Genomic DNA, 68930 nt, shown 5'->3' with positions numbered 1-68930 from the left:
AGTGATAATCATATTTTTAGTTATTGTATGTGATTTTTCAACCATTTTGCCAAAATTCATCTTTAAATGTCTTCAATTGCTCCTTGCTGCAGTTGGTCTCACACTCCCAGCCACTTTGGCATGTCTTGTCGTCTTGCTTGCGCTTGGCCCCGTAATGGCTGCTTGCAGCTATATTTCTTTTTCTTTTTCTTCCGACTGGGCGTCTATGGCAGCCTATAGAACCGTTTGCGGGAAACTTATACAAATTGGCACAGTGATAGAGGACAGCCTGAACTATCACCATAGCAAATTTGGAGTCTCCAACTCATTCCCTCTAGCGCCACCAGCTGTCCAAAGTTTCACTCATGTTTATGCTAATAACTTTTGAACCACAAGGGCTAGAAACAAAATTCTTTTTTCCTCCGATTCCTGAGCTCACGACGATTCGACTGGACCCTATGACGTCATTTTCCGTCATAATAGTTTTCCCGCCATTTTGAATTTTCCGAAAAACCTACTTTTTCGAACTCCTCCTAGGCCGTTGCACCGAATTTCACGAAAAATGAACCAGATCATCTCCAGACCTTGACGACCAAAAGTTATGGAATTCAAGTTGATTCGAATTACCGTTCTCGAATACCGCGCAAATAAATTTTACGTAGCGCTTGCGAAAACAGACGTAAGGCTGTATCTCCACAACGCTTTATTGGATTCAGACCAAATTTGGTACATGTCATCACAAGCATGACCTGAGGCTACATACTGCGTTTCGGCGCAGCGCCACCTACTGGTCCGGAGATATGAAGAATTTATATTTTTGCTTATAACTTCTGAACGGTTTGTCCAAAAATCACAAAAGTGGTCTCGTTAGATTCAGGGCGTCGTGCTGAGTTGACTGATATCCAATTTTCCCATATCGGCCATTTTGGCTATCGGCCATTTTGAATTATGTGCTAAAATGCTGTATTTTATGAACGCATGAACGTATCGTTACGAAACTCAGTATGGGTCATCAGTACAACGCCCTAAAGGTACTCAAAAATGTATGAGACAGCGCCACCTTTTGGTCAAAAGTTATAATGAAATTTCCAAAAATGCTAATAACTTTTGAATAAATTTGCCTATAGTAATGACACTGATCTCAATAGATTCCTTGGGTTATGCTGAAAACATAGATACCAATTTTGCCATAGTCAGCCAAACTTCCTGTCCGCCATCTTTATTTTCTTTTAAAACCTACTTTTTCGAACTCCTCCTAGACCGAACGTCCGATTTTCACCAAAATCGGATCGTGTCATCTCCAGACCGTGCCGAGTAAAAGTTATGGATTTCGTGTCGATAGACGAAACCGTTTTCGTATACCGCAGTGGCAAAGTTGAGGCATGATGCCAAAATGACTATTCAGGCTTTATATCTGCAATGCCTTGACATATTGACACCAAACTTTGTAAGGGTCATTGTCACTTCACTCTGACCACATCACATCAGTTTCGTAATTGCGCCACCTATTGGTCGAAAGTGATAATCATATTTTTAGTTATTGTATGTGATTTTCAACCATTTTGCCATAATACATCTTCAAATGTCTTTAATTGCTCCTTGCTGCAGTTTGTCTCACACTTTCAGCCATGTAGGCATATCTCGTCGTCTGCTTTTGCGCTTGGCCCCGTAATGGCTGCTTGCAGCTATATTTAGGGGCCAAGCACTGAAGGTGCGGGCACCTATTGTATCTGTTCCCGTTCTTATTCTTCTTTTTCTTCTTTTTCTTCCGACTGGGCGTCTATGGCAGCCTATAGAACCGTTTGCGGGAAACTTATACAAATTGGCACAGTGATAGAAGACAGCCTGAACTATCACCATAGCAAATTTGGAGTCTCCAACTCATTCCCTCTAGCGCCACCAGCTGTCCAAAGTTTCACTCATGTTTATGCTAATAACTTTTGAACCACAAGGGCTAGAAACAAAATTCTTTTTTCCTCTGATTCCTGAGCTCACGACGATTCGACTGCACCATATGACGTCATTTTCCGTCATAATAGTTTTCCCGCCATTTTGAATTTTCCGAAAAAACTACTTTTTCGAACTCCTCCTAGGCCGTTGCACCGAATTTCACGAAAAATGAACCAGATCATCTCCAGACCTTGACGACCAAAAGTTATGGAATTCAAGTTGATTCGAATTACCGTTCTCGAATACCGCGCAAATAAATTTTACGTAGCGCTTGCAAAAACAGACGTAAGGCCGTATCTCCACAACGCTTTATCGGATTCAGACCAAATTTGGTACATGTCATCACAAGCATGACCTGAGGCTACATGCTGCGTTTCGGCGCAGCGCCACCTACTGGTCCAGAGATATGAAGAATTTATGTTTTTGCTTATAACTTCTGAACGGTTTGTCCAAAAATCACAAAAGTGGTCTCGTTAGATTCAGGGCGTCGTGCTGAGTTGACTGATATCCAATTTACCCATATCGGCCATTTTGGCTGTCGGCCATTTTGAATTATGTGCTAAAATGCTGTATTTTATGAACGCATGAACGTATCGTTACGAAACTCAGTATGAGTCATCAGTACAACTCCCTAAAGGTACTCAAAAATTTATGAGACAGCGCCACCTTTTGGTCAAAAGTTATAATGAAATTTCCAAAAATGCTAATAACTTTTGAATAAATTTGCCTATAGTAATGACACTGGTCTCAATAGATTCCTTGGGTTATGCTGAAAACATAGATACCAATTTTGCCATAGTCAGCCAAACTTCCTGTCCGCCATCTTTATTTTCTTTTAAAACACACTTTTTCGAACTCCTCCTAGACCGAACGTCCGATTTTCACCAAAATCGGATCGTGTCATCTCCAGACCGTGCCGAGTAAAAGTTATGGATTTCGTGTCGATAGACAAAACCGTTTTCGTATACCGCAGTGGCAAAGTTGAGGCACAATGCCAAAATGACTATTCAGGCTTTATATCTGCAATGCCTTGACATATTGACACCAAACTTTGTATGTGTCATTGTCACTTCACTCTGACCACATCACATCAGTTTCGTAACTGCGCCACCTACTGGTCGAAAGTGATAATCATATTTTTAGTTATTGTATGTGATTTTTCAACCATTTTGCCAAAATTCATCTTCAAATGTCTTTAATTGCTCCTTGCTGCAGTTTGTCTCACACTTTCAGCCATGTAGGCATATCTCGTCGTCTGCTTTTGCGCTTGGCCCCGTAATGGCTGCTTGCAGCTATATTTTATTCATGTATCCTTCCTTCCTTCCTTATGTATTCTACTAATTAAATAAGCAGTGGGAAAACTCATTTAGAGTGTGTGTCTTGACCTGGACAACAAGCTTACACTTCGAATTAAGATCTGAAGATATTCATTTTTGTTCTAATTTTTTTTTTTTTTTTTGCACAGTTACAAGTACATATATGTGAACTTTGTCAGCACAGGGTGTGTGTGTGTGTGTGCTGCTCCACTCACTTCTCCTCTGATCCAATGAGCTTTGATCAGGGCTGCTGAGACTCCGCCCCCACAGACAGGAGTCTGATGATTGACAGGAGTCTGATGATTGACAGTAGTTTGATGATTGACAGGAGTCTGATGATTGACAGGGGTCTGATGATTGACAGGGGTCTGATGATTGACAGGAGTCTGATGATTGACAGGGGTCTGATGATTGACAGGGGTCTGATGATTGACAGGAGTCTGATGATTGACAGGAGTCTGATGATTGACAGGGGTCTGATGATTGACAGGAGTCTGATGATTGACAGGGGTCTGATGATTGACAGATGAGAAGGTGGAGCGTGAGAGGAAACATGAGTTCATTAATAATCATTTTTCAGCAGCAGTTTAATGATTAAAGCACACACACACACACACACACACACACACACACACACACTCACTCTCTCTCTCTCTCTCTCTCTCTCTCTCTCTCTCTATTAAACACAATTTCTATGAATAAAGACTAAAAACGGTGATAAAAACGACTCGGCCACACTCGACCGGTGTTGTTCTGTAACGTCCGGCTGTTTTAAATCTAATGAGAGATGTTTGTCCACAACACACGTCATTAACAGCTCAACTCATCGGAACAGGAACTAAATGTGACACTCATGATCTCGAGTATTACAGACGAGGAACATCTCTTCATGAGTTTCCCCACAAACACAACATCCCAGACACACACATATGTGATGATAATTCATAATGTGATGAACTCATCGTGTTCATAAGCGGAGGATGTGTGTGTGTCCGTCCATCGCTTCACATCACCGACACACACACACACACACACACTGCTTCTGGAGGAGAAACTCACAGTAGCACATTCATAATCCTGTTGCACATTCTGTGTGTTTACTGTATATGCAAAAATGTTATTATGATATTACACTGATTTCTGAAGGATCATGTGACACTGAAGACTGGAGTAATGATGCTGAAAATACAGATTTGATCACAGGAATAAATTACACTTTACTATATATTCACATAGAGAACTGATGATTTACATTAGAATAATATTTTGTGATTTTTACTGTATTAAAAAAAAAAAAAATCAAATAAATGCAGCCATGATGACCAGAAGAGACTCTTTCAAAAACACTTTCAAAAATCTCACCAAACCCCCAACTTTTGAATCATAGTGTATGTGTGTGCATGTTAATATGACATATTTTAAATATTTCAAACACTACACAGTTTTGTTTTGATCTGAATGTGACTTCTGCTTTGCGGGAAGGAATATTTCACTGGAAATAAAAATGATCCAGAAATAAAAGTTCGAGGAAAACTCCGTCACAAACCCCGGAGAAGTGGAGAACACCGGTGAACTACACACACACACACACACACACACACACACACACACACACACACACACACACACACACACACACACACACACACACACACACACACACACAGAGAAGTATTCTTTAGAGAACCGTAAATGCCATGGCTCATGAATATGGTAATCATCCTCATTGCTCTCGTGATGTCATCATTAGCCATGTTTCCATTCAAAGTTATGAATAGAACTGCGTAAAATCGGAATATCATAAACATTAGTGAATAAAGCACCGTTTCCCTCTTTCTGAATCTGATCACACACTTCGACTCCGGTGTTTCAGAAACACCAAACCAACATCCGAGACGCTGCAATGTGATTGGATATTATTAATTAGTTATTATACATTTTTAGAAATTATGTGCATCTTGTTTTCATCCAGCATATTTTTATGCGATAACCCACATAAAAGTAGATGGGTGGAAACACACTGTAGCTCACGACTCACGACGTGTGTCCTGATCGAGCGTGACCTCTGACCTCTGGAGTGCGCAGGCATGATGGGACATTGGTCTCGAGAGACGCCGGCGATGAGCGATCGAAACTCTGAACCGACGGAGAACGAGAAGAACAAGTGAATCACTGAAGAGAGAATGTGACCTTTCACTGGAAATATTCATGTTTATAAATGTCAGATTATTCACACACACACACACACACACACACACGCACACACACACACGCACACACACACACACACACACAATCACACACACACACACACACACACACACACACACACACACACACACACACACACACACACACACACTTCCAAAATTATTTGGAAGAAAAATCAATGACAAAGACTCTCTTATATTCATATTTTTATAAATATCAGACCATTTGACAAGCAACAGATTTTTGTGTAGTTTTGCAAACGGCTGAATTTTTTTTGCACATTTCTTTTAAATGTGTCACAGAGACGCATAAATGTACTTGCAGGAACTCAGGGACGGAGAACAAGCGGGTCCAGGACCACTTTAAACACGGTTACTGACTGACAGGTGTAACCGAGGGTATAGCTAATGTGTTCTTAAACTATCCATCCTATAACAAACGTCTGTCAGTCAGTCCATAACACTGCAACATAGACATGCTTAAAACACACACAAGTTAAAGGTGCATTATGCGACTTTTCTACCTAAATAAATGGACAGTAAAATTGTTTCTATTCACATCAGATAAAGACAGAAAAAGCCAATTCATAATCATAACGGTCATTTAATGAACAACGAAATGCAGAAATGGAGCCTAATGTATAAAGCGGAACGTCACAGAATTTCTGAATGAATAAATCAAAAGTTGAGCTGCATAATGAATGAAAACGATTAAAAACGCTGCGTTCTGCTTCCAGGCCAGTAGGTGGCGATGTCTAGAAACACTACGTAACTGTAGACTAAACACGCAACATGCATGACATCACAAAAAGTCGCATTTTTTACTATAACGGTATCGCTTTCTAAAACTCGCACTTTGAATCCTGTTTTTAAAAGTTTACGTGTTCAGGCCCTAAACGCTGCCGTCGTGTACATGAACGGCTAAAACGCACAAAAGTTTTACGTTTTAAAGTTGAAAACTTGATAAAATATCACATCATACACACAGGAATCTTCACGGCAACCCGTCAAAATAAAAGTCAGTTTAAATTGAGGAAATTATGACAGAAATATTACCATTGCTCAGTAGTGTATTTCAAGTAGTAATAATAATATAATGTAAAATAATTAAAACATTATTTTTAAGGAGTATCACACAAGTATTTATATGTTTTAATTTAAACTATAAACTTAAAAGGAAACTTGCCAAAAATAAAAGGAATTATTGAATTTACATTTGATTACATTAAAAAATGGAGGTAATTAAATACATTTATAACACTTACAATTTAGTTAACAAAGTAAATTTGTATTGAATATTATGTTTTTATATTCTATGCCCTTCTGCCAGTAAAATAAACCACTAAAGGTTCATTAATGAACAAATAAATAAATAAAGATACCACGAGAACAGAGGAGAAACAAATACAAGTTACACGGTGCACCTTTAAAACTATTTTGAATTGCTCAAACTCCAACACAATGTTTTATCATTCTTTCATATTGGAGCTCATTTATTATAAACCAGCGTTTACATTACAGTGTGTTTGCATTCCTCTGGATTTCACTGAACACACTCCGTCTACACATTAAACTCTCGATGCAATGCAGGAAGACAAACATTGAGAAAGCGGCGGACACATAAAGGCCATTCTGCATGCTAGTGCATTAATACAGTGAGTCTGTGGCTTCCATGAGCATCTCAAAACACATCATTCTGCTATCACTGTAAAAGTGCAGTGTGTGATTTTTAGCGGCATCTAGTGGTGAGATTTGTGAACTGCAAACAGTCACTTACGGCCTATCCCTCCCTTTCCAAACTCAGAGGAGAAGCTACGGTGGCCGACGCGACCAGCACATTTCTCCCCACATAGCAAACCCACAACACAGCGAGGGAGAAGATCAGTAAAAGTTCAGCTGGCTAATATGAGCTGTTCTGCTGTAGGCTAACGCTAGTGTTTTACGCTCAATACTAATCAGCGGATTCTCTCACGAACGTAACCAGCTCATTTATCCCCACATAGCAAAGCCACATAACAGCAGTTACATTAAACAATATAACAACATATTTTACACCACTGACAAGGGAAAAGCCACTTCTCACGGCGTCTATGGCTAGCTTCTAGGTAATGCTAACATTAAAAAGCCACACCGATGTTGACCCGTGATTTTTGCCGTCGTTTCTCCCTTATTTTTCTATACAGTATCAGACGTCACAATTAGGGTTGCCACCTTCAGTGTGGCAAAATAAGGGACACCACCCCCCCCCCCCCCCACCACCACCCCGCGCATAGAGGTTTTCGACCATTTTTTATATAATTTTTCAAATTTAAAGTTTGCCACTTTGCCACTGTTTATGTGTGTTTTGCGTTGTTTCTGCAATTCTGCAATTTTGAGGATGAATTTTGTCAATTTTCTAAACAGGGTCCGACCTTGATGTAATTTGATTCTAATCATAATGTAACATTATTGAAAAACAGATTTTTGTCTGTACAAAAAATGCTCAACTTTGACAAAAAGTAATTTTTATTGCTATAATTGTGATTTCATAATATGTAGGTATGAATCCAACTAAAAACTAGTGAAAATATGTAGTTTAGTCAAATAGCAAATGGTGTAGCTCTGCAGCCATCGACTAAAGTGATAATTTCTTTACTTTTAAAACGGCATTTTCCAAAAGATGGGCAAAAATCTTACACTAAACCATGTCAAATTATCCATATCCATGAACGTTAGAAATGTGGGTCTTTTATAAAGTGAATTTTACAAAATTAAAAAATATATAATAACTCCTCCTAAAACTATAAATCCTAAAAAAAAACTATTATGTTGTTTCAGAATTACATTTTGTTTTAAACAACACAAGTGTGACTTTTTCCCCCCACACTAACCTAAAAAACAGATATTATAAAAATTTTTTTTTTTTTTTTGTAGATCTAGAAAGTGTTGTCAACCGTGCAAAGTCTCACGCCATTTGGATAAAGATAGATATTTATTTCAGCAAACGTCATTTTGGGTTGAGGACCCGAACAGCGCGCTACAAGGGGTTAAAAAACGTGCAGGTTTACAGCGCATGTTCCGAGACTCAGTCGCTATAGAAACAAAGACGCTAAAATGCAATCACGCAATGAGCTTCTCTACTACGAAATTGATTTCTTTATATTTGCTATTAGTATTATCCATACTGCAAAATCCTTATGTTTTTATTCAACTATATGTGGGCCTAATGTAAAATACGGGTCAAATCGCATCCCTTATTGATTTGATACGGGACGCATCATCTTACTTGTAAATACGGGATGATTCCGTATTTTAAGGGACGGGTGGCAACCCTAGTCACAATATGTCGATCTTCATTTAAGGGGGTGCCCGCGGTTATGTAGATATAAATGACTCATTCTAAGGTAATAAAAACATAACGGTTCATTAAGTGAGGTCTTTATACACCACTGAACACATAGTTATGGATCTTATATTGCATTTCTGTCAATAGATCCTCAGAAATATTACACATTGCACCTTTAACTGTGTGTTAAAGTTCATTTTTCATCAGATTTTTCATTTGGCCACACCCAATCATGAACATTTGGTTGAGTTTATCGCAACTACAGCATGAAGTGATCAACAGGTGAAACAAACAATAAATCAATGAAAGCGTTTGCTTTAGTTTAACTGGAATCTTTCAAACATGTGACGTGTACACAATAAACTAATTAAACAAACACTACAAGCAGAACTAATACCACAAAATCATGATTATCCATTAAGGTCAGTTTTAGTATTAGTCATTTTAGTACTTAAAATTATTTCAGTTTGTTGCCAAGACAACATTTAATTTTTTTTTAAAACTAATATTATTTTATTTCTTATTTCAATTATCGAATACATTTGAGTTTTAGTTGACAGCATCGGGACCCCAGATCCGGTACATTATGTTGTTTTATCTCATTTAACAGAAATAAATTCGACATGTAGCCAGTGTTATTTTAGCATCACTATTATAGCTTTTATATTTTATGTCCATTTTAAATTAAGTTTTTATTAATTTTGTTGTCTCTTTTTGTAATTTTTATTAGATTTTGTTCATTTATTTATAGCAGGTCTATATATACCCACACGTACCAGATGTTAGCCGGATATATGGAGTTAATATCATGCCATAATTAAACATGTGTTTGTTTAATTATGGCACAATATTAACTCCATACGGATCTGGCCCGACACGATGTTGATGTCTGGAACTGACCAGTTCACTAGTGCAAAATCATCTGATGTTTTAACTAACTAATCATGACACCCTGCAGTGATATTTGCAGACAAGTTCAGCACAAAGTCTCCTCAAACCAGGTTCCACGGTTAGTGGCCTCCAGAGCTGTAGCAGCGAGCGATCTGATTGGTTCGGGGGCATGTCAATCAAACGCTGCTGGCCTATGAGGCGTCAGGCCGGAGCTCATGCCAATACGCCGTCTCCTCCTGCGCCCGGTCGCACATCTCACTCCAGTGCTGGATCCCCACATCAGAACCTTCCTGGCCAATCAGAACACGGCCCAGAATGCAACTCTTCGTGTATCGCCTTCCCTGTCGACCAATAACAGAGCCGTGTCATTATAGAGGATATGCATTGACGTCACTTCAGACTGAAGAGCTTCTGAGTGACTGGATTTAATAGGAGAAACTGAGAAAACGCCAGTAAAACAAACAATAATCAGTTTAAACTAAATCATTATAGATATTAAATATCATTTAATTAAATGTAATCAATCATATTTTAAGAAATCATAATTATGTTGTGTTTCTCATTACTGTCATTTTGATGCGTTTACCATTATTCTCATTTGAAATGTATGTTTTAATGCTTTTCTTTTATTAATCTTTATTAATAAATAATAAATAATCTCTGAATGACTTCGTGTGAACTTTTGTGCTTGCAGTCTCAAGTTTCCGACAGACAGAGACCACAGATGCTCGAACGCTCAGAATAAAGTGTTATCTTATCTCAGTGTACGGCTAACACTTCGGAGTGTGAACACACGAACACTAGCTAGTGTCAGCTTCGATGCGATATATAATATGAAAACAGGAAGTGAGCTCAGTTCCGATAAGAAACTATAATAAGATTAATTTCTACTTTGGACTCAGACCTTTTCAAAGAGAGATCTCTCAAACGTACTTCCCTTTAGCCAGGAATATTATACTCAGAGTGTGAATTATATTTCAGAAGTGGTTTTAACTGTGCATTTTATGTTTCTTTATTAAACTTTTAATCCTGATTATGGATGAATACATTTTACTCTTCATTTATTATTGGATTTTATTAAGAAATAAAATTTTACTTTATCATGATTGGATCTGCTCCCTGCATCAAGATGTGTTGTGTGTGTTTTTCGTGCAGTGTGTGTGACATGTGACATCACACGCATAACGGCTATTGAGACACATCATGTGATGTCACACATCATATCAAAGAATCCTGAAAAATAAAATGTATGATGGTTTACACAGAAATATGAAGCAGCACGACTGTTCTCAACACTGATAATAATTATGAATGTGTCTTGATCAGCAGATCATCATATTATACTGATTTCTGAAGGATCATGTGACACTGAAGACTGGAGTAATGATCACAGGAATAAATTATACTTTACTATATTCACCTAAAGGATTATTAGGAACACCTGTTCAATTTCTCATTAATGCAATTATCTAATCAACCAATCACATGGCAGTTGCTTCAATGCATTTAGAAGTGTGGGCCTGGTCAAGACAATCTCTTGAACTCCAAACTGAATGTCAGAATGGGAAAGAAAGGTGATTTAAGCAATTTTGAGCGTGGCATGGTTGGTGTTCAAATTGGTTTCTTGAACATGACAATGAGTTCACTGTACTAAAATGGCCCCCACCAGATCTCGACCCAATAGAGCATCTTTGGGATGTGGTGGAAGTGTCAGAGCAGAGACAGACCCTGACCTGCGTGACGACGAGCTCCAGCATCAGGCGCCGGACGTCTCCGGCTGGGAGGTCGAACAGGAAGGCTGTGTTCCACACGGCATTCGCTCCGCTCGCTCCCTTCGTCTCCTTAGTGCTGACGACTTCACCATCCTGACGAAGGTTGATCACGACATAGTGATCTATGCAGACAAATACAGTCACTCGCATCCAGCGACTCACTTCATCTGAATATATGAGCAACTTTACTTTTACATTTATTCATTTATCAGATGTTTTCTTCCAAAATGCAATGAATTTTATATTAAATAATTAATTTTTTATATTTATCTGACGCTTTTATCCGTAAAGATAAATTATCTTTTAAAGTGTGCATGTCAGGTTAAATTTTTTTTTAGATATATTAAATAAGGGTTAGATGTCTGAGTGAAAATGTAATTAGCATTAAAATTATTACTGTAACTGCCCTGCAATAAGATTTATAGCCATTTCTGTCAAGGTCATATTTTTAAAACAAGGGCTGAGCTGTGACGTCATACAAGGGAGTCGCGCCAACAAAGTTCTATTGAAGTATGGAGAGTTTTGAGTCTGAGGAGATCCAAAATCCCCCTCAAACCTATACGATGGCCCACAGCCATACAATTTTGAGCCTCCCAGGCGGGAGACTGATGAGGAGCCAAACAGAAATGTAAATAATTAATATCGAAGAAACATAAATATCTGGTGTGAAGAAGAACCAGTGGAGAGTTGGTCAGGTGTCTGGTAGTATAGGCATAACTTAGCGGTGGAACGGTACATGTATTCGTATTGAACCGAAACGGTACGGGCGTCACGGTTCGGTGCTTGAATATACACGGAGAATACACGGTATGAAAATAAATAAAACTCGCGTGCAAATTAATTCATGCGGAACTAACGTTGGCTTACTGTTATACGCGGGTTATTTAGGGACACCTAATCTGTAGCTCCGCCTTAGCTCTGAAGCTCCGGCTATAATGAACAGCCTGCGGTGTCAAGATTGCAATCCTGGAATATGTTGGTGTGTGTGTGTGTGTGTGAGAGAGAGAGAGAGAGAGAGAGAGAGAGAGAGAGAGAGAGAGAGAGAGAGAGAGAGAGGGGCGCGGGCGCGATCGACTGCTTCAGTAGCACCGTAGGCACCGCATCAGCTACCAGTCTCGGTTTTAAATCCCATTTTATAACTCATGAGATCTCCAACCGCGTAGTCCTTCTCAGTGAAACCGGCGCTGCAAATGACCGAAGTCTTGGATACCGAGGCAGCACTGAAGTCAGCGCGTTTGCTCCGAACAAAGTTGACCCAGGCACGGAACACAGTGGACTCTGTGACCGGTTTTAACGGTGTTTTTGCACACAGCACAAACGCAGTAATTCACCATCGTGAAAATACGCCTGCGTATACTAACTACCTAACTTAAATAACTAACTAAATAAATGTCCTAATCACTAATTCTCTCGCTCTATCACTCGTACAATTATCAACACAACTCAGCGAGCGGGGGAGACGTCTCCCTGTTATGACGTCAAATGATTCGTTTGGGGGGATGGGCAGTTTAAAAGTGAGGACTGAAAATAACGAACTTTTTCATCTTATATTCTGCCTTTAGGTATCGAAAAACATACAAAACAATACATCAACTTGTCAAACGTGTATTTCCCCTCACTATTTTGTGTCAATCATAATTAAAAATTTAACCTGACATACACACTTTAAGTAAAAGAAAAGAGAAAATGCAAGAACATATTATAAGACAGACAGACAGACAGACAGACAGACAGACAGACAGACAGACAGACATATAGACAGACAGACAGACATATAGACAGACATATAGACAGACAGACAGACAGACAGACAGACAGACAGACAGACCTGGAGTGCCAGGTATCCGGGTGAGTTTGGGCAGGTTCTCCGCTTTCCTCACCATCACCTTCATGCGATGCGCGAGCGTCTGAAACTGCAGCAGAATCAGGATCTGGCCCAGAAACCCCGGACTCACACACGCGCCGGCATCCCCCACTGCATCATGGGAGCTCTGGCTCTGAAAGCACAAACACACATCATGATCTAAAAGAGCTGGTGTGAAAATAAAAGAAGCATTTCAGATTTATGATGTTAACGGGGTCTGATGATCCTAGACATGAGCCTTCCCAGATCTGATTCTTTCCAGATTCATTTGAACTGAATGTGTGTGTGTATGTTAATGTGTTCTAGCACTTTCCTCAAATAACATCTCCTCGTAATCGCATTAGACTCTCACAGGAAGTACACACTCACTGTCACATTACATCTGAGCATTAGCATTCAAACACGCTGAAGCGTCTTCCGAGTTTGAGCCCACGCGGAATCAAGAGACGTCCAGTTCACGTTGTTGTCTTGGACTCGAGTCACACATTCACACTGACCAGTCATTTAATCCTTCAGTAACACACGATGCATCGATCGTACTGATGACTTTACATCTGACAATATACAGGGTACCCCCAGGATCCTCCAACTTAAATTCAAGGCTTTTTAAGACCTTTTTAATACCATTTCAAATGAAATTCAATGCCAACTTCGTACCCATTTCGACAGAAGTATGAGGGGAATATGTCAAATCTGTATAAATTTTAAACCCTAGAAAATAATTATGTACAAGTAGGCTACTTGAATTAAATAAAACATTTTATTTAAATATTCAGTCATATTATTTAATATATACGCAACAGCGTTGTAGTGCGCACGTGTGTGTAGGCCAGAGTTCATTTTGGCAGCCATTTTTGATTCAGTCTTAGACTTCATCTTCAAACGAAAATGCTTATTAATCTTAGTCACATTTGAGTCATTCTGTCTTTCATAGTTTCAGTTGACTAGTTAAAGGTCTTTGCATTTTTTGTCAACTTTTAGTCATTACTTTTACTCAAACTGCAGTTACTTTACTTTTGGTAGCTATTTTATATGTAGTCTTTAGACAGAAAATGTTATAATTCTGTGGTTCTCCAATTTTTTAGAGTGCCGTACCCCCTGGTACCCCCTCTCTTCCACTTAGACTGCAGTCACAGCTTTTCCATTAAGTGACAATATTTGCCCCCTTTAATCAATATTCCCATTTAATTTTTTACCTTTTTAATACCTTTAAAAATTTTTATAATGCTTTAAATAAAACCATGTTCAATAAATATACAATGGTAAAAAAACGTTTAATATTAATACAAATATTATATTAAAATTGCCAGTAGGTGGCGATAACTCACTGTCTTTATGAGAGTCATCGAGTCATTCATTCATTGAATCTCACATTCATTGAATCTCACATTCATTGAATCTTTTAGTTCAAAGCCACAGATTTCGTTGCAAAATAGAGCAATAAGCCTGACTATACTGTTTTAAATGCAATACATCACTTAATGTTACCCTTTTGTTGTTTTTTAACTGTTGTATAAAATCAATGTCACATTTGAAATCGTGTGGATATCCGGGATTCGGGAAACATTGCATTCTTGCTCGTATAATATTATCAACATTAAAAACACTGCTGGATATCATCCTGCATTTTGATCGCAGATTTAGTCGTACAAACAGCGCAAGCGGCTCGTGACAGAACACAGACCGACTGAATGACACTTTAATTTAACTAGAAAATCTCAAATAAAGATCGCTGAACTCCAGCTTGTCTGTGTTTTCAGATCATCCGCGCTTCTTCAGCAGTGTAGAGAGCGCGCGCGCGCATGGTTGCCAGATAGCCTACCATTGAAAAGACCGTGTAGAAAACATGTTCTTTTAACAGAAAAGCTCTGATTTGGGGTTTAAATTATTGAATTCTGGCATTTGTGGCCACAGCGGATTAAACCGACACTCCCATTTCAGACGACAAACTAGTGTTGCCAGATTGAGACGGTGATTTCCAGCCCAAAAGCTCACAAAAACCCGCCCACTCCAAGATAAAACCGCCCAAAATTTTACTACCAAAATAACGTGATATAATTTTATGGCCATGTCATTCAAGGTTGATAAGCACAATTTGTATATCCTTAAAACAAAATAACGATGATAAAATAAAATAAAAATAAAAAAAAATCCCAGGAAAACGGATCAAAACAGGGCAATAATTAGGGAGAATTAGCAAATATGACTTTAAATGTCCAGGTGGACACTGTCAAAACGGCAATCAAGAAATTAACCGATGACTTTAACCCTCGGAACATTGCAGAACATAACGCAGAATTTAGCAGTCAAAACTGATCATTGTTGATTCAAACCTTTGTCAGCCGCTGTCAGGGACAAGAGTGCATGCAGTCTGGACGGTGTAAAAGTTGCAGATGTCTAGTTAGGCTAGTGTGCACATGACCATGGAAATGAGTCGTCCCATATTCAATTTCAATTCAACTCATTCAACTGTGCTCTTCTCATCAGTTATTCACCATCGAGTCATCAACCCCCACATGTGTACGTTTTAAGAGTTGCTCACTATCTCACTCTTTACTGTAGATGCAACTTACTATGTCATTTCTTTGGCATTAGCGATCACTTGAATTTACAGCTACAAGTTATCGCGCTAAATCGCGTCTTCCTGCTGATCGCTCGTTGATTGGCTAAAAGTGCGTGCTCGTCGGTGACGTCACCACCAACGCCAGCTGACTCTGCTGCGCTGCATGTGTGTGTTGTAATGTCATGATGACTGATTTTATGGACTATGCACACTTTAGTTTAGTTTTTTAACCAATTAGACTTTAAAATGTAGATGTTTGAAAACCGCCGAACTGACCCCAAACCAGCCCAAATTTTGTCCACCCGCCCAAACCCTTTTTTACCCGCACAATCAAATTCAAAACCGCCCAATTGGGCGGGAACCCGCCCAATCTGGCAACACAACCTCACTTGCCTAATAAGTAACCATAGTAACGGGTGCGCACGCTTTCGCGCTTTCTGCTATGACGTGAAGCGCGAGCTGCACTCAACGCTGCATTAATTTTTAATTAGCCTACATTAGTTACAGTTAATTTAGTTACGGTATGAACTTAATCCTAGGAAAGACAAAAAATATAAGACCTTTGTAACGAAATACAAGACTTTGTATACCCAATTCAAGGCTTTTAAGGCCTTAGTTTAAGATGATCAAAGTTAAGACTTTTTCAATGCTTTTAAGACCCCGCGGGTACCCTGATATAACACACAATTAACAACCACATACCCCAAACCATCACACACACAATATAATATAGAAATACAAAAAAGATGTTCTAACCATTGCAAACCAAATGTTTTTAATTGAAACTACAACACAATCAGAGAAATTCAACTTGTTCTGACTTTTCCAAATGATCCATCTCTCCGTTCGTCCATCTGTCCATCCATCCATCTCTCCATCCATCCATCTCTCCGTTCGTCCATCTGTCCATCCATCCATCCATCTCTCCTTTCATCCATCTGTCCATCCATCCATCCATCTCTCCGTTCGTCCATCTGTCCATCCATCCATCCATCTCTCCGTTCGTCCATCTGTCCATCCATCCATCCATCTCTCCGTTCGTCCATCTGTCCATCCATCCATCCATCTCTCCGTTCGTCCATCTGTCCATCCATCCATCCATCTCTCCGTCCATCCATCCATCCATCTCTCCATTCGTCCATCTCTCCGTTCGTCCATCTCTCCATCCATCCATCTCTCCGTTCATCCATCCATCTCTCTGTTTGTACATCCATCTCTCCGTTCGTCCATCTGTCCATCCATCCATCCATCTCTCCGTTCATCCATCCATCTCTCAATCCATCCATCTCTCCATCCATCCATCCATCTCTCCATCCATCCATCTCTCCGTTCATCCATCCATCTCTCCGTTCGTCCATCTGTCCATCCATCCATCTCTCCGTTCGTCCATCTCTCCATCCATCCATCTCTCCATCCATCTCTCCATCCATCCGTCCATCTCTCCGTTCATCCATCCATCCATCCATCTCTCCATCCATCCATCTCTCCGTTCATCCATCCATCTCTCCATCCATCCATCTCTCCGTTCATCCATCCATCTCTCCATCCATCCATCTCTCCGTTCGTCCATCTGTCCATCCATCCATCTCTTCGTTCGTCCATCTATTCATCCATCCATCTCTACGTTCATCCATCTCTCCGTTCATCCATCCATCTCTCCATCCATCCATCTCTCCGTTCGTCCATCTGTCCATCCATCCATCCATCTCTTCGTTCGTCCATCTATTCATCCATCCATCACTCCATCCATCCATCTCTCCGTTCGTCCATCTCTCCATCCATCCATCTCTCCATCCATCCATCTCTCCGTTCATCCATCTGTCCATCCATCCATCTCTCCATCCATCCATCTCTACGTTCATCCATCTGTCCATCCATCCATCTCTCCATCCATCCATCTCTACGTTCATCCATCTCTCCGTTCATCCATCCATCTCTCCATCCATCCATCTCTCCATCCATCCATCTCTCCGTTCATCCATCCATCTCTCCATCCATCCATCTCTCCGTTCGTCCATCTGTCCATCCATCCATCCATCTCTTCGTTCGTCCATCTATTCATCCATCCATCACTCCATCCATCCATCTCTCCGTTCAACCATCTGTCCATCCATCCATCTCTCCATCCATCCATCTCTCCGTTCATCCATCTGTCCATCCATCCATCTCTCCATCCATCCATCTCTACGTTCATCCATCTCTCCGTTCATCCATCCATCTCTCCATCCATCCATCTCTCCGTTCGTCCATCTGTCCATCCATCCAAGCATCTCTCCATCCATCCATCTCTTCGTTCGTCCATCTATTCATCCATCCATCACTCCATCCATCCATCTCTCCGTTCATCCATCTCTCCATCCATCCATCTCTCCGTTCGTCCATCTATTCATCCATCCATCTATCTCTCCGTTCATCCATCTCTCCATCCATCCATCTATCTCTCCGTTCGTCCATCTCTCCATCCATCCATCTCTACGTTCGTCCATCTCTCCGTTCATCCATCTCTCCATCCATCCATCTATCTCTCCGTTCGTCCATCTCTCCATCCATCCATCTCTACGTTCATCCATCTCTCCGTTCATCCATCTATTCATCCATCCATCTCTCCGTTCATCCATCAATCTCTCCGTTCATCCATCCATCTCTCCATTCATTCATCCATCTCTGTTCATTCATCTATCCATCTCTCCGTTTGTCCATCTATTCATCCATCTCTCCGTTCGTCCATCTGTCCATCCATCCATCTCTCCGTTCATCCATCTGTCCATCCATCCATCTCTCCATTCATCCATCTCTCCGTTCATCCATCTCTCCATTCATCCATCTCTCCGTTCATCCATCTCTCCATTCATCCATCTCTCCGTTCATCCATCTGTCGATCTGCCTACACACCTTGAAACTACAAACCTCTCTACAAACGATGCAACACTTATACCTCTAAACTCAGTTGTTAAACAATCATTCACAGTTTTTCCTCTCCTCTCTCTCCCTCCTGTGCTGCATTCCTGATCTTCTCTCTGAGGCGCAGCACTGGCTCCAGGCCACACACACACACACACACACACACACACACACACACACACACACACACACACACTGGTCACGCTGCAACAGCTCTGCAGAGTTTCTGTGCTGATGATATGGAGATATGAGATACTGTCCACACCAGCAGCTCCAACAGGCTCAATTCCCATGATCTGATACCATGCACAAACTGGAATCTATCTATCTATCTATCTATCTATCTATCTATCTATCTATCTATCTATCTATCTATCTATCTATCTATCTATCGTATCCATCCATCCATCTGTTCATCCATTCGTCCATCCATCTGTTCATCCATCCATCTGTCCATCCATCCATCCATTCGTTTGTCTGTCAATTCATCCATCCATCCATCCATCCATCCATCCATCCATCCATCCATCTGTTCGTCCATCCATCCATCTGTCCATCCATATGTTCGTCCATCCATCCATCTGTCCATCCATCTGTCCATCCATCTGTTCGTCCATCCATCCATCTGTCCATCCATATGTTCGTCCATCCATCCATCTGTCCATCCATCTGTCCATCCATCTGTTCGTCCATCCATCCATCTGTCCATCCATATGTTCGTCCATCCATCTGTCCATCCATCTGTCCATCCATCCATCTGTCCATCCATCCATCTGTCCATCCATCCATCCATCCATCCGTCCATCCATCTGTCCATCCATCTGTTCGTCCATCCATCCATTCATCCATCTGTCCATCCATCCATCTGTTCGTCCATCCATCTGTCCATCCATCCATCCATCCGTCCGTCAATCCATTCATCCGTTTGTCCGTCAATTCATCCATCCATCCATCCATCCATCTGTTCGTCCATCCATCCATCTGTCCATCCATCTGTCCATCCATCTGTTCGTCCATCCATCCATCTGTCCATCCATCTGTCCATCCATCTGTCCATCCATCTGTCCATCCATCTGTCCATCCATCTGTTCGTCCATCCATCCATCTGTCCATCCATCTGTCCATCCATCCATCTGTCCATCCATCTGTCCATCCATATGTTCGTCCATCCATCTGTCCATCCATCCATCCATTCATCCATCCGTCTGTCAATCCATCCATCCATTCATCCATCCGTCCGTCAATCCATCCATCCGGTCAAAATATCACTTCTGGTTCTACTTCACCATTCTGAAATCACAGCCATTCAGAATATATTAGATAATGCATGTTTGACGGACTAATGTAATATGGAGAGAGTTTTTAGAAACATGTTAATCTCTCTATCACACCGTATGTTCATCTCTCTATCACACCGTATGTTCATCTCTCTATCACACCGTATGTTCATCTCTCTATCACACCGTATGTTCATCTCTCTATCACACCGTATGTTCATCTCTCTATCACACCGTATGTTCATCTCTCTATCACACCGTATGTTCATCTCTCTATCACACCGTATGTTCATCTCTCTATCACAGCGTATGTTCATCTCTCTATCACACCGTATGTTCATCTCTCTATCACACCGTATGTTCATCTCTCTATCACACCGTATGTTCATCTCTCTATCACACCGTATGTTCATCTCTCTATCACACCGTATGTTCATCTCTCTATCACACCGTATGTTCATCTCTCTATCACACCGTATGTTCATCTCTCTATCACACAGCTCCTCCAATACCTTCCTCAGCCTCCGCCTCGCAGGGTTGAGCTGACTTCTGAAGGTGACGGTGGAATCGGGTTCCCAGTGAATCTCGGCACACGCCAGTTCCAGTTCTCCCACAGCCGTCTCCCTCAAACCAGAGAAATCCTTGCTGGAAGCCGTCAGCCTGAGCGTGCAGGCCTGAAGCTCCTCCAGCGACCGCACCGGAAACTGGAGCACCTGGACCGCCTCAGGCCCGAGGCCGAGTCTGCGTGCCGGCGCTGGAAACATGGGAGGCAAACAGGCCCGGATCGAGGATCCACTCAGTTTCCTCGGACCCCGATAGAGACCCAGAACTGTGACTGTGAGTCGTCCCTCTGCCGGGGAGAGGAGTAAAGTGAAGTGAAGGGATGGTGTGTGTTTGTGAAAGTTGGAGCCGTAATGTTGATTGTTGTTCCCATTAAGCCTGTCGGTTTCCGCATGCAAGACGTCATTACTGCGTTTCTGCGACTTCACCGCCAGACTGAGTTTAGGAATGTTAGGAAGCGAGGAACGAACACGAACGGCGTGTTTTGACGAGACGACGGGGGAACTGAGTCGACGTAGACTGAACCGAGACTTCGAAGCGCGAGGAGGAGATGAGAAGGGAAGGTCTTCTGAAGGCGTTGAGCTGCCGCTAAACGACGGATAGTCCAGGACATCGCCGTCAAGCTCCTCATACTGCTGTTTGATTGGCTGAGTGCTGATGGAAGGGGCGGGGCTAAGAGTCAGGGTCACGTGATCCACAGCTAGAGGAGGTAGGGATAGCTCCGCCTCCTTGTCATTCGTGGGATTGGACTTCTGATGACGACAGCAGATTATGCAGCCAATCACCAGGCAGAAACAGAGAATGGCTAAACCAACAGCCAATAAGATCTGGAGATGCACTAGTGAAATAAACAAACACACATAATCAATGAGGTGAAAAGAAATAGCAAGTAATAAATTAGAAAATTTGAAGAAAGACTGATTATTGGGGCATTTTTACCAGTTAAAATGTACCTGAATTCACCCTTTTTCTTGTAAAACACTCCAATAATCTTTAAAAATCATTTTTACAGTGAGGGCTGGGTGGTGTGAGGATAAAACATGAACATATATATAAACTGCAGCATGACTTTACAATAATTAAAATGACTCACATCATGATTTAAGACTTTGGTCGTGCCAAAGCAATATTCAATATTCTGCTGTAGTGCGCATAAAATGCTTTTCTTACTCAGTATTTTTCTTGTTTCCAGTCCAAATATCTAAACATTCTTAAATCAAGAAGCATTTACTAGATTAATAAAATGACTTTATATTGGCATCAGCCATTACATATTTAAAACAGTAATATCCTATACTAAACCTAAACTAATCTTGACTAACTATATATCATTTGAAAGCTTACAATCTCTAGTTTACATATTTGGTGACTGATTTCCAAAATAAATTACAGGAGCCGTAATTTATCAATTTGCAACAAGAATATGTTCATCCTCCTCAGGCGTGTTCAGCCCTTTATTTTGAAATAGTGATGAACATGAAAAATCATGAAAGAATGGTAGAAACCTCAGTTTGTTTTCATGCCAAGAGTTCAAAAGATAGCATCCGTTCAATTGTTTTAGAAAAAAAGCTCATAAAATGTTTTAAATATAAAGAAGACAATAATAGATTCAGCATTAGTGATGTGGCAGCGAGCTATAATGCACATACGTGATCTTCTGTGTTTCTTAGAGGTTGAATTCATTTCAAAATCTGCCAAACTTCCAACACTACTTCTGAATAGGATGTCTACTTCATAAATTGTATGAAAATTGTAAAAATAATGGTTCAGACTCAAACCACATATGGAGATGGAGGCGCCCTTATATGTGCACTGTGCAGTGATGTCCACTAGTGGAGAAGTGTGGTACTGCGCCCGAACTAAATCTCACTGAACGCTGATTTCAAGAGATATCAATCTAACATTTGAAACACAACTTGTTCAGATTTTTGGCTTTGATTTTTTGGCAGTTTTAGAGTCCACCAGGTTTTGAAAATATATATTTTATAGAAAATATGAATAATAAATTTTTTGACATTGTCAATTTTCCTAAACTCAAACTTCTATAACTTTTTTTCTGTTTAACTTTCTTAATTTATTTAACTTCTACAAAAATCCAAATGTCTTCTTTAAAACAAGAATCTCACATCTATATTCCAAAGCATTCTTGAATTACAACCATTTAAGTTCGGAATGTGCATTTTCATGTCTATTAAAAACATTAAAGGGTTAAAACAAGCTAAATTATCTGCCAATGGGGTCAGAAAAATTATCTGGTTTTCCATTTCAATTAAGTTTTCATATTATTTTTCTTAATACCCCATTGGCAGATAATTTAGCTTGTTTAAACTCACTTAATTGTAAGTTTTTATTATTATCAGAAAACAAGATAAAAAATTCTGTGTAATTTTAAAGGCTTCTTGGTTTAAGAATTTTTAGATATTTGGACCGGAAACAAGATTTTTTTTTTGCAGTGCAGTGCAAGAAGTTATTCCTCACGGTGAAAACTGTTAGGCAAACACACACACTCATAATAACTGAGGGTTTGTTACTGCATTTGCTCTCCCCCAGAATGCACCTCATCATTGCTGATCGCATTACGGCGCAGAGGAAATGATCCTGAGTTCACATCATCATCATCATGAACCAGTCAAACCTCAGACATGATGATGGTCATCACATGACTCAATTAATCTAATCATAACAGTCTAATAATATGAAATCACATATCTCTTATGTGCATATTTGTTCAAATAAAACTAATTCAATCATTAAGTGCAATTGATTTTAAACATCTTAGACATTTAAATAATTACTTATGGTGCTGCTGTTACCTTTGTATAGTATAAAAACTCATGCATGACCTTATGATTATGAACTGAACAAGAATAACATGCACAATAATCATTAAAACATGATGCTGATATTTTTCTTACCTTCAAGTTCCACGTGCATGTTCTCAGAGACTGCTGACTCCTCACATCTGACTATCCAGTGCTGTCTGGTCTGCGTAAACCTCAAGCTCACGAGCCTCATGCGCGTTCACAGACACGAGCGAACGCGCGCTAGGCACGCGCACCGCAGAAATCAATTCGGTTTACCGCTGATGCGTGACGATGAAGAAGATGATGAAGAAGACAATTCGACATGCATTTTAAAAACGTTGAGATTATATATAGAAGCGTCAGATTTATGTTATTTCCACATAATATTTTGGGTGAAATGTAATAAATCTCTCCTATCCCGAATGTATAATGGTGGTAGTTATTTATATGGTGGTAAACTCGCCTAAAATGGTTTACTGATTTTAACTGCTTAAGATGGTCCCCAAAACCCCTTTAAATCCAGCAAACTGGGACACGAGCTTTCTTCATCAGGGTATTTAATCGTAAATCTCAGGTTGGGGCAAGTTTTCATCAGGGCAGTTACACATGCATCTAGCAGACACTGTTAATCCAAAGCACAAATACAATATTGACCGTATCTGACAAATCTTCATGTATACAGCAGGTTCATCATCAACACACACACTCTAAAAAATGCTGGGTTGTTTCAACCCAATTTTAGGTCAAATATGGACAAACCCAAACGTTGGGTTAAAAATGTAATTAAAAAATTTAACCCAACGGCTGGGTTTGTCCATATTTGACCCAAAATTGGGTTGAAACAACCCAGCATTTTTTAGAGTGCACACACACACACACACACACACACACACACACACACACACACACACACACACACACACACACACACACAAATTGCTTAACTGATCACTAACCAATCACTGCTTTACTGTGTGTGTGTGTGTGTGTGTGTCCTGGTGAATAAGTGTAGCATTTTGATTGGTTGTGTTTGGAAAAGGACACTTTAGTGTTTTAGGTTGAGAGTTGTGCGTGTGGTGTTTTGAAAAAAGTGTTTTATGCACTCTAAAAAATGCTGGGTTGTTTCAACCCAATTTTGGGTAAAATATGGACAAACCCAAATATTGGGTTAAAAATGTAATGTAAAAATGTAACCCAACGGCTGGGTTTGTCCATATTTTACCCAAAATTGGGTTGAAACAACCCAGCATGTTTTAGAGTGTACAAGTGAAAACTGAGTCAAAGGCTGAGAAATAGCTCATGGTTTTGGAGATTTGGTGTGTAGTTCTACACTTTGAGTGACAGGTTTCAAAAATTGTGTGACATGAAAATATTTTGTGTGGGAAAAACTGTAATAAAGCAGATCTCTATTATAGAAGTCTAGGCTTTTATAGAAACACATCCATTAAATTACAACACAAATATACATTTTTTTAAACGATACCGAGTTGAAAAAGACCGCAAAACAGTTGCATAAACAAGTCTGACCAACTAGTAAACAACCTTATTTTTTTGGACTTGTGTAAGCGGATTATGCCACCACAATGACCCAATGTTTCTGAGAGATCGAGCACGGGTCAGTCTCACTCTCTCTCTGGCATTAAACTGCAGATTCGTTAAAGTAATTCAGCAGCGGACGGATGACACAGCCTGAAGACAGACACTTCAGAATCAGAATGTCCTGATGATTAACTCTCCCGCACGTCATCAAGATGTTCACGTCTTTCTTTCTTCCTCAAAGGTTTTTGAGGAAAACATTACAGGATTTTTTCTACGAAAGACAAAGCCAGCGTTTAAAAAGATGCATTTGCAATGCAATGTTTACTTCTATAATGTGATGCATTTCTGAGTAAAAAAATAAATAAAAATGTTATCCAACAAGACCAAGACCCTTCATATAGACTATAAACAGTTGTACAGATGCAATAACGTCTAAAAAGTAAATCCGGCACTTTATCAAGATGTATTAATTATTTATTTTATATTTTGCACCTTAAAATACAAAATGACAAAAATAATGATAACAAAACATAAAATATATAATCAAAAATAAGACAAATATTATAAATTTAATGATGTGCAGGAAGAGGCAAAAAAAAAAAACCCAACTGGGCTTATTTAACGCCTCCACCTATAGACATAATTACAATAAAATCAAAACAAAAACCATAAAAAACAAAAACATACTACATAAAAGTAACAACAAACTGAAATACATATATCCATAACAAACACACATGCACATAGGCTACATGTATACATACCATCAACACATTTTAAAGACGATTACAATAGTGAAAATAATAAACAAAAAAATATGATCATAACAAAAAAACCAAATATTAAATATATAAAAAATTTAGAACAGCAGTTAAATGGGCTTTTAAATATCTTTTATAACATTTCAAAACTGCATAAATATATTCTACAACATAAGCTATACAGGAATTTTGTTTTTATTAGTAACCAATTCATATTTTCCCCTTTTGCCATAAATACCCCCCCCCCCCCCCAAAAAAATCCCTTTTTATTTCTTAGTTTTTAAGCTAAACTCTTAAGCCAAACACAAACTTGAGGACATGCCAAAAAATGAATATAATTTGCATTATTTTAAACCATTACTGCTGCTACAGACGGACATTTTATACAGCTCAAGTATCAATAATTCATCTTTAAATCCAGCCAGCAAAACAAAAGGATTTTCCCACAGAATTTGTAAAGCGCATCATGTGATGTTGAAAAGTCCAGCACAGCACATTTTGGATTTACCCCTTATTTAACATTTAAATATGTCATAAAAACATTTGGTTACAAACATGTTACAAACAGCCAAGGTGCTCTCCAATACTTGTGTAAAAGCATCTTGTTATTTTCTACTCTGGCGATTTACCTACTGTACTAAATTTGTGTTTGTTTTACAAAGAGGACTTTTATTTTGGCGTGTGGCGCATGCGCAGTGAAGCGTCAGATATCTATCAGAGCCACTGGTTACTATGGCACGACTGTTATTAGTACAGAGTCGGTGTATGAAAGAAAGAAAATATACAAAAATGGACCATAGGCGAGGAGCAGACACGGTTAGTTAACTTATTTATTCGTTTTTTTTTTTTTTAAGTTCTTGTCATTTCTGACATGTGATGCTCACTAATATAACCGTTAAATGATCGTACACAACGCGTCTTCTCTGACATTTATGATGATTATGATGATGATGTAATTTCGCGCTCTTAGCTTAGTTAAATTAAATTTATTCTAATTCTTATTTATTTTAATTCAGTAAATGTTCGACCGTTAACGTTAGCCGTTTAACTGCCATCTGGCGGACTTTTTAGTCGTCACACATTTCGCGAGTTAAATGAGAACATCAGTGTATCAAGCACCGCATAGTACTGTATTTATCATACAATTGAGTGTTTAATTAGTTATCTTGGCATTCATATGAAGAACTACAGCATCCATCCCACTATCGAGTGCACTGCACACACACATATGGGGGAAGATAAGGACGCCTTCTGTTCTGACGCGTTCAAACTCTGAGGAAGTTCAACAGTCTGTCAAACTCAGTCACTCACTCAGTCTGTCTGTCAGAACTCGCTCGTTAAGATGGACCGGGCTCGTTTCTGTGTGCTGTTGACATGGATTTCGTGTGCTTGTTCTACAAATCTGCATTATGATGCTCGAGTGACGGTGAAACACGAAGGTAAGCGAACATTTACTTGTTATATTCTCAAAATCATGGTTCTGTGAAGAAAAGAACTAACCACACACACACACAAACTTTAATATATATTGCAGTCAGTAAGAATAACGGGGCTGCCAACTTTTGAGTTTGGAGTGATATTTTAATATAATTTAAATTAATTTAAAACAATATTAATATTCTACAGTTTTTCTCAAATGCTAAAACACATTTCACAAACGTTTTCCTCAATGTTCCCCAATGTCTAAACACAACACCCTTTTCTAAAGCTACATAAACACAACCACACCTTCTCACTTCAAAACTCAAACTTTCACACCAAAAGAGCAGCTTGAAGCTTTCAAAAATGTAAACACTATACACATCATTACACACTACAGCAAAACAATTGAAAACACAATGCTCAATTTGTGAGAAGGTTCTTTGTTTCATAACTGCCAATGCATATTTTTAGAAACTTTACAGTAATGGATCTTCTTAGATCTCTGCAGAGGATTAGGCATTTAGATTTGTGAGTTTCATATGAAGAGTATAAATCTATAGTAAATTCTGCATGTACTGTAACACAACTCAATGCAAAAACAGAATCTATTGCACACAACAGTAGGGGAGAGGCGGGACAGTTGAAACACTTTTCAGATAAACGTCATTTTCTACGATAAGGTTACAGATAGATTTTTTTTGTGTGTGTGATCAACAACTCACAAATGTGTTCTCTTAGTATCATGTGTTATTCGGTACAAATATAGAATGATTTAAGTAAAAATTGACTTTGATCGGTAGTTGTGCTTTGTTTCAATCGTCCCGCCTGAGCGGGACGGTTGCAACACAGGGGTGGGACGGATGAAACATAACAGTTTAAACGGCAACTATTCATCTAATGCTTGTTTTTATGAACAATACCTGACAAGTAACTTGTGTACACATTGTTACAAACATATTTTGTCATTTATTTAAATTTAAAGGCTCATTTTAACCATTTTGTTCTATCACCCATTAAACATAGACGATAAGCCTATGCGCATTTTGTGTAATCTTTCTAATAGGCTATTTTGACGAAGACAGACAAATCCGTTTACAATTAATTATCTTACACTTCTTCCTTGAGTCATATCGAGTGTTTACTAGTTGAATAGCCTTAACAGCGGTTTTCCTATGACCAGTTTAACTGGCAGGAGGCGCTGTTTCATCCGTCCCGACAGCGCATCCCGACAGTTAAACCTGTTTTCCCCTTAAACTAAAAAACTTTGATATTGCACACTTAAGGGTGTGTTACAGTACTAATACACCTGCCGTATTATCATTACAATGGCACATGAAACAATAAATACAACTTGTCAGTCAAAAAAAAGTACCGCACGAAAGAATTCACTTACTGCACTCAAAAACAGCTTTCCGGCTTTAAATCCAAAACGGCATGACGTAAAGAAGAAATGTTTTCGCGGGTCTGGTAGGCATTGCGTGTTGTACGTGCTGAAGAAATATGACGTACATGACGTGAGTGGTTTTCAAGAAAATCGCAATGTTTCATCCGTCCCGCGTTTCAATCGTCCCGGCTCTCCCCTACTCTTGAAAACATGATCAGGGTGTAAAGTTTTTTTAGTTACTTTATTCACACCACAATCACTGTGCGGCATCATGTCGCTGAGCTGCATCGGGCCACATCACCTCATCCACATCGCAGGCTATATTGTCTCTTGCCAGGCACCGCGGGAAAAACGCCCTGGAATGGCGAATCCATCCTTGGAAGGCCTCCACTGGGATGTCAACACAGGCCAGCTCCATTGCCCTTAGGAGGTTCTCTCTAGTGTAGGGCTGCACGATATGAGGAAAAGCTGCGATGTGCGATAACATTGTTTAATATTGCGATGACGATATCACTTGCGATAAATGTGATTGTTAACTATACTGTTCCCATGTCTTAGTGCTTTAATAGGTTCTTTGCGTGATAGGTCAAAGGTTTATTACCTGCCTGGTTCAGAATACACGATTTTAGCGGGATTTTGGCACGATCCGTTTGACGTATGGGTGTCGTGGAGATTCGTAATAACGACAACGTTTCATCTCGTATAGTGTGTCATAGTGGGCGACTATACGTCGCGTCTGCGATGCTTTACGACAGAAAGACTATAGCATGTTTAATTCTTTAACGGTCCTCCACGACGGGTTGAATATGTGAGCGAGGCGAGACGTGAGTGAGTGCAACAGTGAGTGTGTGTGTGCGCCAGTGAAAGTGTGTGTGTGCGTGCGTGAGCGAGCGAGCGAGTGAGCGAGCGAGGGACAGTGTGTGTGTCTGTGCGTGCGAGTGAATGTTTGCGAGTGAATGTGTGTGTGTGACGGCACGCGATGACTGGTCGGAAAGCAACGTGTAGTCTGACATGTTTCTTGTCCACGATTTTAGGAGTCAAAAACGTGTAAGTTAGTGCTAATCTGAACCAGGCATTATTCATCGTGTCAGGCTGTCTGTTGCGATGTGTTCATCGCGGGAGTTCATATCGCGATGACGATGAAAATTCGATGTATCGTTCAGCCCTACTCTAGTGTATGGTTGTCTGTCATAAACCTTCCATCTCCACGATGAGAAGAACTCCTCTATAGGGTTCAGGAAAGGGGAGTAGGGTGGCAGACAGACGTTTAAAAAGTGGTTACTGTTGGTGGTGAACCACTCTCTGATTTGGTTTGTTCTGTGTACATTGTCCCAAATGATCACATAAATGTGATGTGCGGGCCCAGGATGGTGTTGTTGGCTGTCCAGGAGGATGTCTTTGAGCTCCTCTAGGAAGGTGAGGAGACGTTGGGTGTTGTGAGACCCAAGGACAGCACGCCGGTGGACAAGCCCCTCCAAACCCATGGCCGCACAAAGAGTAATATTACCCCACCGTTGGCCAGGAACCTCAGTGATGGCTCTTTGGCCAATGATGTTACGGCCTCTTTGCCTTCGTTTCTGTAGGTTGAAGCCAGCCTCATCCAGGAAGAGGTTTTTTTTTTAGGTCCCCTCGAAAACGAGACGTTACATCTCAAGGGGTTTTCCTCTTACTGTAACAATAAATTCAAATTCAATTAAAAAAAATACAATGACATGGTCAATGACTCTTGCTCGCATCTCATCCATAATGATGGTGCGAGGTTGTCTTGCTCTCCCTCCAGGACCTTCTCCTCTCCCTTGTTGGCCTGCTCCTCTTCTTCCATGGCCAGCTCTTCTCCCTCCTCTGACTCGAACTCCTCTTCCCCTGACTCTGCCTTCATCCATTGTGTTTGTTTGGAATCTTCAGCAAACTGTGCACTCTGAACTTGCTTTTATACATGTGGTCACAGCATTGGCAACAAGTGTCTTCAATTTTGAGTCGTTGTGTGTAATGAATGACACCAGGGGCCCTATTTTAACGATCTGAAACGCAAGTGTCAAAGTGCAAAGCGCAAGTAACTTTGTGGGTGGATCCCGGCGCTGTTGCTATTTTCCCGGCGGATAAACGACTCTTGCGCCCGACGCAAATCTAAAAGGGTTGGTCTGAAGTACAGGGTGGGAAATTAACTTTTTTGTCCACCAGCCACAGTGGCTGGTGGATGCCCAATTTTACCAGCCACTTATATTTTTTACCAGCCACTTTTTCCGGAAATCAAATTGCAAGAAAGAAATTGCTTCAATACGTTTTTTATTTATTTCAGGGTACCCCCAGGATCCTCCAGCTTAAATTCAAGGCTTTTTAAGACCTTTTTAATACCATTTCAAATGAAATTCAATGCCAACTTCGTACCCATTCCAACATAAGTATGAGGGGAAAATGTCAAACCTGTATACATTTTAAACCCTGGAAAATAATTATGTAGGCTACTATGTAGGCTACTTGAATTAAATAAAACATTTTATTTAAATGATCAGTCCTATTTAATACATACGCAACAGCGTTGTAGTGCGCTTGGTGTGTGTAGGCCAGTGTTCATTTTGGCAACCATTTTTGATTCAGTCTTAGTCTTCATCTTCAGACGAAAATGCTTATGAATGCAAACTTTTAGTCATTACTTTTAGTAAACTGCAGTTACTTTAGGTAGCTATTTTATATGTAGTCTTTAGACAGAAAATGTCATAATTATTCTCTCTAGGCCATTCAATTAAGCTTATGATGATAAATTATTTACATTGCACTCTTTAGCAGTAGCACTTGTGCAATTCTACATGTCCCTTTTCCTAAGTTCCTCTCTTCCACTTAGACTGCAGTCACACCTTTTCCATTAAGGGACAATATTCGCCCCCTTTAATACATTTTTTAATTTAATTTTTAACCTTTATAATACCTTTTAAAAATAAATAATGCTTTAAATAAAACAATGTTCAATAAATATGCAATGTTAAAAAACGTTTTTAATATTAATAAAAATATTATATTAAAATAGCCAGTAGGTGGCGGTCATCGAGTCATTCATTTATTGAATCTCACGATTCGTTCAAAGCCACAGATTTCGTTGCAAAATAGAGCAATAAGCCTGACTATACTGTTTTAAATGCAGTACATCACTTAAATGTTACCCCTTTTTTTACTGTTGTATAAAATCAATGTCACATTTGAAATCGTGTGGATATTCGGGAAACATTGCATTCTTGCTCATATATGATCAACATTAAAAACACTGCTGGATATCAGCCTGCATTTTGATCGCAGATTTAGTCGCACAAACAGCGCAAGCGGCTCGTGACAGAACACAGACCGACTGAATGACACTTTAATTTAAGTAGAAAATCTCAAATAAAGATCGCTGAACTCCAGCTTGTCTGTGTTTTCAGATCATCCGCGCTTCAGCAGTGTAGAGAGCGCGCGCGCATGGTTAAAAATAATTTCCCTTTCTTCTGCACCAGCTCAGCTCAGCTATATATATATATACACTTTTTATTTTATTTTTATTCTCAGCTTAGCTATGTGTATAAGTTATACAGTATAACGGTCTCTTCAGCGCCGTGACACAGCGCTGAAAACCAATCAAAAGAGTTACTCGACAAAAGTGTATTATTGTTACTTAGCAACCGCATTCTTTGACAAAGGCTGTCCAATCCGTACAATGAAATCACTCGCAGCATGTGTTTATTGGTTACTACTTAATACAAACAATGTTAAGTCAATGTAAAGACGCGTTTATGCGCGTCTGGTGGTCCTGTCCTGGTCCCTCGGTGGATGCGAATTTTTGCGAACTGTATTCGCTTTTGGTGCGAACGCAGCATTATTATAATCCACCCGCCACTGTGGCTGGTATACACGGCAAAGTGACCCGCCACTTTGAAAAAGTACCCGCCCTCGGCGGGTGGCGGGTGCTAATTTCCCACCCTGCTGAAGTAGCTTCATTACTCATAGGTGTGGTTTGGGCGTAACGTGAAATAAACCAATCAGAGCGTCCTCTCACATTCCCTTTAAGAGCAGACGCGCTTGTTCCATGGCGGATCGCTATTATAACGGCAGATTTACCTGCGCACGCCAGGAGCGGTTCACAGCCGAGGAGACCGACGTTCTCGTCAGGGCCGTAAAACACAGAGAAGTGACATTGGGGATGATGGAGAAACCACACAAATTAGCTTCGGTTAAACAGGCATATAATTTGGGTAGTAAATGTGTAGCCTAATCTAGATTTTTTTTTATTTTTTTATCTAGATAGATCTTTTTCACATCTTCACGGACACAACAATGATTTCCCTCGTGTGTTAATATTTTTCCTTGTAATAATGTATGATTTGCAAAAATGAAAACTGCTGCATCTGTTTATATTAGAGAATCAAAGTGGATGCGCGTTAACATTATGGCAAGCACGCGCCCTTAAAATACTACATCACTAACGCGCAACGCGCCACTGACTTTAGACTGTTTTTTCCCTGGTCAGTTGCGCAATTGCTTTCTAAAACTGGAAAATAGCACCATGGAAGTTTTGCGCCGGAACACACCTCCTCTTTGCGCTGAACCGCCCCCGCGATCGCAAGTTCATTCCCTAATTTACCGACGTGCGTCTGTGGAGGGAAAAGTCCGCTGTGCGCGGGTGCAAAATAGGAATGATACATGCGTCGGTGTTCAAAGTCAATTGCGCTGGGTGCAAGATAGGGCCCCAGGTGTGTTCATTGTGTTCAAATATTGCTGACTGTGGCAAGCATTTTGCATCACATGAGCTTTCATTTGAGAATATGAGCAGAGTTCTTTTGCAACTTGTGTTTTAGCAAGGAAAAATGTGTTAAGATTTATGAGAACGGAGGATTGTGTTTTGTGAATTGTGTCTTCATGTGAAATGTGTTTATGATATTGGAAAAAGATGGCTAGATTTAGTAAATGTGTTTAGACAACTGGTCATTTGGTTTAGAGGATTGGCTTTTGTGTTTCAGCATTTGAGAAAAACTGTAATATAAGGTGATTTGTATAATAACATAGATATTTTTACTCTTACATCGTTAGAAAAATATGTAATATAGTGCCTATATTTAGCAAAATTCTCCTAAAGTAATTTTTCTAGCCTATTATACTATGAAAAAAACTAACCACACACACTTTAATATATATTACAGTCAGTAAGAATAACAGGGCTGCCAACTTTTGAGTTTGGAGTGATAATTATTTGAATATAATTTAAATTACTTTAAAACAATTAATATTATAAATATTACTATAATATACAAATAGGATATTACCCAATTTTATACAATTAATTTGTGATTTGTATAATAACATTTTTCTAACGATGTAAGAGTTAATATATATATATATATTTAGCAAAAATGCTCCTCTCTAAAGTATTTTTTCTAGCTTACTATACTATGGTCATTGAATGGCTTTTCTGAGGTAAATGTGACTTTACGTGACATTGATTACAATGTTTTATTGTAGTTTTTCTGCGATTGAAACACTGATTACATGAGACATGATTGATTTCAATAAGTTGTTCTGTATCTTTCAACATTCCTACTGATGTTTATCATGTTTATTTAACGCTGTAACTAGTAGCAAAGAGGAAGAGATGATGGTTCAAAAGCCAGGCACATTAATTAATTATGCGGAAGCTTGTTTCCGTCACGGAATAAAACAATTCAAAAGATAAGTGCGACTTATTTACAATTCACAATTCATATTGCGTGTTAAAGTCAGAAAATGGGAGTTTATGTTGCAATTCTGACTTTATAACTACACCCTTGCCTCATTTAGTATTAGCGGTTTTATGAATATGCAAATGTGCCCCGCCTCCACTCACTCACTCACTCAGCTCAGAGATCCACTCGTTGACAATCACACGTTGATCTGATTGGTTACAAGAAACCGTATGAAACCGCTCCCCATTCACTATATAGTGCACTATATCGGGTATCGGCCATTTTGTAGTGGTGTCCGAATTCTGAGTGAACGACATCATTCCCTACATTCGTTCACTACTTTTACCCACAATCCTCTCTGAATTCGATGTACACTTGCTGAAGCACTAGCCTATATCCAGACATATTTTTTTCCGAAATAAGGTCCCATGAGCCGGAAGCGGAGGGGCGGGACTTAGGCTCTCTATATAGGGATTAGTCACTGAACTCTTCATCCTCGCTTCTGAACAACTCCGCTAACTAGAGCGCCCTCTCGTGGCTGCAGACGGTAATGTTTTCTCTTGGTTAATCTCAGTCAGTATGAATTAATTTTGATATATAAGTCGCACCTGACTATAAGTCGCAGGACCAGGCAAACTATGAAAAAAGTGTGATTTATAGTCCGGAAGATACGGTAGATCCTCTTCACCCTCATCAGCCGTCTCCTGCTCTCTTGGGCGGGTCGACAGAGCACTTAGGAGGATCAGAGGATGTTAGTTTAGTCAAATATCTTATCTCTTCCTGAACCGTTTTTCAAAAGCCACAATTACCTTTTTAAAGTTTCAGATCCAGACAAAACAGTCCCTTCAGACTTCCGGGTCATCCCTTCATCAGTCCCTTATATACTTCCGGGTCGCACTAGCAGTGATGTCATAGGCTGTTGCCGGCCAATAGGATTGCCGTGATTAGATAAGCGTTCAGACAGGCGGAGGCGTTCCCATAATGTCAAATCGACGCATTGCGAGTTCTCTTTCGAAAGGGAAACCAGCGATTTCAAACCGTGTATGAATAGTCAAACGGTTCTATGAATATGCAAATGAGCCCCGCCTCCACTCACTCACTCACTCAGAGATCCACTGGTTGACGATCACACGTTGATCTGATTGGTCAAGGTAGTGTGTGACGTCAGAAACACCAGCGATTTCAAACCGTGTTTTTGAGACTGTCTTTGGTTCACTGCAGTTTTAAAGGTCCCATGACATGGGGTTATTATATTATTTTATAATGTTTCCTGGGTTGCCCTTATAATGTTAGTATGTTTTTTAGATAAAAAATAGTCATAATTTAGAAACAAAAGGCATTTTTCCTAGCCCAGTTTTAGCCTCAGATTTGAACGCTCTGTTTGAAGGGGCGTGTCTGTGTGAGACTTCGGTGTAACCGGCCACTGCTGTGATTGGCTGACATGCTTGCATATGAAATAGCTACTTATTACATGTGAAACTCTCTCGAATACTTTTACTACAGTTATTATACGTTTTTACTATTACAGCTATCGAGATTAACAAATCGTCAGAAGTTTTTAAAGTATTTAGATCTATTCCCATCACATACAATGTTGCCGTGATGAGCATTGGGCAAGCAGATGACAGTCTGTTGTTGATCGCGAGAATGAAGATCTTATCATTGCAACGCAGTTTCTGCACTCTCTCTGCTTTCCCCAATGCAAACACGATGATGTAAATACAGTAAGAGCTTCATGTGCAGTGTAACGTGCGTCATTGATTTCATAACGAGTTTGGCAAGTGTCCAGATAAACTCGATCGCGCTGTGTCCATGAGAAAATGAGCTAGGAAGTATAGGAACGCGTGCGCGCGATTCCTACAAAGATTGTTCTTTGATCGCTTTCTGTATATAATTTATTCACAATTTAAATACGATTATTTTCATCCTACTAAAAGAAACGATGTGAAGTTGATATTTTAGTCACTGGCTTGACTTACTGAGGCATAAACAGCAGTATTGAACGATTTGAAAGAAAGATTACCTGTCTGAACTTGAACAATTACACATCAGAAAGTGTTGCTTGGTAGCTCGATCGATTTATTTTCAGACGTTCGTCGAAGCCAGCTCTATGACCCAAGTTGAGGAAACAGTCGTCGGTGAAATGTTTGCCGCAGACATGCAAAACTTTGGGGAGTTGTGTCGGCGCATTTCCAGAGAAAATGAAATGAATCCACTGGTTCTTCTGGGGCTTGGATGAAGGAACTAAAAAAAGGCTTCGGTGTTCATTTGTACATCCAATTATTGAGCAATTATTATGCTTCACTCGCTCAAAAGCCATGATATCTCCCGTGGACGAACTAAAATCGCGCGCACGCGTTCCTACTTACTAGCTCATTTTCTCATGAGGGAAATATTCTCTGGGCGGGCTAAGCAGAGAGAGGGGAGGTAACATTTCCTCCGTATGACGTCATACGGAGGAGATTCAAGATCAGCCCGATTGAGCTTCCACTTTCTCAAAGGCAGAGAAAGATAGCAAAAGCTCGATTTACACCGATTGAAATTTCTAGAAATTTGGGGACCATATAAAGGCTAGGGGAACTCATATTAATGTTAAAAAACCTCAAAAAGTGAAAATTTCATGTCATGGGACCTTTAAGCAGAAAATAATCAGCAATGCTGTCCACTTATGAACTTACACATGGTGTGTGTTAAAGCAGATTAATAACACCACATACACACATAAACTACATTAAAAGCTGGATTTACACCAAAGGGGGACTTTAAATTGTTTAAAAACATTTTATTGTCGGATATTACATGAAAATACGTTGACGGTGTTTTATATCCAAATCTAATATTTAATAGTCAAATATTCACATTTGTATGTCTCAAAGCCTTATGTTCACATGTTTTCTCATGAACTCGATGGTAATTACCCACAAACCACTTACCAGTGTGTGTTTCCCGGAGCCAACTATGATACGAACTCAACTGAACTAGTGACCATATCAGTTGGCTAATTATGCTTTTGGGAAACGCAACCCAGAGCTGGTGTTGTGCATTATTAAACTGGACGGACGCATATAATTCTGGATATTACATCTTCAGTTTTTCTCTCTCTTTCAGGTATAACCAGATTTTCTTTTGAAGACCGCTATAGTGGTTTGGTTAAGATGGTCAGCACTTCTGGTAGCATCATCTGGATGGGAAGAAACGAGACACTTTATTCCATCACACCAGCACAAAACCCCAAACTGGTACCTCATCTAGATGTATTAAACCAGCTGATCAAACGAGAAGCATAATATTTTTTTAATTTAAATGATTATGCAAAACCACATGTAACTGCTCTGATGAGAATCATTTGAAATATTGAAATACATTCAAATATTTTTCTTATTAAGAGTTTATGGCTTTAAGAGTAACATGATTAGCATGTTTGAAGGTTATGTTTGTGCAGTGTCAACTTTTTAAGCTTGTAATATGAGATGTTTACTGTAATAGACTGTTTGGATCCTTTTTATTTTTTAGGTAAATGTGAGTCTCTGTAAAGATGAAAGTGCAGATTCAGTAAGTATTAAAAAGAGAGTTTAAGGAAAATGTTAAAGGATTAGTTCACTTAAAAAAAAACTTTTGCTGATAGTTTACTCACCCCGATGTCATCAAGATGTCCATGTCTTTCTTTCTTCAGTGGAAAAGAAATGAAGGTTTTTGATGAACACATTTCTCCATATAATGGACGTCAATGGGCCCCAAACGGGTCAAGGTCCAGATGACAGTGTCAGCGCCGCTTCAACGGGCTTTAAACGACACCAGACGATGAATACGGGTCTTATCTAGCGAAACCATCGTCATTTCACACATAAATAAAAAAGCCTTGCTCTGTTCTGTGATGCGCGTTCGTGACGTCACGTGATACGCAGTTACGCTGAAAAGGTCACGCTTGATGAGTCAGTGTTTACAGATGTGCGGACGGAGGACCATACACACATATTCAAATGTCTTTGTGTCAGTTTATCGTTTAAATGCCCATCTCGTGTGTGTATCCTGGTGTTGGAATATTAAAAAGCCTAAAAGAACATTTTCGTCAGGACAGAATTTTTTTACTTTTTACAGAAGCGTGACCTTTTCAACGTAATTGCGTATTACATGACGTCACGAACGCGCATCACAGAACAGAGCAAGGCGAGCGCTTGTGCTTATAAAACTTAAACTTGTTTATTTATGTTTGAAATGACGATGGTTTCGCTAGATAAGAGCCGTATTCATCGTCTGGTGTCGTTTAAAGCCCGTTGAAGCGGCGCTGACACTGTCATCTGGACCTTGACCCGTTTGGGGCCCATTGACGTCCATTATATGGAGAAATGTGTTCATCACAAACCTTCATTTCTTTTCCACTGAAGAAAGAAAGACATGGACATCTTGATGACATCGGGGTGAGTACATTATCAGCAAAAGTTTTTTTTAAAGTGAACTAATCCTTTAATGCAAATTTTTGATATTCCGGCTTCCCGGAGTATCAAACTGTACTGACTCCGGTTTCTACCAATATGCTTAGTTATTACATTATCCAGTTTTACTGGTTTAAATGTAGCCTAAATATTATTTTCTTGCTGGTTTGTTTGCAAGACTTTCTTTTGAAAATATTTTTTTTCTCCATTCGGCTGCACAAGATGAAAACATTTCTATAATATCTTGGGTTAAAATTGAAGTCTGTATATTTCTGTGAAACTTTATCAGTAAGGATGATTTTATCACACACACACCCACACACACCCACACACACACACACAATGTTGTTTCAGGAGCTTCCGGTATTTTTGACGCATTAAAGGTCATTAACCACTGTTGATTTTTCAGAATTGTTCGTACAAGCTCTCTCTGCTCAGCCAGAGCGCTGATGGACGTCTCCTGTTCTTCTGCGGATCTGCTAGTGAGAAAACAAAGTGCTGTTACTTGGTATGTCCTGTTTTTACTGTATGCTTTTTAAACTGGTGTGAACGTATGAAGCTGAGTCATAGCTTTTTTGTTCCAGAACTCCAGTTATTCCCTGATTGATTGCTTCAAATTAGAAAATTACGAGCCAATTATTAGTGAGCCATCATTACTTGTTGGTGAGTATTGCACACTGTTTTGAGTATATGCGTTTGTATTCATGTAGTAAGCTTGCATTGGTTTGAGTTGCTGTTTTGGTGCCACTACCGTATTTTCCGGACTATAAGTCGCTCCGGAGTATAAGTCGCATCAGTCAAAAAATGCGTCAGAGTAAAAAAAACATATATAAGTCGCACTGGACTATAAGTCGCATTTATTTAGAAATTTATTTCACAAAATCCAAGACTAAGAACAGACATTTAATCTGGAAAGGTTATTCAGCGACACAATAGCACACAGAACAACAGCTGAATAGTGTCGGTGTGTTAGCGTAACACATGATCAATTATTCAGCGACACAACAGCATAAAGAACAACAGCTGAATAGTGTCCGGTGTGTTAGCGTAACACATGATCAATTATTCAGCGACACAACAGCATAAAGAACATATACCTGAGGCTGAATAGGCTAAACTAACATTAGCCAGCGAGTCCAACAAGTTACCGGTAAACAAAGACCAAGCTCCCGATCTCACTCCACAACACTGAATCCATTGAGTTCTTCCTCGGTGTCGCTTCTGAACAACTCCGCCAACTAGAGCGCCCTCTCGCGGCTGCAGACGGTAATGTTTTCTCTTGGGTCATCTCAGTCAATATGAATTAATTTTGATATATAAGTCACACCTGACTATAAGTCGCAGGACCAGCAAAACTATGAACAAAAAGTGAGACTTATAGTCCGGAAAATACGGTAATTAGGATTGCAAAAATAATGATCATTCATATCTTGTTGAATAGTTGTGTTATTGAAGGGCTAGTTTCATCATGCATGCATCTGGTGAGCATGATGTTCTGAAACACCCACTCAGATTCTTCACAACCAAATGGCTTGTTCATTGTTTGGTTTCTCAAACATTCCTACTTTCCCTTCAACTCCTACCCTGTCCTCCACTATTCAGTGTTGAGGAAAGTAGGCACTAATCGTTGGTACAGAAGCTTACATTATGAAATAGCGTTCCAATATGATTTCACACGGGGTTGCGTGTTTGTTCTAGCAGTGGTTCAGGAAACCGCCGATGTGTTGAAACGCTGTTACTGAAGCTCATGCTGCAACTAACATGCTTTTGCATTAGGCATCACATTTTCATGCTGCGATTAATTAATTGAGCTTTTATCATGGTATACGATACGGTATTATCACGATATTTAAACTGCACAAGAGAAACAGGTTACAAAAAATAAAAAGCTTCAGTGTTGTCCACTCAGTAACTTTAATAACTTTTTAATAGGGCTGTCAAAAGATTAATCACGATTAATCGCATTCAAAATAAAAGTTTGTGTTTACATAATATGTGTGTGTGCTGTGTATAATTATTATGTATATATAAATACACACACATTCATGTATATATTTAAGAAATATTTGCATTTATATACTGTATATACATTTATATTATATATAAATATTTTATATATAAATATTAAAAAAAACTTAAATATATACATGCTTGTGTGTGTATTTATATATACCTAATAATTATACACAGTACACACACATATATTATGTAAACACAAACTTTTATTTTGAATGCGATTAATCGCGATTAATCTTTTGACAGCCCTACTTTTTAAATAACAAAAAGTGCCTCAAAAAACATTTAAATACAAATAAATATAACAACAAAAATACACAATACAAATGTATAAAGTGAGTAATTGTATCAAACAGAAAGTGCAAACTGCATATAACTAACTGTCAATGTTCAACTCTTACTCTTAAACTAACAGGAAAGTTAACATATTATGTTACCATACAATAAAAAAATAAACATTCATGTCATTCCAAACAAATGGAGAAGTTTGGCAGAATGTTCACGCTGCTCCATTTCATACAATGGCTGTCAAGCTCCGAAAACGACCAAAAACGCACCATAAAAGTGTAAATATTAGGGCTGTCAAAAGATTAATCGTGATTAATCACATCCAAAATAAAAGTTTGTGTTTACATAATATATGTGTGTGTACTGTGTAGAATTATTATGTATAAATACACACACATTCATATATATATTTTAGGAATAATTGCATTTATATACTGTATATACATTTATATTATATATAAATATAACCAATTTTTATATAATTTTTTATACAACACACACATATATTATGTAAACACAAACTTTTATTTTGGATGCGATTAATCTTTTGACAGCCCTAATATATATATGATATTACAAGTCTAATGCAGTCATTTTATGCTTTGTGTGAGTGGCTTTGACATTTTGCTATAAATATCCCTGGAAGCTCATACAGTAATGCTCACGTTTGGTTAAACTACAGTGTCAGGAATGCGTCGGAGAAGAAAATGTGATTTCTGCACAGTTGTTTGTTTCATCACGACGTCAGTAAGAGGAACTGGCAGAGGAACTAGCGCTTCCCGTTTACTGATGGTCTAGAGTTCGTCTGGATCTGACAGGTGGATGTCGACCCTTTATTAGTGTTTCGGTAAATTATTTGTTTAACCAATAGGAACGAGACAGGATGGGTTGGGTCTGTGGTGTCTTAACCTTAAATCTGAACAGATTGTTCAATCTGGTTGCATTAATTCACAGACTTTCTTTGAAATCTAAATTAGAAATAAGATTTGAAAATTGTGGCGCATCACATTGTATAAGATATTCTTAAAGTTCAATCATTTTATCCCTTAATACTCATCTTTGACACCAAAATGACATATTTTTAAAAAAAATTCCTTGGAAAAAATGTCTTCATGTCTTAAAATATCTTGAATGTAACTCGACACCCTTGCCTCATTTAGTATGCGTGGTTCTATGAATATGCAAATGAGCCCTGCCTCCACTCACTCACTCAGAGATCCACTGGTTGACGATCACACGTTGATCTGATTGGTTACAAGGTAGTGTGTGACGTCAGAAACACCAGCGATTTCAAACCGTGTTTTTGAGACTGTCTTCGGTTCACTGCAGTTTTAAGCAGAAAATACTCAGCAATGCTGTCCACTTATGAACTTACACATGGTGTGTGTTAAAGCAGATTAATAACACCACATAGACACATAAACTACATTAAAAGCTGGATTTACACCACAGCGGGACTTAAAGTGCACATTGACTGCAACCTACACATTTCCCAAGAATGCTTTAAAAGGTAAAGCATCACTTCTGCATCTCAAGTGGCACCAAACATGGAAGTAAAGAGATGGTGCTTGTATATGCAAAACTTCCTTCCGTGATGCTAGCGTGTTTGTCAGAGCTTAGCTAAGAGATTGTTAGTGTGACCCTGTGGTTCTTACTGGGTCATTGTCAACTCTGATATACTTCTCTTTATATATGAGACTTTTGGTTTGAGTTACACACTGAAGTGTAATACTTGGATGAAAATTTTCCAATAATTTACTCACTTTCAAGCAGGGTGGGAAATTAACTAAAAAAGGTTAAAAAGGCTGCGAGACCATGGCAAAATAATGTGTTTGGTCAGTTTGGTCATATACAGTAATTGTAGGCCTACATGTTTAATGAAAAAAATATATTGACTCATCTCTCAGTAATAGGGTTGGGACTGTGAATCTGATATTAATAAAACACGTCGGCAAATATATTTGAATGGATTGTTATTGCGGCTTCCATAGACACCATTGTGCATTTTACAAACTATAAATGTATTGTTTTGCTATAAATTATATGTATTTAAATGTCTGAAACCTAAAATAAACATTATGTGGTGTATGACAAGCACTGAGCGCGTCCATCTTTGGCTCTTGATGTCACTGTACATCCGCTCCTCAGTGGTCAGCTGATGCTGAGCGGGCCAACATCGAAATTGCTGATGAGATGTAGAGGAAAATATCTAGTGGAAAATGAGAATGTTACGTAACTCGCACGCTATTGGCTGGTCAGTGGGAACTGCACTAACCAATGGCTGAGCGGCGTAACTGCGCGAACCAATCGGTGCGAAGCCCAATCGGTGGGGAATCCGCCTATAAAAGACGCTCGAATTGCCATGGATTCAGGTTTTTAACCCTCTGGAGTCTAAGGTGTTTTTGGGGTCCTTGAGATGTTTTGACATGCCCTGATATTTGTATTTTTTTCAGTTGCTTATAAACATATTAACGGCAAAGGTGTAATTACACTCTATTTAGCACGAACATGGCTATCATAATATGTGAGCAACATGTATGTACATGTTTGCATTTTTGAGAGAATATTATTTATGCGTGGTTATTCAAAAAACTCAAACTTAAATGTTCTGATATAAGACCACCAACGACCAACTTAACATATTCCCACAATACTTTTGACTAATGGAAGTTATCGCCTAGAGTTTTTACTTCAAAATGACCTGAAAATCATCCGGGCTAATCGTTCACATTAAACAATAGATTGATTTAAATTTTGTAAGACACTTTTTGTTTGGAAAGGGAATATGCAGGTGGGCGTGAATGATCCAACAAGGTCATGAATCACACATGAAGCACAATGTTTTATTTCGATTGTAAGTGGACACATAAAAAAGTTGACATTTTACAGCTTATTTTTTCATATTTCTTAAGTTTGAAGGACCAAAACTGACGGAGTATTTTAGGTCTATTTTGCTGCTATGTAAAAAAACGCCCGCGCGTTTGCCGACCCCAGAGGGTTAATCGACTGAAGTGGCGATCGCTAGTCGTTCGCACTCGCCACTGTGGCTGGTATACAAGTCAAGTGCTAATTTCCCACCCTGCCCTCAAGCCGTCCTATGTGTATAGACTATCTTCTTTCAGCCGAACACAATCAGAGTTATATTAATATAACCCATACCCATATTAATATGACCCATAATATCCTGGGTCTTCCCAGTAATGACATTGAATAGTGCCCGAGTTTTTCAAGCTCCAAAACACGAATCCATCCGTCATCACAGTAATCCATACGGCTCCAGTGGGTTAATAAAGCCTTTAGTAGCTTATAAAATATAATATATTTTATATAATAAAGCCCTTCTGAAGCGAAGCCATGGGTTTTAGTAGCTTATAAAGTTTTAAATATGGATATTTTTCTTGTAAAAACCCATTGCTTTGCTTCAGAAGGCCTTTATTAACCCACTGGAGTCGTGTGGATTACTGTTATGATGGATGGATTCGTTTTTTGGAGCACTATTCACTCCCAGTATAAAGCTGGGAAGAGCCAGGATATTATTTAACATAACTCCGATTGTGTTCGGCTGAAAGGAGAAAATCTAGACACCTCGGAAGACTTGACGGTGAGTTAATATTGGATCATTTATGGGTACTATGTGCCCACGGATATATCTTAGTCTGGGTGGACACCATATTCAATTTTATGTGGATGAAAATGAAGTTTATAGTAACATGCACTGTATAAAGGTCCGAGATCATTTTCACACAGCTCTCAACTTTCAAACTGGTTTTAAGGAGTTTGTCGACTGAGCTTTTTTTTTTTTTTGGGGGGAAAGATATTTTTTCAGCAGAACAATTTGCATGTTGTTAAACAACAGTACAAACTGTACGGCTCATTTTCATTCTGGTACAAATTAAATATGACATTACCCTGACTAATGCAGTATTTGCGTCTATCATGCTATGCTACACGTGACGTCCATGTTCTGTCTTTATTTGACCTTTCAGGTGATATGCTGTACTTCACTCTGCCTGAGATGGGAAAGGGATTGTTCAGAGTAAACAAGGACAAAGAGCAGAACATTTGGTCTCAGGCGACTCAAACGGGTGAGAAATCAGATTAAACACAACACTACTGATATCTAAACGGTTTCATTGCCACACTTTCTCATTGAAATGAGTTTCATTCTCTTGTAACATTTAGAGCTAAAGTACTTAAAGCTGATCGCTGGTAAAGGTAAACACGAGGACAAAGTTTATTCCTTCTTCGCTGAGAAACACAAAAGTAAAGATGGCGAATCTGACCAGTGGGTTCCTCAAGTCTCTCAGAGCTGCAAGGTGAGCAGAAACACAACAAAACCTCTCCAGATCTGGCTTTCTTGGTGTGTGTGATTGTGGTTTACTGCAGACGTGCTTAAAGTTGAATAAATAATCTCTCCAGTGATGTGTGGTTTGTTAGGATAGGACAATATTTGGTCGAGACACAACTATTGAAAATCTGGAATCTGAGGAGCAAAAAAATGTAAACATTAGGGGTGGGGAAAAAAATCGATTCTTAGATGCATGGCGATGCGGACGTGGACGATTCTGAATCGATTCACAAATGGCAAAAATCGATTTTCAAAAAAAAAAAAAAAAAAAAAAAAAAAAATGTTTTTTTTTTTTGAAAATCGATAATAACATAATATTGACGGAACGCAAAAGACGGAACTCTGAAGCGTGGAAACAATATTGTCAAAGCTTCCACCCGGCTCGGAAAGGGCAAAGCGCATTACACAATCAATCGCAACTTTTATTGCCAAGGATTTGCATCCAGTCGTTGAGAACCAGGGCTTTCGCGCTATGTTGCACACTTTGGAGCCGAGATACAACGTCCCATCTCGGAGATATTTTACAGACACAGCGAAACCCACACTCTACAACAAGACCATAACCGAAGTCATGGAATCACTGAAGAAAGCGGGTAGGAGCTGTAACATGTGATGCGTGGACATCCGTATTTTATGTTAATAGAGATTCAGAATATGTTGAAGTTTGTTATAATTTGTTATTGTTGTGATTTTTACTGGAGTGAATTTACTGTTGTGAAATGGAAAATCAATAATCGAGAATCGTTAATAATCGAAAATCGACTGTAATCGAATCGGGACTTCAATAATCGTAATCGAATCGAATCGGGAAATCAGACAGATTAATCACCCCTAGTAAACATTGAGAAAATCTCCTTTAAAAGAGATTGCCATTTGTCTGATGTTACCAGTAAAATATGGCCGACATTATTATAAATATATCTAGTCAGGGACAAACATATTCATCTAAAATAATTCTGTATTTTCAGCTTCAGAATCATGAATATTGTTATTCTGGTGTCTCTATTGTCCTGTGCTTTGGGTTCCAGCACCAAGTCCATCCTATTCATTTACACACACTATGTAAAACCAAATTTAGCATTTTAATCAACAGGACATTTTCTGTTAACCTTTCATCATGTGTCTTGGAGTATCGCAATAATATCGTATCATGAGTTCGATATCGTGATATGTATCGAATCGTGACATGAGGGGATCGGTACACCCCTAAATCTCAAGCAAAGTACAGCTTCAGTGTTTTTATAAGTCATGTTCATGCATTCATAGACATACTAGCTTTATCTAATTGAAACTCCACCCAAACGGTCATTATCTACTCACCCTGAAGTCGTTCCAAACTTGTGTGACTTCTGTGGAACACAAAAGATTTAGAAAAATATAATTTGTCCTTAAAAGGAGCGTCGATATGCTCCAGAACAACAATGGGCCCTAATCATCGGGCTTTACGTGACGCTCTTAAACACATCTCCTTTTGTGTTCTGCAGAAGAAAGATAGTCACACAAGTTTAGAAAGATATGAGGGTGTGTAAATAATGACAAAATTAATTTTAATGGGACTATCCCTTTAACACTAAATATAAAGAAACCACCCAATGACATCTGTCTGTCCCAATTACATAACACTGCAGACGTCATGCTGTTTACATGGACTTCAGATGTACACTACCAGCCAAACGGTTTTTAAAGAAGTCTCTTCTGCTCACCGATGCTGCATTTATTTGATTAAAAATATGTTGAAAACAGTTGTGTACAATTTTTTTTTCAGGAATCTTTGATGAATAGAAAGTTAAAAAGACTTTTTAACCAAAGTCCAAAATCCATGACTGGTAGTGTACATAAAAATATTAATTATAGAAAGGCTGTCAGTATTGTTTTGGAACTGGCGCACCGTGTAGGTATCACTTCTGTTTCTCAGTCAAATTCACATTTATAAATAATCTCAGGTTTGCCAAATATCAGTCAGTAAACAGCATTATTATGTGTTTATTTCCTCTTCATCCTTTCACCTATTTTAGTAGATGACAAAATGACACCTGCATGTTTGATAAAGATGTTTCTCAGTAACTCACAGCCACATTTGTGCTAAGGGAAATTTTAATATAATTATAAACGCAGGTGTCGATGACTCATGTCAAGTGTTCATGTCAAAGCTCTGAATAGATGCAAGCAAGAAATTAACCTGAATTTTTTTATTTTTTTTGTCTTTTTGCAAACATGGAAAAAAAAATGGCATTTCCATTTCAGATTTGAGCAAAACTTTTGCGATATTTTCTAAATGGCGATAAAAAAACGTCCTCATTTCTGCTTTGAGTTTCTGGCATTTCTTAGTGGTTTAGAATCCAGTATTCCTGAAATTCTTTTGTCTTTTATAAGTTTAATAATTGTAGTTTCCATTGGAGTTTTGTGAAATATTGCTTTTTTGAATTGTCTGAAAAACCACCTCATGCGAGCATAAAAAAACTTTTGCAATATATGGGAGTTTTTGCGAAATTTGCGCGTTCCCCTTCTTTACCCCCCCGCCCGTCAGTGAAACTACTAGTGTCGCGGAGCGGGCGTGTTGCGGCTACATGGTGTAAAAACAAATATATAATTTTTTTTAAACTTATGACATTTAAAAAAAATTTTTATCTGAAATGTTTTTTTTTTCCCTCACACAAATTCTGTGTTTTTTTCTGGTAATCAAATGAAATTAAACAAACTTTTTGTCAAACAGCGTGCTGCACAATGAGCTTTACTGGTCGAATTAAAACATGGAAGAAAAATTGTGATTATTCCTTAAAAAATAAGGTTTTGATGATAATTTATTTGTATTAGTGTTATTATTACATTGAGACGCATCTAAATTCTACTGTACAACATATATTTCTGTCAAGTTAATCCGACCTTTTATTTTAACGGGTTGGCGTGAAGACCTTTGAGTTTCTATGTGTTTAAATGCTCATGAAGTGACTTTCAGAGAGGATCTAGAGAGATCTGGAGAGGAAGTTCATGCATTCATGAGCGTCACACATGCTTCTGTCTGTGTGTGTGTGTGTGTGTGTGTGAGGTAAATGAAACTGCGTGTCGTCTGCACCATTCATTCACACAGAACATACAGGATTCGTATTTAAATATTTTTGCAGTTTAATATTCACACACACTTGTCTATATTGCGATTTGATTTCAAGTGTACTGAACTGCTTTTTATTTTTCACCGCGGGCCGCACTCCCAAAACACGGCTATTGATTGAACATTAAATGTTGTTCAGCATGAAATCAGGATATTGCTGTAGATTCCCGGGCCTCGTTTCAAATTCCTTCATTGCATCAGATCATTTGAGAAATATTGTGTAAGTTAGGCCTTTTTGCAATCACTGTAGGAGCCATTTTGAGTTTAGGGTTAATGTCTCTTTAAATGACAATGACGTGCATGTCTCTTTAAATGATAATGACGTGCATGTCTCTTTAAATGATAATGACATGATAATGACGTGCATGTCTCTTTAAATGATAATGACGTGCATGTCTCTTTAAATGATGAGCATAAAAGTGAATATTGCATCCGATGACCCCTTTAAAGTAGTCCATATGCACTGAATATTCACATGCATTGACCTCGCTGTGTTTCAGAACGACCGTGGCGGTCCGAAGGCTCAGCTGCAGAACAGCTGGACCTCGATGATCTACGCCCGCCTGTCCTGTGGGAGAGGCTATGACTTCACTCAGCTGGTAGATGTGGCCACACTACAAACGGACGACGACATCAAAATTTATGCGCTTTTCAGAAACTATTGGTAAGGCAAACACTTCATCTCATGCTTTGCAGTTTAGAGATTATGTGTGAGACGTCACGTCAGCCGGAGCGACTGTGGTTTACACACACTGAGCGACAGCTTTTCTTTGCAGCCCGAATGCTGCGATAGTCGAGACACAACTATTGAAAATCTGGAATCTGAGGAGCAAACAAAACGAAACATTGAGAAAATCTCCTTTAAAGTTGTGCATTTATGTTCACGATTGTGCTGCATTCACTCACAAAAATACATGTTTTATATATTTGCGGTAGGACATTTACTAAATATCTTCATGGAACATGATCTTAATATCCTCATGATTTTTGTCATAAAAGAAAAATGTATAATTTTGACTCATACAGTGTATAGTTGCTATTGCCACAGATATACCCGTGCGGCTCCAGACTGGGTTTGGGATCCAGGGTCACATGTTGTATTGTTATATTTTGTATTGACAAGTCAATTCAATATTTATCATCGTATATTCTGCATAATTGGACGTTTTAAATAAACACTGACAAAAAACTACACAAGTTTTAGTGCTTGATGATATGATGATATATATAACAGTGATATGAGTGATCACATGGGTTTAGAGCTATATTGTGTTTATATAATGCCTGGCTCACACTTTCGGCCGATTTATGCCCGATTATTCCCGAGAATCGGAGAAAAAAATCTTGTCGAGGATCTCGATCGGTTGCGATGTTCGGCGCAGATTATCTGGTAATGTGAGGCGTTCACAGATCGAATCTTGCCCCTCCCGATCCGCTCTAACACAAATCGGGCTCGCCCCGATCATATCAAACATGTTTGTGAGAGAGAGGGGACCGTTTGTTTGTGTGCGTGAGAGAGAGAGGAGAGAGAGAGAGGAGAGAGAGAGAGAGAGAGAGAGAGAGAGAGAGAGTTTCTCAAAATCAAGAATGCAAAGAACGGACTTGTGTTCTTGGGGAGAACGCTCTTGCTAGTTGTTCTAGGAAGAATGAACTCACAAGGTGACGAGCACACAGAACGCTGCTGACAGTTTGAGACGATGTGTTCTTGCTGGTATTGCGCAATAATACCCCCGCACAAACGCCGTCTGCAGAGAGAGAGAGAGAGAGAGAGAGAGAGAGAGAGAGAGAGAGAGAAATAATACCCCCGCACAAACGCCGTCTGCAGAGAGAGAGAGAGAGAGAGAGAGAGAGAGAGATACAGGCTGAGTGACCACGGTCTGGCTGTGGAGAGAGGACGGCACAGGCAGAGATGGCAGCCGCGAGAGCAGAGACTGTGTTCACTGTGCTCTCGGAGAGAGGTGGAGACAGAAGAACACTTCCTCATACACTGTGATCACTATCACAGCATTAGATCGGACTATTTCTCTAGATTCCAACAACTAGAACCAAATTTTATGACATTACCAAATTCAGATAAATTAAATCATATTTTGGGAGAAAACTCTAGCTCAATCACAACAGCAGCAAAGTATGTAACAGCCTGCCACAAACTACGAGAGTCAGCCAGTGGACAAAACTAAAGTCTGAATGTTGGTACAAATGTACAAAAGTGTTTTTATTTTTTATTTTTATTTTTATATATATGAATGTATTCATACATTTGTTTACGGATTCATTTTATTGATCTGTTCATTGCCAATGTAATGGCCAATGCTTTGGCAATACTGTACAAGTCATGCCAATAAAGCTCATTTGAATTTGAATTTGAGAGAGAGAGAGAGAGAGAGAGAGAGAGAGAGAGAGAGAGAAATAATACCCCCGCACAAACGCCGTCTGCAGAGAGAGAGAGAGAGAGAGAGAGAGAGAGAGAGAAATAATACCCCCGCACAAACGCCGTCTGCAGAGAGAGAGAGAGAGAGAGAGAGAGAGAGAGAAATAATACCCCCGCACAAACGCCGTCTGCAGTAGCTACGCAAACATAACGAGAATTATTGACGATAACAGCCAGGCTTTATCGCCCAAGCCTACCCTCAGCTCAAGGGATTACTCTACAACTGTACACTACAATGTAATGTATATTCATAACAATAAAGCAACGCCTGTCTCCTTTCATTCTGCTTCTGTTGTTTGTTTGTGTATACATCACTAGCCAACGGTGGGGAAAAACGCCGGTAAAAGGCAATGGTCTCTTGACTGTGGGGGCTCGCTAGATAACTTAACACCGCAGGTGCTTATGGAGATTCTCACTTCCGAAAACGTTTGAGCACATTTTCGATTCGGCATAAAATTTCGTAAAAATGCCAATATTTTAAATCTACACAGTTGATTTCTCGCATCAAATGTCCTCAGAAGTGAATTTAGTGATGAAAAATAGCGTACGAAATTGTAGAAAAACAACGTTCTGTATCGACCTGCCTCTCCTTCCTCGAAATCCGAAATGAATGCTGGGATATTTCAGCCGTCAAGTTCACACAAGTTACCAACCGATGCATCCTCGGTAGAATGGACGTGTCAAGAACACTTCCGGGATTTTTAACCGTTCTTGCCATAATGCAAACGTGTGTATTGGGACAGTACTTGGGCCACAAAAGATGACGTTTCACAAGAACACAAGTGCAGACAAGAACACAGATTGAGAAAGGCCCAGAGAGAGAGAGAGCGCGCAAACCATTGTTTAACGTACCAGTAGACACATTTCTTCCAAATAGCACCAATTGTATTTTCATTTTACAGCACAGATCTACACTGTAACGTGTGCCAATATCGCTTTTGACCTAGGCAGCCAATATTATAACGGTAAAAATTCTAGCACACTACGATAGTAATAAGGTCAATTAAATTCTTACCTGCATTTCTCGTTTCTCGCTGAAGAACTGACAATCCACGTTGAGCCCGTCTCCCCAACCATTTTCTCATCCACACTCGTTTATTCTTCCGCTTTTGTTTTTTTCTCACAACAAACGATCATTATTGATACAGCAAGTTTTCGTGTTACAGTATCCATTTTGTTTACATCCGCTTTCCCGCTTCCGATCTGCTGCGTAGATCACGTGAGGCGCTTCCTCTGGCACGATAATCTTAGTAACATTTAGTAGTGTGTGATGCGCCGCGATTTTCAAATCTTGTAGTATGAGCATGTTTAAGATTTGAGGGAAGAAAATCTGCAGAGATTCTCCTAAAGTGTGTGTTGCAACCAGATTTAAAAATCCGTTAGGATTTCAAAACTCCTGTAGTGTGACTCACATCAGTGTAACGCTAACATGACTGATGGTGAGTCACATGATCCTGTTGAATCGAGGGTTTGTAACATAAATGTCTGTCATTTAACGCAGTTCCACAAACACTCAGAAACCAAAAGAGAAGTGTGTGAAGTGTGACGCTCTGTGTCTCTATTTACAGGAACATGAGTGCTGTGTGTGTTTATAACATGACTAAAATCAGCACCATCTTCACTTCCTCTCAGTTCAACTCCAGCGGCGTCCCTGCGGATCACCGGCCTGGAGCGGTAAGAACTATGCCGTCACTGGAGCCATGCTGCTTTATTGCTAGTAGAACTATATTATCGCCCAGCTGTAATCTGCTAAATGAGACTATAAGGCATGACGATATTAGGGTATTATAAACATTAACATCTTGAATTTCTGAACAATGTTTATTGTGATAAGCGCTATACAAATACATTTGACTTGTACTGTCAATATTGTATGGAAGCTTGTTTGTTTCCACCACAGAATAAAAAAAAGAAGGTAATTTCGACTTTTTATCTCACAATTGTGTGATATAAAGTTGCAATTGTGTGTTATAAAGTCAGAATTGTGAGATATAAAGTGAGAATGAGATATAAAGTCAGAATTGTGAGATATAAAGTCAGGATTATGAGATATAAAGTCAGAATTGTGAGATATAAAGTCAGGATTATGAGATATAAAGTCAGAATTGTGAGATATAAAGTCAGAATTGTGAGATATAAAGTCAGAATTGTGAGATATAAAGTCAGAATTGTGAGATATAAAGTCAGAATTGTGAGATATAAAGTCAGAATTGTGTTTTATTCTGTGGCGGAAACAAGCTTCCATAATAGTCACTATGGAGCTCAACAACTTCCTTCTTCAGCAACAGAGTGTCATTTATTTTCTGTGTACTTCATTCAGTTTATGAGGGTAATGGATGAACCACACACCTCATAAACTGAATGATGTAAGCCAGTCAGTCTGGGTTTTTATAGCATACATCAGCGCTTCAGTTCTCGATAGAGATTCTGAATGACAGTCTTGAGCCGAATGTTGAGCTCTGATCATGTATCATCTTTCCCATTCCTTCGAACTAACTACTCGTGGTTCTTTTAGTGTGTCGCTAACAGTGCTAGTCTGAGCTCTGAGGTTCTGAAGTTCATGTCGGGCCGTCCCGAGATGAAGGATTGGGTGATGCCAGAGAACGGACCCCTGCTGTTTAGACACCGCCATTACACACACATCCAGGTGGACCGAGCACAACACGACACCGTCCTGCTTCTGTCTCTAGGTACGTGAGTCTGTCACTAAAGATGGGAACCTTTACGATTCCAGGGGCCAGTTGCATAAACTTAGCCACTATGTTAAGACCGTGTCTTAAGAACTAGCAGTTAGACACGAGATAATCAGGGCCCTATTTTAAGGATCTAAGCCGGATTCAACCCATGTGATAATGAGCGGATGAGTTGAATCCGGCGTGTTTGATTAGGGAGACAAAGAAAACGTGCAGTGTTGGGGGTCCTTCAGGAGAGGTTTGGGAAACACGGGTCTAAAGCACAGGGCGCAAGTGCAGTTAGGGTGTGTCCGAATCCAGTTTTGCTAGTTTAACAACGGGACAAATGGTCGGCGCTCCCGGCGCTGGTCTAAAAGTGTCATCTCTATTCTCTTAATGAGTAATGTGTGTGTTTTGTCTATTCTCTTAATGAGTAATGAGTGTGTTTTGGGCATAAGTCTCATCTCTCATTCCCTTTAAATGCCAGTTGCGCTCGCGCCATGGCAGATTCGCTATTTACATGGAGGAATTTGATAGTGGAAAGACCGAACGCGTCTCCAGAGTGCAAACGGATCTGCTCGTGCGCGAGGTTAAAGCTGTGTGTGTGTGTGTGTGTGTGTGTGTGTGTGTGGGTGTGTGTGTGTGTGAGTGAGAGAGGTTAAAGCTGTGTGTGTGTGTGAGGATTCCACCATATCTTTATGTACACAATAATAATCTTTTACATTGTAATCCTTCTCATTTTAATATTTGGCATGTTTGTGTGATGCTGGCATCCCTGTGTGTGTAATAAGTAGAGTGTGTGTGTAATAAGCAGAGTGTTGCGCGTTGTGGAAATTACTAAAAAAATATTGCTTCATTGACTTTAGAGCAGGGTTCAGTTGGTCAACGGCTCAGTCCATTTCTGTTCCTCAAAATAGCAACTCACCAACAACGCTCCTGAACACACACTCGTTCTCAGACCCGCAGCTCAGATGGGCGCAAATGCATTTGCTATTTAAACAACGGAGCGCATAACGTGAAAATGATAACTGCGTCGGGCTGAAACTAGCAAAACACACTTGCGTCGCGCCGGGAGCTGCATTGTGCTTGGTTTATAATAGAGCCCATTGCCTTACTTCTCCAATTCAAATTAGACCGATCTACCTTTTTATGTGACTGGCTTTAAAAAGTAAGGACCTGTTTTGAAAAAAAAGGAAAAAAAGACTAACTTTTAAGACTAGTCCTCAATTATAAATGCGTGCATTGAATGATCCTAAATGTGAACATGCAACAGTTTCTGAAATATTCCTATGAGTGATTTATAAAAGTTCAGAATGCATTCCTCTCTATTAATCACAGCTTATCTTAAAATTCCAGCGCAAATGTGAACAAGCGCATCATTTCCACATACAGAACTCCCACAAATATATCGTTATGGTTCAGAAGAAGTACGCCTTAAGACCTTCTCATAATGTCGGATTATTTTAATTATTGGTACAAGAGTGGAAAAGTCTTTAAGTTCATAAGTGGACAGCATTGCTGAGTATTTTCTGCTTAAAACTGCAGTGAACCAAAGAAAGTCTCAAAAACACGGTTTGAAATCGCTGGTGTTTCTGACGTCACACACTACCTTGTAACCAATCAGATCAACGTGTGAGCAATCAGCTCACTCGATGAGTGAGTGGAGGCGGGGCTCATTTGCAAATTCATAGAACCGCGAATACTAAATGAGGCAAGGCTGTCGAGTTACAGTCAAGATATTTTAAAGCATAAAGATTTTTTTTTTCCAAGGAAAAAACGCTTAAATATGTAATTTTGATGATCAAAGATGAGTTTTAAGGGATGCAATTATTGGCTACAGGCGGACTTTAAGATGATTTGGCTCATCATGAGTCATTATTCTTGCCACGGTTTATCTTTATGAGTTGCTTCTTGTTGAACATCCTGCTCCGTGTCACCTTAGAGAAGATAAAGGGTGTAAATGCAGTTTCATCATTCATGTTGATTTAAACTCATATCAGTTTCACATTAAATGACCAGCTGCTACAGGAAAAGGCATGGACATGTAATTGCTAGAAAAATGTAATGAATCATTGAAAATGTTGTGTTAGTCAGAAGACTGAGGCTGAATGAATGATAAGTGTGTGAGGAGTGTAGTATGACTCAAAGTGAGGTGTCTAACTAGGGGTTTTATTGAGGTTATGCATCGATGTCACTTTACCACCGGATCTCCCTCTCTCAGCCACACTGGATTTAATAGAGCAAACTGAGAAAACACGCGTAAAACAAACTATTATCAGTTTAAACCGAAGGTTGGACTCGATATAGTGTTCATTACAACTTCCTAAAGATCCAGTGATCATGGATATTGACATGCGGCAGGAATCGTGTTTCCTCACATTTATATGAGCCGGATTTCCACGCCGGGGAAATACATAAAGCCAATATACCTGTGAACACCTTATATAAACACAATATAGCTCTAAACCCATGTGATCACTCATATCACTGTTATATATATCATCATATCGTCCAGCACTAAAACTTGTGTAGTTTTTTGTCTGTTTATTTAAAACGTCCAATTACGCAGAATATACGATGGTAAATATTGATGATTTTACAATACAATATATAACTATACAATATATAGGGTGTGATTTTACCCCTAAATTCAGCAAATTGACACAAAAAAATAGAAAATCCAGCTTTCTCTGCCTGGAGTCGTTGTTTCGGTGAATTACAGCGATCATTTGCTTCTCTGTTCTGTTGTTTTCAGCAGTCTGTAAAAACATACCTCAGATTTCTTGTCAAATCTATTTATACAGTCGATCTCAAAGCTCTTTCCCGGTTTAGATGCGTTTTGTCTGTTTTTCAAGGCATTCACGCTGTAAACAAATGCTGTCGCTCAGTGTGTGTAACCAGTCACATCATTAGGCATCACGAAGGCCGTTACAAACGTGATGCTTCAATATATGGTCAAAATCAAAGTCTCATATGTCAGTGCCTCCAGAAAAACATGATTATGCGATCGCATGATTCAATGCATAATCAGCCAAAGTCCGCATATTTATGTGGGGGGCGCATTTTTTAACATACGCCGCACTTTGCAGATTTCTGCGCGCAAAATACGCGGGCTCGCGCATTTTTTTTGCAAAAAGTCACATATATCTTAGCAGAAAGTTGAAATATTTTGCGTTTTAATCACACAAGCGCAGCCATTTGCCCTGTTGCCATGGGAACGTTATGAAGTGACGTAATTGCGCGGCATCATTGAAAAGTTGCAAACCCCGTAATGCTGATGAAACCATGATGAAGCTCGCAAATCATTCTCATTTGCCAACAAATATAAGCGCAAAAGACCGCGCAAAGCAGTTTCCCAGTGCGTCACATGACAGTGGGGGCAAATTATTGTGTACTCCGTGCAACTGTGTGTCGGACCACAGGCGGAAGTCGACGCTGGACAACCACTTCACCACTTTTACAGAAGTTGTAGCATATTCATTTTGTAAAGCTACAGAACTTGTTCGACTCATCAATGTTTTGTAAGTTTGAGTGTGTTTATTAAGGTCTGAAATAAAACAAGATGAGAACTTAAATATTCCCAGCACTTTATGTGAGGTAGTGTGCTTGCTTATCATAGGAAGTAATAAGATATTACTCTTTACATTAAAGTAGTAGCCTAGTGAATAAGGTGTTACCGCAGTCATTGCAAGTTCCCGCAATTTCATCGCATAAAAATCCTGCATATTCCAACGGATCGCAACATATAAAATGTGGAGTCGGGTATCTCGAATCCTTCCCATATAGAGATGTTTGTATGACGTGCATGTGACAGACCGGTTAGTTATATGTCCTGTTGTTATATCAAAAGTGTTCTTATTTTCTCACAGAAAGTGGAGGTGTCCATAAAGTCCTGGAAAAGTCTGTTTTTGTGATTGCGGAGTATCTGCCGTTTGCACACGGGACACACATCACCGGCATGCTTCTGGACGCTTCTGAGGTACGACACACACAATATCCACTTCCACATGATGACATAAGCACCTAAATGCATGCTAGAGTAGAAGAAGATGAGAATGATGACAGTCTCCGACATCATGGGATGCACGATCTGATCAAATGTATATTTTTGATCTGAACAAAATGTTATTCAGTGGATTGTTATTATACTGTATATATGATGTGCGAACATCCAATGCTTTAAAATATACAGTTATTTATGTTGTTTAATTTTGCCTTTTAATTACTCTGAAGATGTAGATTCTAGGGATGCACGATATATCGGTATCAGCCGATATATGCTATTTTTTTATGTTATCGTTATCATATTTATAAATAATGGATAATTTCCTTCAGCTGAGACTCTTCAGATGCGCACTGTTCAACATGATGGTATTAAATTGACAGTTCGCAAAGACCCGCCCCCCTTAGTTACTGTCGCTATGTCCAACAAGCCACGCCGCTCTCACACACACACCATATTCTCATGCAGTGAAAAACACATCGTGGAGCAGAGAGACACTGAACACACACTGACAGACACAGACCAGGTTACTTTTGATATTAAACATATTAAACAAAGTCTCACCTTTCAAATTTGGTCATTTTTAAAAAGAAATTTAAACAATAAATGCCATTTTGTGGCTCTTTAATGTGTGTGTCAGATCGCTGTGTATCTCAGTTAAAGCCGCTCGTGAACCGATCATCTCTTCCTTCTAGTTCATTTATCGCATCAAATAAACAGGAATGAACATCAGAAGGAATGTTGTTTTTCCCGCGGAAAGGCGTCAGTACACTCCGCTTCTCAAGCTCAAATCCTCCAGCGTTAATCTACTAACTCTCCTGGTGGCTTTGGCGGACAAAATGGCGGATGGCGAAGTATGATTGGTCAGATCACCTGTCAATCAAGCTCTCTGCGAAGGGTCAATTGCTTGAAATATGATTGGAATAACTTCAAACTACATAAAATTATCATGAGAACATTATACTTGTGTTTTGGCTTTTAATGGGGAGACTTTTTGTAATCAGGCTCTTAAAATGATCAAATCTGGATTTAGATTTATCGGCCAATATATCGGTAATCGGCTTTTAAAGGGCACCTATTATGACATTTAAAATGTTCCTAATATTGTTGTGGGAGTCCCCAACAACAGTTTTACATGCATGCAATGACAAAAAACACTTTTGTTTTCGTATAATATGCATTTATTTTTACCTGATTTGCTCACCGACTCCCAAATGAATCGTTCAACGACTCATTTTTCAAACCCCTCCTTTGCGCGACGCTAATCTGCGTTGATTGGTCAGATGACCCAGCAGTGTTTACAGAGATAATACTTATTTTTAACACGGAGTACAATGATGCTTTTATCAATTAAATTGTGTTATAATAATGATTATAGTCCACTGCTTTATAGTTTGTAGTAAAAAACGAAAAATAAGATAAAGAATTTAATGTTATGTTAGCGAGCATAGCCCAGAGTTCATATTGTAAAAGCACAATCAGTCTTTGTTTGCGTTAGCCCGATGCATAAACATAACGTTTTTACACACAAAAAATGCAGATTTACGTTACTACGAGGTATTACTCTATTCTTTAGACAACTCCGAAAACAACGACAAACACTTCACATCTCAATACAATTGCCATTGAAGACCTAGAAGCTAAACGGTGCTTACACAACAAACAAAATAATTATTAAGCATGCTACATAAAATATAAAAGCAAAAATTATTAATAACACTTACAGGTTGTGATACGGAGGAGGAAGCTGATGCAAATACACTTGGAACTGAACCTTCCTTCAATATCAACCGGCTCGCGAATCCAAGTTTGATTGCATTTAAAGCAATCGTCTTCAAAATGACGCGAACAAAGCACAAGGCTCGGACTATACTTCTGTGGTATAGTGAATTGTAGCCACTTAGTCTTCAAATGCTCCTCCTTGGGCAGATTAAAAAAGTTGTCTTTTGTGTCGCACTTCAGAACACAGCGTCTCGTCGCCATGATATTTTCCCCTGGCCTTGGAGCGCAATAATAAGTGGGCGTATCGTATTCAAATAACTTGACAAGTTGACGTCATCTAGTCAGAGAAAAAGCTTCGGTCTTCTAACGATTCATAAAAATGACTCAGAGTCGACTCTTACTTTTGAAAGACAATAACTTTATATACGGTGCACTTTCATATTTCAAACTTTGCAGGATGTTTTTGTTCACTTAGATCTATGTTACACACTACATGAAAGGTAAATTTCAAAATTCCATAATAGGTGCCCTTTAAATATAATGAATGATCAGTTATCGGCCAAAATGTCCGTATTTTGCATCTCTAGTAGACTCCTGAAGCGTGGTCATTTGTTAGTTTCTTAATTTGGTTCTTTAGAATCTATGATCGATCTTCATTCTTTTTAATCTCATAAATGTATCATTAGCGCTACTAATGTATCCGGTGTTTAATTTCTCAGAAGCGTCTGTTGGTGAGTTCCAGTGACGAGGTTGTTCAGATTGACCTGCAGGCGTGTGGTGTGTACGGAGATGAGTGCAGCGAGTGCCTGCTATCTCAAGACCCCTACTGCGCTTGGAGCGGTATTCACTGCACCGCCACTGCAGAGTAAGCCACACACACACACACACACACACACACACACACACACACACACACACACACACACACACACACACACACACACGCTTCCTTTCTGATAACAGATACTTTTAGCATTAGCCACAAACTTAAAGCCCTGTTAATAAAACTCATAGTAGCTCATGCACTCGTTCTTGACACACACGCTCTTGAGACATGCATGTGTGCACATGCTCCAGAACACACACTCACATACACACATTCTTGAGACATAAATGTGTGCACATGCTCCAGAACACACACACACACACACACACACACACACACACTTCCTTCCTGAGAACAGATACTTTTAGCATTAGCCACAAACTTAAAGCCCCATTAATAAAGCTTGTAGTAGTCTGTTAGTATATTGAAAGAAATGATTCTAGAGTGTTCTGGGTTGGTTGTGCGGTGTTTTATACTGGTTTGAGTCTCTCTGATCAGCAGTTACACACTCAAGTTTCAACCTTAGTGTTTGAGGTTTGTTAAAATCATTATGAGCACTAGTAGTAATGATGCCAGACTTGCAGTGTGCACATCCAGTGACACTGAATCATTCTTAAACCACATTATAACCACTGACAAAACTAACAACTCAACCACATCATACATATTTTCATATATTTACACTCATTTCCATATATATATACACCACTGAAACACAACTCCCCCCACACACACACACACACACACTGCATCATTCAAATCTATGCATATAAAAATGTAATGAAAGTAACAGTGATGTGTCTGGTTTTCCACAGGGGCCGAGGCAAAGACCCCCACGATTGCAGTAAGTCTGGCTCTGGGTTTTTTCCTCTGTGTGATTGGTCCCGAATGACATTTGCGGTGCTGACTATGAGTGGCTTTCAAAAGAACTCAACCCACCTAGGGTTCGTTACTGTGGTCTACATCACAGCTAAACCAATTTTTATGCTAATCATCAGGGCTGGGTATCGATTATTCAGTTGTTCCGATTTGATTCTGATTCACAAACAAAATTATGAATGAATAAAATTATGTTTCCTTATATTGTAATAAGGTTAAAGGAGAACTCCGGTCAATTTTAACATTGAGCTCAATCGACTACTTTGGACTTCGACCGAAAACAGGAAGTAAATACAGGTCTGTGCGCTTGTTGAATTAACATCATTTTTATTCATATCTTTCACATCTCCTGCAGTCAGATTCACCGTGTTCACTCTGAAGGAATCACTCAACATGGCTGGGCACTTGTATGACACATAAAGGATGATAAGAGAAATAAAAGCAGGTTTAAAATTAGACCCCATTCAAGTCAATAGGATGCAAATTTTAAAAAGAGGATAACACGGTGTAGGGAACACCGATTTTTGTCGTTGTTCTCTGTATTGACAGCACTCCAAATTTACTAAAAATTGAGCTCAATGTTAAAATTGACCGGAGTTCTCCTTTAAGACACCAGCGAAATTTAACAATTCTCGATTTCAATTTTAATACCACAGCTAAAACTACTAATATCAATTTCAAAGATTTATAAAAAAAACAAGTAAACGGTCATTCATTAAAAAAAAAAAGAACAAATAATTAAACTACAAGCAATAGCACAAATACATAAAGACAAAAGAACAAAGAAAATAATCAGTGCTTTAAAGGTTTAATGAAGATATTTAGTACCGTAAATATATAAAACATGTATTTTTGTGAGTGAATGCAGCACAATCGTGAACATAAAATGCAAATGTTTACATTTTTTTGCTCCCTCAGATTCCAGATTTTCAATAGTTGTGTCTCGACCAAATATTGTCCTAATCAGTGTTGGGGAAAGTTACTTTTAACAGTAATGCATTACAATATTGTGTTACTCCCTTAAAAAGTAACTAATTGCATTACTTAGTTACTTTTTTAGAAAAGTAATGCGTTACGTTACTTTTGCGTTACTTTTTTCCCCACCTGGGCTGGGCTTGTTTTTTTATAACACAAAAGTGATATTTTTGGGCAAATGTAAAAACCCTTTCACACGAAAAGTGAAATAATAATCCTCCGGCTGAAGGACATGTGTACCGTAGAGGAAAGCACACAAGCAAACCTTTATATCTATCTATAGTCATTTCTGCTTATTAAACTGAATCATCGAAGGTCAGAAGCAAGTACATTGGTCAATAAAGTGAGATTAAATGCATAAAAATGTATGTTTTATTTAACATATTAAGTTATTGGAGGTTTGCATATATTCTGATTCTGCATTTCACTGATTTTATTCATTATGAGGAATATTTAATATTTTTTTGTGCAAGTGAGATGAGTAAATGCTTACATTTAGTCTAGAACTACAATAAACATCATGTACACACACACACACACACACACACACACACACACAAACAACACCTCTGCACTTTGATTTGTCTCAACATGAGGACAGGAGAGCTGTCAGTCAATAAATGGGAAAACAAAGTAACTTGCGTGAACATTTGAACAAGTAACTCAGATATTTTGTTGTAAATTTAAAAGTAAAAGTAATGCGTTACTTTACTAGTTACTTGAAAAAGTAATCTGATTACGTAACTCAAGTTACTTGTGATGCGTTTCCCCAACACTGGTCCTATCCTAACAAACCATACATCAATGGAGAGATTATTTATTCAGCTTGTAAAAATCTCTATTTCAAAAAATGGACCCATGTGACTGGTTTTGTGGTCCAGGGTCACATATTATGAAACGATTAATCAAAAAATAGATTTGGGAAACCCTGCATTCGAGTCGGACATACTAACACCACGATAATGAGTCAAATAAAACATTTAGTTAAAACTATTTCTGCTTTTGGTATTAAATGAACTACATTTATAATCGACAAGCTTCATTCATCATCTCAGAATGATGAATATTATCTCTGAACCTGTGGTGCATTCTGGGATTGCCAGCTCAAAGGATTTAGTAAAAGAGTTAAATGTTTTCAGAAATATCCATTTATGTGAATTCAGCACATAGTAACATCACATGACCGTCTGTTTCCACAGAGATGCCTTCAGCCGAACCGTCAAGGACTGAATCTAGAGCTGAGTCAGTGATCTATGTCCCGCCGTCCTCTAGTCACTTCCTGCTTTGCCCGATGACATCACATCACGCCACGTACCACTGGCTCCACGGGCACCGGCGTGAGGAGTGTGTTCGTTCGGATCAGGGCTGTTTGTATCTCATCGAACGCATGAACGAGACTCACGAAGGGTCGTACACATGCTTGTCTTCAGAGAACGTCTATAACAGGACCGTCGCCCATTACGAGCTTAGCTTGAGCCGGTCAAACGCTCACCGTCTCACTCCTGTAGTGTTACTTCTGCTCATGGTGATGTCACTTCCTGTTTTAGACTTTTGAAAGTATTATCTGACCCTGAAGTTCAAGGGCGGGTCCGAATACCATTTTTTGAGCTTTGAAGCTTCGGTAGTAATGAACTTTGAATATTCGAAGCTTAAATAAAATGTAATAAATAAAAACGAAATTAATATAGAAAAACGAAATTTAAATGAATAAAAACGAAATTTAAATGAATAAAAACGAAATTCAAATAAAAACTAAATTTAAATAAAAACGAAATTTAAATAAAAACGAAATTTAAATATTTAAATTTTGTTTTTATTTATTTAAATTTCGTTTTTATTTATTTAAATTTCGTTTTTATTTATTTAAATTTAAATATAGAAAAACGAAATTTAAATAAATAAAAACGAAATTTAAATAAATATTGCATTGTGGTGGAAAGGAGAATCGTTGCCGCTGTAAGATAGTACCTACTTTTTCGTATTATATTCCGTTTTGTGATACCCAACAACATAAAATATAATGGATAACAGTTTAAATGTTTATTACCAACAAGCAAATTGCACAAATTCGTTGAAAAATGAACCCTGCAACACGGCCTTTAAGTATTATATTTCACCAGATTTTATAGTGTACAACATATACAAGCGTGAATGAGAACCGTTTCAAGGGGGATGCCAGGTGTGCAAAAAAGAATATTCGAATGTCAAATTTTCAAATCGAAGACCAACCCACCGAACGAATATTAGGGTCCAGCCCTATAAAGTTCCTGTCAAATCGGGTCACCTTTATTTCTAAAGCGCTTTATACAATAGAGAGAGTTTCAAAGCTGATAAACGGGAATACAATGATCAGTGATGCAAGTCAGACAAGTGCCATTGTTCAGCTGAAAAATTATCCATATGCTGGTTAATATTGATTATTATTGCCAGAGCCTTTTCTATTCTTACATTTTGATGAAAGATTATACAGATTTTGGTATTTACAATAATTTGCACTGATGAATCACTCATGTGACCTGGACTTTTATAAGTGAAAAGGGTATACTCCCAATATTTACAGTAGGCCTATATGAAATGTGCAATATCATAAGAATCTAGTTAATCATCAGTCATTAGAGTATATAAACACACGAGGTGTGGGAGAGGATGTGGAGAGATTATATATTGTTGTTGTTTTCATGATCAGCAGTGTTTAGTCATGTGATCTAGTCAAACATTCAGACACAAACTCAATTTATGTTCCTCTTGATCTTAAAAACACTTTTTATCTAAACGAGGTACTAAAATTAAATAACAGCTTTTCAGAACTATCCAAAGAAGTTATAATTTGTATCATGCTCTGATCACAACATTCCCAGAATTCCAGTTTATCAGCAAAAATGTGTCTGAACGTTAGACTCCATGTGTATTGTTATTTATAGTGTTAATAATCCTTGTGCATTGTTCAAATTCACTACCCTTTCGTTATGTTCGTGGCTGAAAACAGCCACTACTTTAAACTGCTGTAAAAATTTATCAGATAAATATATATATATTTTTTTTTTGCATAAATCTATTAATCAACCTCAGTCCTGTTCAAAACTACTAAATGTTTTTAAAAAATTCAAGATTTTAACTCTTTAATTGCAAAATTCATAAATTATGTCACTGATTTGGGGGGGGGGGGGGGGGGGTTTGCACCAAAATACTTATTTTCAATATAAAATGTGATCGTGGACTGGATTTTTTTTAACCTTTTATCACAGTCTTGGACATGTCAAAGATTAGAAACAACATTGGTTTTGATGCATTAATAGTTTTTGTGCAGCATCAGATTTTAACTTTTTCTCCCTCATTTACTGTACGAGACTGTTTTTAATAGATTAATAGATTTATGCAAAAAAAAATAAAAAAAATATTGATCCGATACATTTTTACAGCAGTTTAAAGTAGTGGCTGTTTTCATAACGAAAGGGTAGTGAATTTGCCCACAGTGTACTGTTGAGTTTTTGAAAATTTTCAAAGCATTTTCCAAAAATATGTGTCAAAATAAGATTTGTCACCAAAAATCATTCCATTTGCTGAAACACAGAGAAAGTTATGGCCAAATTAAGACTCAAAAATACCCCATAGTGGATGAAAACATCCCCAACAGCACATAAGGGTTAAGACAAACAATTTATAATTTAAGATTATTAAATAAGTTAGGTTTAGATTAGTTAGTTAGGTTAGATTATTAAATAGTAGTCCCTGTCAAATAAATATAGATAAAACTGACTGAAAGTCATATTTATTTTGAGTGAAAGATATGAAAGGACTAACAACCACTGTGACTAACTTGGTTTATATATATATATATTTTCTAAAGGACAATGTATAAATTGGCACAAATGTTTATTTTTTCTCTCTTAGATGCTTCCTGATATATATTTATATTTATATTGCACTGTGAACTTCCTCCTTTTAAATGTTTCAGAAAACTGGAAAAAAACAGTCATGAAACTCTTACTGGAAAGAATGATGATGAATGCTTGTGGATTCTCCATTGCACACACTGTGGTCTCTGAATAAAGACTTCTGTGAAAGCTCAAGCGACCCCGGTTGTTTTAACACTCTCTCCACAGTCAGGAAGTGACTTAGCATCTGAATCTCACAGATGCGGTTCTGAACACAGGAAACCCAGCAGATCTTAAAGCTGCAGTCTGTAGGTTTCCCTCTGTCGCCCTCTCTGTTAGAAATCTGCCATTGCAGTAATTCGCGGGATGCTTTACGGGGGTTGTGCCTCGGCACGGCACAGCGCGGATGAATCCGGTGTTCTGAGGAGAATGTGTGGCGTTCAGTCGCCGCCGGTGTGGATACTAGCATAGGACGCACTGGCATTCGCAATCACAGATTATACTTGACCAACATAAGAGTTTCCACGGGGAAATATTCTGAACACGTAACATCCACTGTTCTGACCAAATAAGGGGTAAAAGCATTGCAGTAAAAGGGCTGGGGCGGTATGGATTTTCCTCTTACCGCGGTTGAAAAGCAAGAAATTCCCGCGGTATAGCGGCACACCTCTTTAACCCCCCACCCCCACCACGATAGAGTTTCACGCAAACACCAGCGCACACACCAGAGGCTAAGGCAATTAAACATAAGGAACACGTTTATTACATTTATTATTTAACATTTAGAACAGAAGGAATGATGTCTAAATAAAGTGCTGGCAAAACTAAATAGCCTATAGGCTAGGCTATGGTTTACATCCCAGTCTTTATATTTTTTGCTAAACAGACTTTGTTAAATGTTGTTACCTCAGAAAAAAACGAGCACACTTTGAAATAGTCAAATTTTCATCTGGCAGTAATTTGGCATGGACCAATCACTGAATAGATTTCCTTATTAAGAATATTCTCAGATACATTCATGTTTCCAACATGTCTAAATTACAAAAGATTATATTCCATATTTATGTATACGTAATAATGTGATTTTATTATTTTAATTGAATCTATGTTGATTATATGAAAAGTGAACAGCATGAGTAGGATCATAAGATGGGTCAGAGATGATTCTGGAAACTTTATTAAGATTTGTTTTGTAGAAAGCCTTTCTTTAAATTGAATTTCGTTTTGTATAAATTGTATCTTAATTTTAATCACTGTTTCATCAACCAATTGCCTGGAATTAATAAATAAGAAGCAAATATAGCAGACATATAATCAGGACGCGGAGGCGCCCGTGCGATCTCTTGCATTGCATTTCGTAGAGAAGACTTTACTCTGTGAAAATATTTATTTATTGTTGTCCCTATGAGCCGATCGGAATTCTGGGGATACAACAGAGCCAATAGGCTGTACTAGCGACTTTAGCCGTTAAATATCTTTGCTGCATTGGATCAGTCTCCTTTCTAGAACAGCCAGGAGCTTTCTAGCCGGCAATCGAGCTACGGCAAGCAGAGAGGTCTGAACACTGGCTGGTTATGGACTTGCCCCCAAAAAATGTTTGGATAATTTTTAACCCCAAAAAGTTGCGAAATGCAGCTTTAAGTAACCTTAAAAGTTCACTGAGAAAAGCTTGTCACAATTTGTTTTCTTTTTTTTTTGGAAATGCCACGGCTGCACAGCTTTTAGGGTTCTCTTTGGAACATTATACTAACTAAATAGTGATTTACGATAGTTAAGAATAATATTTTCAAGAATTTGAATTCTTCAGTTTTATCTTAAAGGGAGAACATTCTAAAAAAATACTTTTGGGAATACAAAATACTCTTTAACGTTGAGCTAGAAAATACAATAAAAGAAGAATTTTTTTGTTTGTTTTGAAAACGCTTCATGAATCCAGTCCCAGGTTTGACATTAAAATGCCTTTGGTACTGAAGTTTCTAGAGCTTCACTGGAGGACAAAAGTTAAAGTATGTTCCTTGCACAAAGTTCACCGATTATGGAGTCATATGGATTTACTGTGATGGTTCCTTTATATGGTTTCACAATCTGTGGTCATGAAGTTCATGAAACTGAAATAGAAAAAAATTAAAATAAAAAAACACAAGCTAAATATTATTCTAGAATAAAAGCCATATTGAAAATAAATATATATATATATATATATATATATATATATATATATATATATATATATACCACAGTAGATATAAAGTAACACTTTATCTTAATGTTTAAACCCTGTGAACCGTACACAATGTCCAATGTTAAACCTTGTTTTTGTGGTAAACTTTAAAGGAACACTTCACCTCTGGAAAGATGAATGTGTATTTAAAATGGGTCATTTATGTAGAAGAAATGTGAAATTATTTTTGAATTTGGAGCCTTCTAGACTGAGAAAAGCCAGAAAATGTATTTTTGGCTTATGGGGATGAAAGACAACAACTCCCAGAATGCACTTGCTTCGCTGCCCTAGGAGGCCACGCCTACCGGTAAGAGATCGCAGTAAACAAGGCTATGCTACTAGTGAGTCTCCGTGAGTCTGCCCAGTATTTTGATGTCGCCCAAAATGTCCAGGATTCAGCTTCTGCGTTCTTCAGTCGCCATTCCTCATGTTTACTGTGACGAGCAGGAACGAGACTGACGGCCGCGGAGAACGATGCGAGCCCGGTTGCGTGATTACTGATGAGTGGCGCCGGCGCCTGTGAGACACACCAGTCTCGTATCTCTCACGGAGGAGCGGGAATTTTCTTAGCAATGTTAAAACGCACATCAAACGATCACTTGTTTAGCGTTCATGTAAACACTACATTCAGATTCACCAATCGGAATGAATTCAGTTAGATTGAAACAAAAGGTGTGCATGTAAACTATGAATGCGACTGCAGAAAGCAGAAGCCGAATCCTGGACATTTTGGACGATCTCGACGTTCGGACATGTCCGGGAAAAAGAGGATGGTCACCGCTACTACTCAGCTTTCTCCACAGAATAAGAACCTGTTAGCTTAGCTTCCAAATAAAGAATGGCTGACACTATATGTACATTCTGTGTGTGAGATCCCTCTATGGGCGGGTTGAAAACATGCGGAACAGCGCCTTCTACTGGATAAATGA

At 38.8% G+C, this 68930-nt stretch overlaps 2 protein-coding genes across 4 annotated transcripts; one reads left to right on the top strand and one right to left on the bottom strand.

Annotated features, from left to right (window-relative positions):
• Positions 1–8364: 8364 nt before the first annotated feature.
• LOC307002880 (uncharacterized protein) lies at positions 8365–23601 on the bottom strand. Of its 2 annotated transcripts, none has more exons than XM_079620827.1 (5): positions 23525–23601; positions 20561–21447; positions 13272–13440; positions 11405–11565; positions 8365–10012 (listed from the first exon to the last, which is right to left on the bottom strand). In XM_079620827.1, exons 1-5 carry the CDS (start codon positions 23541–23543, stop codon positions 9863–9865), a joined length of 1386 nt encoding a protein of 461 aa, XP_079476953.1. In that variant the 5' UTR covers positions 23544–23601; the 3' UTR covers positions 8365–9862. The 2 variants fall into 2 exon arrangements, with proteins under 2 accessions (XP_079476953.1, XP_079476954.1); XM_079620828.1 differs by having other exon boundaries at positions 8371–10012; positions 11405–11536; positions 13324–13440; positions 23525–23556.
• A 2812-nt stretch (positions 23602–26413) lies between these two features.
• On the top strand, positions 26414–63648 carry LOC307002510 (semaphorin-7A). 2 transcript variants are annotated; one of them, XM_079620186.1, is made up of 15 exons: positions 26414–26529; positions 27041–27152; positions 37312–37442; positions 37717–37755; positions 39046–39144; positions 39221–39299; positions 44927–45025; positions 45123–45256; positions 48898–49061; positions 52397–52502; positions 53344–53518; positions 57370–57479; positions 59945–60090; positions 60867–60895; positions 63105–63648. In XM_079620186.1, exons 1-15 carry the CDS (start codon positions 26446–26448, stop codon positions 63458–63460), a joined length of 1863 nt encoding a protein of 620 aa, XP_079476312.1. In that variant the 5' UTR covers positions 26414–26445; the 3' UTR covers positions 63461–63648. The 2 variants fall into 2 exon arrangements, with proteins under 2 accessions (XP_079476312.1, XP_079476313.1); XM_079620187.1 differs by lacking the exon at positions 26414–26529 and having other exon boundaries at positions 26992–27152.
• The last annotated feature ends 5282 nt before the right edge of the window (positions 63649–68930 follow it).

This window comes from Phoxinus phoxinus, assembly GCF_949152265.1.
Source record: "Phoxinus phoxinus genome assembly, chromosome: 8".
NCBI lineage: Eukaryota > Metazoa > Chordata > Actinopteri > Cypriniformes > Leuciscidae > Phoxinus > Phoxinus phoxinus.
Note: the sequence above shows the minus strand (reverse complement) of the source record. Positions and strands in the feature narration are given on the sequence as shown.

Excerpts from the sequence above, each read along its gene's own strand:
- LOC307002880 (XM_079620827.1), bottom strand. Across the intron at positions 13,441-20,560 it reads CGAGGCGGAGGCTGAGGAAG|AGCCAGAGCTCCCATGATGC; the intron begins GTATTGGAGGAG and ends TTGTGCTTTCAG. Across the intron at positions 10,013-11,404 it reads TGGAGCTCGTCGTCACGCAG|GGAAGGCGATACACGAAGAG; the intron begins GTCAGGGTCTGT and ends ATTGGTCGACAG.
- LOC307002510 (XM_079620186.1), top strand. The coding sequence starts at position 26,446 with ATGGCACGACTGTTATTAGTACAGAGTCGGTGTATGAAAGAAAGAAAA. Across the intron at positions 53,519-57,369 it reads CGTCCTGCTTCTGTCTCTAG|AAAGTGGAGGTGTCCATAAA; the intron begins GTACGTGAGTCT and ends ATTTTCTCACAG. Across the intron at positions 57,480-59,944 it reads TGCTTCTGGACGCTTCTGAG|AAGCGTCTGTTGGTGAGTTC; the intron begins GTACGACACACA and ends TTAATTTCTCAG.